The sequence below is a fragment of the Oryzias melastigma genome, linkage group LG12 (genome assembly GCF_002922805.2).
Source record: "Oryzias melastigma strain HK-1 linkage group LG12, ASM292280v2, whole genome shotgun sequence".
Taxonomy (NCBI): Eukaryota; Metazoa; Chordata; class Actinopteri; order Beloniformes; family Adrianichthyidae; genus Oryzias; species Oryzias melastigma.
The window spans coordinates 4,633,069-4,705,157 of NC_050523.1; the positions used below are offsets into that span (position 1 = coordinate 4,633,069).

The following is a 72,089-nucleotide window of genomic DNA, read 5'->3' on the forward strand; positions in this document are numbered from 1 at the left end:
TACCGGTACCTGGTACCAGTTGGCTTCCGAGCCCGGTACTGCATCTGGTACTGGTTGGGTCCGATATCGCGTCTGGTGACGGGTTAGGGTCATGGTACCTAGTTTGGGTACTGGTAGCGGACGTGTCCTGAGGATCAGTCCTCGTCTGGTACAGCATGTGTTACTGCATCAAGTAGCGTCTGGTTCTGGTTCGGGTATGGTATTGCGTCCGGTGCTGGGTTAGGGTATCGGTACCAGACGCGTCTGGAGGACCAGTTTGCGTCTGGTACCCTAATTCAGTCCCGGTACCCTAACCTGGTACCAGTTGGCTTCCGAGCCTGCCTGGTACTGCGTTTGGTACTAGTTTGAGTCCAGTATTGCGTCTGGTGCCGGGTTAGGGTCAGGGTATCAAGTTTGGGTACTGGTACCGGACGTGTCCCAAGGACCAGTCTGCATCTCGTACCACATCCGTTACCGCATTCGTTACTGTGTCCAGTAGCGTCTGGTACCGGTTCGGGTCCGGGTTAGTGTATCGGGTTTGGGTACAGGTACCAGATGTCTCCTGAGGACCAGTCCACATTTGGTACTGCATCCGTTACCGCATTCGTTACTGGGTCTGGTACCGGTTCGGGTCTGGAACTGTATCCGGTGCTAGATTTGAGTACCGGTACCAGACGTCTCCTGAGAACCAGTCCATGTTTGGAACCACATTCGTTACTGCGTCTGGTACAGGTTTGGGTCTGGTACTGTATCCGGTGCTGAGTTAGGGTACCGGATGCGTTCTGAAGACCAGTCCACATCAGGTACCAGTCCCGAGGGTTGTGGACTCTTGATTTTACAAACAACCAGCACGTCAAAAGGCGACAAGTTGGGGACATCCAAAACCTCAAAACGCAGCGTGGAGAGTCCTCAAGCAAACGCCAACATGTGACGACTTGGTGATATAAATGTGTTGTAAAAGAGGAAAGGATTTTTGTACCAAAATGTGCTCGACAGTCCTTTGTTCCTCAGACCTGGACAGTGGATGAAGCTCAGAGGAGGTGCACAGCATGTCCCCAACTAATATATGATTACAACACACATAAGCACCGAGCAAAGCAGAGAAAAACTCCTCAACATACACCGTACAAGGAAACAAGACTAAATCAATGAAGTGGAACAAATAACTTCGGTTACAATCAGTCAGCGCTCCACCTGCAGCTCGCATTTTAAGCATATGGGAAAAACTCCATTTGGATGCAAATGAAAGAGGAAAAAAACTGATTATTTCATCTTGATGTAAAAGGAGAAATCTCTGCACCAAAACAGCAAAAAAGGTTTTATTTTCATCGTTTTTGGAATGTCATGATTTACTGGTCAACACATTTTGTTCTTCTGCATTCCTTGACACCACATCCTGTTCCGGAAAAAGTTCCAGCAGCTGATTACTTGTCAAAGATGGCGAGCGCCATCCGCCCTGCCCTCCGTTTGATCGCTGTTCCTGGCTTGCTTTACATTTTCTCGTGTCAATCTCGACTCTCGACTCCTGAAGTCAGTAATTAAGGTGGATGTTTGCCCTTTGCTCGCCTGTGGCTCCTGACGTCGGGGGCCTCCGTTTCCTCTAAAGTGGGGCTCCGAGAATGTTTGGCAACACATTTCTCAAATGAGAGTGCACTTTATGCTCAACTTATAAGCTAAAAGCTGCTGTTTAGAGCGTCTCTGCAGCAACACATTTTGCATTGCGTGTTCCATCTGTTGGATTTTGTTTTCATTTCACACAGAGATGTTTAGATTCACAGAGATGCTCAAAACAGAGGCGGAAAAAATCTGCACATTTTTGTTTTTACAGAAGATGGAAACTAGTTTTGGCTTAAATTAAATTGTTGGTATGATAATGAAGATAGGAATCAGTCTGAGTTTGAAAAAAAAAACTTTATGTTTTGGACTTAGTAAAACAAAGTAAATATATATCTAAACTTAGGATAATTAGTCATGAACTGATTGTAAATAAAATTAAATAAAATGTAAAAATAGTACAAGATACTGAAGAAATACACAAATGTACAAACATAAACACAAATACACTCACTTGCCACCTCATTAGTCAGCTTTAGCTGCATGATGCTATAAAGTCATAAAGGACCAAACTCTCTGAGGATTGTCTCCAATCCTTTGTTGAATCAACGTCACCAAAGATTTCCACAGTTCTACTAAGATGTACCTAATAAAGCGTTCGATGAGTGGACATGTCTGAACAGCATTAAATGAAGTTTTCATAAGTTTGAAGATAAAAATGTCTCCTTTTGTTCTAAAAACATTAAACGAGTAATGATGTGTGATGAGTTTGACTCTAATTGATCTAATTAGGCTAATCTAGACTCATGTAGTTCATATTAAATTGGTTTCTCAACAGATTTGATTAAAATTTTTGTTTTATTTAAATTAAGAAAAAGTTTTCACTGGATAATTACTTAAATAAATAGCATTTCAGCAACCTTATGTGAGGCTGTAGTTAAAAACTCAGTTTAAATCTGTTTTTTATTGATGTTTATCGATTTTTTTATATAAATTTATTGTAACTAATTGTAACTATATTTGTTTGTTTATGTTTATATAGTTTTAGTTTGTAACTGTTTTCAAATGAAGTGTCGTTATATTCTCTAACTTCCTGGTTAAATAAAGGTTAATATATGTATGTTTTGTTAAGCACCTTCTGTTCAACAGCATGTTAATGAAAAGTCCCATATAAATAAAGTGATTGATTGACTTGTTCCGGCTCTTTCCAACAGCAAAACAAAAATGTTTATGGATCTACGAAAACATAAATAAAATTTAGGTCAAATAATATAAAAAGGCGTATTTTAAAAAATGCCATAAAGTGATTTTCTTTACTTATTTGTAACAATATTGACTATTCTTTTTAGGGTTGATAAGAAGGAATATTTAATTGGAAACATTTATTTAACTTGATAAATTATTCAGTGAAAACTTTTTCTGCACTTTTACATTGAAATCTTTATTTAAACAAAAAAAAATATTCTAACCAAATCTCCTGAGAAACCAAAACATAAACTACATGAGTCCAAATTAGTCTAATTAGATCAATTAGAGCCAAACTCATCACACATCATTACATGCTCAATGTTTCCAGAGCAAAAAGAGACATTTTGTATTTTTTAACTTATGAAAAATGTCTTGATTTAAAGTCAAAACGTCTGACCTGGTTTAATTATTGCTGTCTGTCTGCCGTCATGTTTGTGTTTGGACTGTTGTCTCCACTCTAAACAAACTCATCCCCGCTAAAGCTTTCATCCTCAGAGACTCGCAGAAGCAATGTGAGGTCCAGTCGATGCTACGGCTAAGAGCCGGGACGCTCGCCATCGATTCTCAACGGGGAAGCCGCGCTCGCTAACCTGGAACAAAGTCTTACCTGAACCATCACAGAAAAGATCAATGGAAATATGTATTGAACCAAAATATGAAGAAAGACTCGGCTCCCAATTACATCATCTGTGGTTGGTTCTTTTGTTCAAAATTAAATGGAAGAGTTTGAGGATGTATTTAAGTTAAGTTTATTTCTAATGATTAGTTTTTGATGGGTGTTATCTGCCAACATCGATTCTTGGAAATTGAAGATTTAAGACTTACAAATTGGCTATTTTTTATTAGGGAGTTACATAGAAAACAGGTTTAAAGTGTCTTTCTAAAAATATTTAAAATATCTTTAGAAATTTAATTAGTTTTGAGCAACAGAAAAACATTGCGTGAGAAAAAAAAAAATTGAGCGAAAAAAAATGAGATTCTTAATTTTTGGGCAACAACAATTTGTTGCTGCTGAAAAGCACAACTTTTATTTTTATTTCCAGGATTTTTGTTATTTTGTTATCCAGGATTTTCATATTTGTATAATTTTGACAGGATATATTTTATGGAGAGCAAAATATTTAAACTTATTTAAGCTTTAAGTTGATTTTTTCCAGCTTTGTATGTTTAAAAAGTTATGTTTTTTAACAATTGAATTTTTTAAAGTGTTCAAAAAATATTTGTCCTATTCAGAACATGACCTACTCTGTGTTTTGTATTTTGGCCCCATGTACGATTGAGTTTGACACCTCTGGTCTGTGAAAGTGTCCAAAGGTTTCCAAAAACTCCCCAAAAGTTGCTAAATTTGCTAAAAGTTGCAATGAAGGTGTAAAAAACTGTTGATTAAAGCAACACAAGTTTTTTTTTATCCAACATACAACAGGACTGATTAATGCAAACACGCTAATTCCAAGTCCTGGACGATTGATTGGTGTATGTGTTGCCATGACGAAGAGACAGTAAAAAATATAAATGAAGAAAATAAAAATGAATTTATTTAGATCCACCTTTATGTTGATTTGGTATTCAGAAGTAATCCTTCTGTTAAAAGTGACATTTACCAGTTCATTTCCATTTTTTTTTTGTTTTTCTTAAGTTGAAGCCAATGTTGGCTTCATGAAACTCTTAACCAAGTAGACGAGGCTCAAAGCTTCAAAATGAGTTCAGGTGATGAATGATAAATAAACCTTTTGTTTCACCTGCTAAACACCCAAAACCATCAAAGTCAGATTTATTATTCAATGAGTTGCAACACATTTCCTTTGGGTCTTTTATCCAACCAGTTGAATAAAGACGGAACAAATCCACCAGTTATTTATTGGTTCCAGTCATTTAACAAGAGTAGGTATGACTGATAAAGTGGCATCGAGTGAAAACTGAATCGTCTTTCCATTTTCTAAAGCTGCTTCATTCCAGTCAGGGTCACCCAGAGGCTGGATCCCATCTATCCGATGGGATAGATGGGATCCAACATATCCCATCTGCCGTCAGACATAAAGCCGGACACAATGGACGCGTCGCCAGTGCATCACAGGGCCACACAGAGTCAAACGACTGAAGTCACTCCCACTCATGATTTAGGACCATCATTCAAGCTAACGGGTTTTGGTCTGTCGGGGAGAAGTGGGTACAGGTTAGGTTTGCTTATGTGGAAAAACACACACGAACCTGTTAACAAAACCAAAATATTGAGACTTACCAACATTATTTTTAGTTATTTTTTAATCTTTACATCTGATAATGGAATGGGAAATAAACAGGATTAATTATGCGTTATTAATAGAAGATCCATCTGGTTTATTACATATTTCTTATCAATGTTTTGTGTGGAAAAAGTAAAAAAAGAAATTTGGCGTCAGAATTTTATTCCGTCCTGCAACAGTCCTGGACTGCAAGCAACAGATTATTTTAACAGTTTATTTTTGCAATTCTTCTTTCATTTCAAGCATTGGAGCTCAAATTTTGAGCCCTGTCAATCTAGCACCCGGTATCCCCCCCCTACAAAATAAAAAAAAAGAAAGAAAAATGATTAAAAAAATTTAATGGGTCCAAAATTTCTTTTTGGGCTCGATCAAAGATGAAGTAACGCTACAAAACACATTTTCGCACAGCTGGGAAAAGAAAAACTAAATCCACACTCTGCCAGGTTAAGCCTGAAACCACAACTGAAATTTCGTTGACCTTTGACCTCATTAAGAGGCCGCCATCTTGAACTTTTCACAAAAATAAAATAAACTCACCTTCGGTACTGTATTTCAGTATACTGCCACATAATGTCTTATTGTGAAGCTACTTGGAAAAAATGTTTATTTTAGAGTTTGGACGATGTTTAAATGCGTTAGCGCGGTAAGCTAGCAAAAGTGGCGTTTCCCTGTTGCATGCACATTTTTTACCAAATGCATGAATCATTGGCTTAAGATGAACGAAACAATATGACATATAATATAAATGGATGGAAATGTGGGCGTTTTTAACAAAAAATCTCTGTTGCTAAGGAAATCCAAAAATTTACTTTTGTCGATTCTTCTCAAAATGATATAGATCTGTTCATCACTCTCGGGCGATGAAAAAAATAAATGGTTGCTATGGTGATAAAGCCAATAAAAAAGCAGTTCTGACCATACTGGAGGAGAGTGAGGGGCTAGTAGCAGTTGGGGATGCAAGCCGTACCATGAATTCCATCAGTATTTTTAAATTACTAATAGGATCCAATGAGTAAAACGACTCTAAAAACTCTCTAAAGATGGCTTTCATATTAAACAACAATGTTATATTATATTTTTGTATTAAATGTCAATGTTACTGCATGAGACAGAGGTTGGGATTTGCTCAATCTAGCAAACTGCCATAATCTGCTAATCTGTAATTAGGCACAAATATGCTAACAGGTCAACTGAAACTCCTGATTATTTATTTATTATATTTGATCGACGTGTCATTTAGTGTACAAAGCTGCAGCGTTTATGGGAGTACATGAAAACACACACATGTCCTCTCCAAGCGTGAATCCTTGCCAAGAACCAGATCCAAGTTCGTCTTTTTGCTTTTAGTTCTCATCCCTACAACTTTCCCAGACGTATATACAGTAAATGGCTTTTATCGTGAGATGTGAAAAAAAATCTTTACAACCAAAACTAAGATCGTAACATCTTGCAGTAGTTCCTCCGTTTGTGGTACAGACAGTATCGGCATCTCTTGGCCTCTTTTTTAGACGCTTTGAACTCAGATAACATCACAAGCTTTGATCTTTATTCTTTATTCTTCTGCTTAAATTTGATCCCTTGGTTATTACAACCCATAAGTTGGATGTAAAATGTCGTCTCTACTTTTTAAACAGAGTATCTTTTTGGTTTTTCGGTGTAATACTTGCATAAAAAGAATGAAACAAAGGTGTAGAGCAGCTCTGTTGTTGAGCAGGCGTCTTCAACCTGAAGCTCCTTTACTCTTCCACTGTTACTCTCTGGTTGAAGAAAAATAAAATGTGGAATAATTTATTTAACTCATAATACTCCGACAATCCATCAAGCGGGGATTCTTTGTGGTTTAACACAGTCCGACTAAAACCTTTTAACAGACCTCTGAGTACTGTGTACCGCAAAGTATGTGTTTGATCCGTAAGTACAACCTGAAATAATGCAGGATATTAAGGTGGAGTGTGTATTTTGGAAAATTTTAAGGGATTTAAGTGCATCTTATGGTCTACAAAATACACAAGGGTCACTTAGCTTTGATCTAATTTGAGTTAATACGGTTTATGAATTTATGGCTGAGGTGCACCTACGAAAATAATGTGTCTATCACTTATTATTCTACCTACAACTAGATATTTGCTGCATTGAAATTATCCTATATAGTCTTATTTTGAAAGGAAGTCAAAAGTTATTTCATATTTAAAAAAGTGTATTTCTTCTTTATCTTTGTTTTTTTTTGCACAAAAACAACAGTTAATGTGTATTTATCATAATAGGCAGAGACTCAAGCATTTCCATTGACTCTGAATTTTACAGAAATTGTATTTGCAATAATAAATGTACCTAATGGTACTTTAAAAAACTTTAATTTATCAAAAAAGTTGTTTTTTTGAGGCATATCGAAATTGACATTTCTAACAAAACTCAATTGGAAACACTTTTTTCCCCCAAATTAAATGAGTCACGTGACCAACAACCAGATACCACGCTGCACAGTGGGCGCCACAAGTTGAGAGAATTGTTGGGAACAAAGCTCCTCTGTGAAATCAACAACCATCATGATTTTCCTAAATCTCTTCATTCATAGCCGCTCCCATGTAGCTCGTCATTCCACGGCCTGAACGAGACGCCGACGTCTCCTTTGATAGATGATGATGAGCGCTAGTGCCGTTGCAGAAACTTGAATGTAAATCAAATTGTAAATGACTTCTTGCAAGTTGTTTTTCTATTTATTTGAATAATTAGGATTTAATGAAAATTATGTAAGTACAAAATGTTGTTTTGTAGACATTTCTAGAATTCTGATAAAAGTTTTACGGATATTTGCTACAGAAACGCAGCTTGAGATGGTTTAGACAGGTTGAGAAGAAGAGAGATGATGCTGAGGTTGGAGATGGTAAATGGCGTACACTTTTAAGGCACTTTAGTACCTTCTTATAAGGCACAAAGCACTTTTCAGCCACAGTCCCATTGATGCGTCTACACACCGATGGCGACACCGCTAGCACCAACCTGTAACTACCAGGACCAATGTGGGCAAGGCAGGAACTGAACTTCTGATCCTGAGGTCATGAGGTCAGAGACCGCTCTACCTCTGCACCACAGCCGCCCCACACTCTTATATTTTTACATGAGAAAAACCCAATAGCATCCTTGCTAATATGCGTAAATACGGGTTTCTGAGTTCAAAACTCTCAAAATACGTGGTCAATGAACACAGAGGGAGACCAAGAGATTCATGATGTCATGGACGAAGATGATTCACTGTGGCGCCCCCTATAGGGAGCAGCCGTTAAGACAAAGGCGACATTTGCCAAAAAAATGTTATAAAAAAACAGATTAAAATTCCAGTGAAAGACAATTAACTGATTAAACAATGTTTTGCCTTAAGCTCTTCCAGAAGCAGATGTGAAGCTAAACGGGACTTTTCTGTGGGTTAAGCAAAGCAGTCTCCTCTGGATGTTATTTAGTCTGAAAAGCACATATGCAGCCGAAGAAAATTAGCATTTAAACAATTTCATTGCAGATGGATAAATAAGAAATCTTCCTGATGTGACTGTGATGTGCTGCCAGGCTGTGAGGGATATGATGAGACGGGGGGGCTGGAGTGTCAGTCAAGCTGGCACCGGATCCCCACTGAGTCCATCTGTGTGTCCTTCCTGCAGGGATCCATATTGGGCATGGCTGATAGCGGAAAGAGGACAACTACATGTGGCCAAAACATGTGGGCAATACATAAATGAGAATGCTTTGCATATGAAAGGAAAACATGAGCAAAGTCCCAGAGATCGGAGTTTAGAAGTGAATGAAATGAAGCGCAGCAGGATGAGTGGACTGGATGAGAAAACGACCACTAAAGGTCGAAGGATGTTCTCTTCTGTCTCTGGGGCACCACAACATATAACTCAAACACAATTTTTTTTTCTCTAACTGTGTTATATTTACATGTTTTTAGTATTTTGTTGGTGACAAGTCTATTAACTGGAGCATTTTTTTAGTCTCATCTCTCCACGACTTACTTTTTTTTTGTAAATCATCAAAACCTGGTAGAACTTCCAGCTTTAGTATCAGCAGAGCTTCTCAGGTAGTTTCAGAGTGATATAAAGTTTTAATAAAACACACCAAAAAAAGTAATAAAATAAACTTAGAAGGCAAAATCTGCTTTTTGTGTGCTATTTTAGCAACAACTCGAATAAACTTGTCCACTAATCTAAAACTTGTTTCAATAGTTACTATTATTTGTCCAACATTTATTAGGAAAAATATTTCTGGTTTAGGATTTAGATTTTTTTCCTTATAGAAGCTTTTTTTTAATTACCTTGAAGTGTTTAAAACGTTTTTAAAGATGTGCCTTCATTGTTATTTGTTTCCACTTTATTATTGCTAAAGTTCTGAATAAATTTACAATTTTAGATTCTTAATATACTTAAGTGAACGAGACGGTTTTGAATACAGAAGCCTGAAACGTACATATAAGTTCGTTTACATAAACTTTGAATGTCTTTAGCAAAATTTAAAGTTTGTTTTTATTTACACATTGTTACATTTCAAAGTGTATTTTTTGGTACATTTATTCCAATATGTTTCTTATTTGTAATATTAGAGAAAACATTGCGCTAGAAAAGATTCTAATGGGTTCTTTGTGCTAAAAAAGTAAGAAATTTTACTTTTTGAATATATATTTATACAAAAAATATGCAACACAGTTTGTGTTCATGTTTTATTGACAGTAAAATCCATTAAATCAATAAGTGCATCCATGAGGTTGACTGCACATCCTTATATTTTAGTACCAAACTCTAGAAAATCAATATTTTTTGAAGAAATTCAATTTTTCTTCATCAATGCAACACATTAAATCCAGAGGTGGATGCCATATTCAAGTTTCAGCAGGCTGTGTGTAACTTTAACCCTATAAATAGAGTTTTATCAGAGCTAAATAAACATTAAAGTGAACTTTTATGGAGGAGACAAACTTTTATCTCAACCTCTGTGCCACCGAGCAGAACAAGCAGGCACAGACGAAAAAGAGAAAGAATAAAGTCAGAAATCTTCTTTGAGTGCTCGGTAATAGATTAAAAGCTTGGTCTTTGGTGGTGCTCACCAGTTTTTAGAAAAACAAAAAAGTTAAAAGCACATTTTCAGGAGAATCCTGAAATACCAGCTTGCCTCTTTCTGCTCCTAAACTCTGAAGGGAAGCTGTCAGTCAGTGATTAAAGTACATTAATCCTGATTATCTTCCATATTCCTCGTCCAATTCTTTCATTTTCACGCCGCGCTTTCATGTGAAGAGCTTTTTTCCTCTAAAGAGCTGGCAAGAATGGAGGTACTTAATGTTGAGGCAAAATGTGTCTTTTGTTCGACTGGGTGGTCTTGAGTGTTGATTTAAGCTGCGCATGCAGACGGCTGGTTTGGCTTTTGGTAAATCCATCTGGACTTACCTCTTCTGCTTTCTCCCACACAGCTTCCTCGCCGTGCAACATTTACTCGCCAAAATCCGCGTTAAAGGGGTTTGTTTTTGATTTGTGCTGACCAACAGAAGCGTTGAGCGGCCCGGCCTGCTGCGGAGCACTTTGTCTTCATTTGTTCGGGCAATTAGGACATGTTTGTTTCATCTCTTTTATATTGCCACCACAGTTTAAAAAGGAGCACAAACTGTGCCCGCAAGAATTAATGGCACAAATATTCAGGCTGTATGATCAAGTGTTTTATTAGCCAAAATTAAATTAGTTATGTGTGACTTTTTTTTTTTGTTCTTTCATGCTCAGTTCACTTTTAATGAGCAGTTTTAATCCAATTTCACTTGGCGTTTCATACAGTAACCATTAAGAGCTGCTTCTCTCTATAGAGAACTCAATTTAGATGGACGTTTGTGCACAAAGTCTAATGATTGCATTTCTCTCTTGAGTTTAAGAAAGAAAAACGCTGCATGCATAGACGGTTTTATGCTATTTCTGCATAAATATTCATGTGTAAAAACATAAATGTTATATTTATAGTGTAAATGATAAATGGAAATATGGAAGCTGTATTTCTGATTAAGAATCATTCTATCCACATAGATAATATTACCATAGCAACCGTGTCCTGAACTGATGAATGTGTCACAGTTTTTGTTTGTTACTTTACTTTTTTCAACCAATATTCAGACCTGGCAACAAACTCACCACAATTATGGCATTTCTCTAAAATATTAAGATAAATGTTAAAAAAAAGTCCACCCAAAAGACTCAAAGATCCTCACATGTTCATGTTTGCAGGTCTGAAGTCTTTGACCTGAAGTCAAGTCTTTAGTTGTAACTTCAAGTCAAATTGAAAGTCATAAAACATGAAGGATAAAATAAAAATGGTCATTAATTTATCTTAAAGAACTCGTAGTGATTAGCATCTTAAGGGTGGTGCAGGTGCGTCTTGCAGTTCCCTTGAGGGAATTTCGTAAATAAATTTGCTTAATGGAAACACCAGCATTTTGAAAAAACCCTCATTGAGCAAAAAAAAAAAGGTTTTGCGCTTGGATGAGGTGGTTTTTGGGGACATTTTTCACAAAAATGCAATGGAAACACTTTTTTTAAAATTAAATGCACTTCCTAAAAAGAAGTGTCCTGAGCGCAGCACATTTGGCGCCAGGAGAGATCCAACAGCATCACAGCTCATAAGTAGCATGTCATACGAAATTGTTGGATCCACATGTCCTCCGTCAAATCAGCCTGATTAAGACGCAGACGTCTCCTTTGACCGATGAGGATGAGCGCTAGCGCCGTGACAGAAACTTGAATGGATCTTGTCGTGTTTTCAAACTGAAAAATGGTCCAGCTGTTTATTTGTTAGAATGTTTTTTTTTTGAATACCGCTGGACAGTCAATGGACTAGAAGCTACATATGCACAAGGGTACACACAAATACTCCCTTTTAGTGATTGAAATTAAATCGATACTTGTTCTCATCCATCGGTGCGTTTTTAATGGCTTATAGTGTGAGTTGGTTTAATGTTTATTTGCATATTTATGATGTTATGGAAACTTTGTCATTGCAAAATTAAGTTTTTTCTACTTTTCTAGAATTTCAATGAAGTTTTGCTCATATGTGTAATGGAAACACAGCTACTGTTGGTGTGTGGTAAAGGTATTGTAAAGTATTTGAAAGGCAAATGTAAGGTAGACGTACTTATGACGTACAAGTGATGCTGTTATACACTCTAGTCATCAGTAAAGTGCACATACGGGCTTCTAACTGACCTTACACAAATGCTCCACAAGTGCACAAGATATATCAACCAATCTTTATTTATAAAAAGTTCTTCTCATACTTTGTTCAGTTTGAAGCCCTTTACAGTAAAAACATATACTAAGAAATAAAAACCTTCCCTTTACCCTCCCCTCTGTTAACACACACATCCCATGATCCCTCACACTTAAGACACTTAAAGCTCGGCTCTACTGTGATGAAACACTATATTAGGAACCTATTCATGACCAGGATAGCAATCGGGACAGCAACAGTGCCCACTCCACAGCTGTGAGGCTGCAGTGATGGACCGCCCCAACAAGGGCGAGAACCGCGGTAACAACCACCAACCAAGCCGTGGAACAAAGGATCCCCACTGGAACAACCGTAGGATTTCTACGCAAAACTTTCATCTGATTGTCTAATTTCCTTTTTCTGACAGTCAGCGAGTACTTTATCACTCACTCTCTCATTGGACAGTGGGCTGGTTTTGGTAGAATAAAAAAAAAAAATAAATAAGGAAACTTACTTCACCCTTCATACCCTTCAAGTGCTCGCTACAACCTGTCACGCGCAGCATGCCCATAGATAAAAAAAAATGTGCATGAACATTTTCGTCTTATGGGCTAACTGTGTTGTCTACAACTCTATCAGGGGCAGTTGTGACTAAGCAGTTAAAAATATGTTAAATTTCAACCATAAGTAAGTTTACTCCAAGTGTAATTAGATTAATTTTTGTGTTTGTTTTATATTTTGATACTAATTTAGTATTTATTTGACTAGAACACATCGAGCAGCTGCCGAAGACGTAAAGTATTTGGTTCAACCAGAGAGGACGAGAGCATCAACAGGAGCAGCTGGACTTTAACAAAAAAGAAAAAAAAGCTTCAAACTTTATTTAAAACGAGGGTGAATGACAAAAGGTCAAAGGTCACATCATCAATGGAGTTACAATTGTGGACAAGGACTGGTGAGTTCTTGTTTTTTTGTCTGTAGACAAAAGGTGACATTCATCTTAACTTTATGCAGTTGCCGTAGCAACGGTTTTTACTTTCATAATATCTATTTTTTGAAAGACGTGAGACACTTTTGGGTTATAAGTTTATACATAGGGTTTTATTTTGGTAACATTTTATATGATTCATTATATTTTAACCCCACTCAAGTTTTTCTTTGAGGTTCACAGTTAATTGGATAAAAGTTTTCTTTCATTTTAAGATCTTTTTCAGATTAAGAAAAAAATATTGAAAACTGGTTAAAAAAAAAATGTAGATGAACAGCATCAACCAATGCCCCTTCACGGGGTAACTTTCATCACGCTCCGCAACAATGGAAAGAAATAATATTTACAAGAAAAGAGGAGTCAAAGGCCGTGTCAATACTGAGTAGCTCTGGTTGTCTGTTCTGTTTCTGTGCCAAACTTGACAGAAGGGTTCGATACTGGCGAGGCTTCTTTTCTCTTTATCTTTTTCCCTTTCTGTGCTTCTCTGAACTCGGGCCATGGTCCTCGTGGGCCTGGCTCTATTGTGCCGGAGGAAAATTGCCAATCCGAACTACTCTGATTGAACAGTGAAAGCAGGAGTTTTATGAAAGAGCTGATTTGCTATTCATTACCACTCTCTCACACTCTTCTATTTTCCATTGGCTTACTGTGCAACTCTCCAACTTCCTTCCTTGGTCTTTTTTTCTCAAGCTGTCTTTTTTCCATGTTCACACATTCTCCTACTGATCCCCCCCCTTAAGAGACTCCCATGGTCGGGCAAGTATATAATGCTGTTTTTGTTCTTTTTTGGGGGAGTTTTTGTGTGAAATGACTGTTTGCTATAGTGTCGATACTGCAAATAGTGTAATTACCTCCTGGCTTACTTAGGCTTCAGCCCACACCTGCTTTAATTATCAAGTGAAGGCGTGTTTGGAATATTCAGCAGCTTCCGAATGTGCGGAAAGACAACATAGGAAGCACACAAAGACGTACAGGAAGTGGACAACAAATGAAACACACACTACTGTCTTTATCTCACTTTAATTGGCAAAAACATATGAAAAACCTTGTTTTTAGACACTTAAGATATATATTGTTATCACTAATTTAATTTTTTAAATTATTATTAGTTTTTTAACTTGAAAAAATACATTTATGATATTATTTTACCAGGTTTCACGCTGTTTTAAAATATCTTTGCTCAACAACTTTTCTCAGAATTATTAAAATGAGTCAAAATCATTCTTAACAATAGAAAAAAACTTGATTCGTGAAAAAAAAAAATCTAATTTCAGTGTAATTTTTGGTTCAATTTTAATAATAATTATTTAAATCCAATAAATGTTGCAAAGTTAAATTAACATTCTTTGTCATTTTTAAAACAAAAATGTAGATTATTGTTCTAAAATGAGTCATTTCCACTTATTACAGTAGTTTTGTTTCTTGTAATCACAATAAAGTTTAATTAGGTACGTAAAATCTCAAAAAAACAAAGTATTTGCTTAGAACTTGCAAATAATAATTATAATTTGGTTTTAAACCTTCAATTTTGAGTAATTCAGTAACAGTTAACTTTTTTATTTTTGAATGCATGGATGGAACTCCTTGTTTTTAGATTTTGATATATTATTATAATATTTCTTCTTATTTAAAAACAAATACTTCATGTGACTAGTGCTTTTCCTCCTAAGATTGGTGCTTTCTCCTTTACTTTTAGGCCACCTCTCATTTCAGTGTACCATACATGGCTTGAGGTGAGATTTTCCTGTTTGTAGGTAAACTAAAATAGAAGTTTTCTTCTGGAAAAAAGGTTAAATATAAGGTCACCACAGGTTTGTGTGTTCCGCACAGTGAGCCAGTTAGACTCTAGTTCCGCCCTTACACGAGCATGAGGAGGATAAACATTGGTGAAAATCAATAAGTGGATCAACAAGACAAAGACCAAACAGTAAATCTTAGATTAGTGCAGACGTACAGCACGACAATGAAAGATTCTTTTTCTCCTTTTTCATCTTCCAAAAAAAAAAAAGTATATTTATAGCTGTGAACAATTTTGGACAGAACAGATACTGTATTTTCCATACTAAAAGGCACACTTAAAAAAAAAAAAAAAAAAGAACCTATAGTGTAGTGTATCGTGTAAATCTGTAGTGCTTTATATATGGATTAATTGTGTTTACTGATGTTAGAGTATTTTTGAAACAGATGGTGCTACGCTGAAATATTTGGTTGGGTGTTATTGTGAATAAGTCAATGTGGCAAACATTTAGTGTTTTTTTTTTATTTTTTTATTTACGAGTTACTAACAATGATTTTTTTTTATTTACGAGTTACTAACAATGATAGAAGAAGTCCCAGTAATGTGTGTTTATTGCAATCAGTCACTTTTTTTATATGTTACTAGCAACATTTTGAGTCAGAGGTATTGTGAAGATGCTAACACAGCTAACATGTAATGTGTCAAAAAAAAGCATAAAAGCATGTAATTGTCGGACTATATTTTTTTGTTTTTTTTCACATGTTAAAAACAAGATATAGTTGTAGTCACAGTAATGTTTGTTTTAGCGTTATCTGCCTTTTTTATGTTACTAACACGGTTGGGAGTTACGGATATTGAGAAGAAGCTAACGTGGCTAACATGTGATTTGTCGAACTTTTTTTTTTTTTTTACATGTTACTAGCAAGGTTGGAGTTAGCGTAGTCACAGTATTGTTTGCTTTAGCTGTTACAGTCTTACAGTGGAAGTTAGCGTAGTTACAGTAATGTTTGTTTTAGCGGTATCGGCCTTTTTTACTTGTTACTAGCAAGGTTGGGGTTAGCGTAATCACAATAACGTTCATTTTAGCTTGTTTTACTTGGTATTAACAAGTTAGCGAGTTAGCATAGTCATGGTCATGATTGTTTTGGGAGAAAGTTTAGTTGTTTTGGTGGTATTTTTTACGTGATACCACAAGGTTTTTATTAACACATTGATGAATGCTTCGTTACATTAACCCACATGGAACCCCCAGACCAGATGAAACCAGTTGGGGGGTGCTTCAAGGACCTAACCAGTACTTTTCCACTGAAAAACAAAGCTACCGCCCTACCGCTGATTTTATAAATAAAGCAATATTGAGAAATAAAGATAAATATTAGCAATAAGTAAGTAATAAAGCACTACATGAAATATTTAAACCAACATTGTTTTTACCCCAATTTCTCTACAGTATCTGTTTTCTGGGTTTTGAGATATCTGGGGATTTTAAACTCACCAAATATTCAGCTGTGACTGAGTTTGAGAGGTGACTGTGTCCCTGTTAGCTCAGAGATGGAACAGCCACCTCCCCAGGGAGTACCCTGCTTCAGTGACAGTCCAGATAGGCTCCTGCCCACGGGACACTGGGCAGAATAAAAGAAAAACAAGCTCGGGGGGTGAAATATCTAAGGTTTAGTTGTAGCGCGGTTGATACAGCTGCTTAATATTTCATTCCAAAAGTGAATGTCTTATTCCAGAATTATCTCCTTTTGCAGCACTGCTTTTTGCAGGATTGCAGGAAGCGACAGAAAGCGTGTGCCCTTCCTTCTCTGTGACTTGATTTTCAAACTAGGAGCACCGGCGTGACCTGGAAATGTCCAGATTTTGTTGTTGACTGCATGCCTGCCATGTGTGAGAGATAGTTCAGTGCTAACATGACACTCTTGTCAACAAGGGGGATGGGTGCAGCTCTGCATGAGCTGTCATTTCCCACAGTCTCCTGCTTGCTGCTTTTCCTATAGAACAGCACTTACATTTCAAAATAAAAGATTTGAAACTTTTAGTTTTCTCAGATGCTTTTGTTTTATCTCTGGTGCACAGAGATGAGGTGAGATGGCCCTGCACTTGCATGCCCTTTAAAGAGGATTGCCTCCGTGCCAGAGCAGCTTTTAACGAGGACAGGGCAAGTAATAAGGAGGACCTAATGCATTTGCATAAAAAAAAAAATACTTTGACGACCTGACCACTGTGCATGAAGCATGATCATAAAATCCAAAGCAACATGACACAAACTATCAGGGAGCAGACGCAATGAACTGCAGCCAGTCTGCCTGCAGCATTTTTAAAAAATACAGAGAATCATTCATGCATCAGATATTGAAATGACAGATATTTATCAGCAGATCCTTTCAGTTTGAAGGAGGATCTGCTCTTCTCCTCACATGTCACATTTAGATGCAGATGTTTGCAGAAAAAGACTTTGAATCAGTTCACACACATCATCATGTCAGGAGACGTTCTGAAGGCTTTTTATGGAAAATGGAATCTTCTATATATTCATGTCTTCATGCACTGTAGAGATTTATATCTTTAAGTATTTTTAATAACACGACATGACCTGATTCACAATGATTTAAATAAAGAAATACCAGGAAAAGTAATTTTAAGTTTCAGTTTTCAAGTCCCAAATCATCAGAAAAATACCATTAAACCATGTTATAAACACTACAAAACATGATTTTCATTAAAATTGTTCATTTAAGCCCCACTCCAACTATATTTTTTGTATGTTAAATTGTTCCCAGGGATCTTTAAATTCCCCAGATTTTTTTTTTGCCAAAATTAAAAAAACCTGTTTTGTTTTTTAAGACATGAGCTTATTAAAAATTCACTTTTGGGTTGTGGGCAGGACTGTTAGCCCACAACACAACCCTGTTAACTTCGCTAATTTCCCAGCATGCCTTTGTTTACATTTCCTCCCACTAGCCATACGCACCTGTTACGGTTAGCGAGCAGATAGAAACACAAGTTGTGTCCTAATTCCCCCCTAATCACTATATAGTGTGTTCACCATTTTAGTGCTGTCCGAATCTACTAATTCCACTTGAAATTTCCCAGAAGTCTTTGCAAAAATTAGCATACATCGATGGGCACTAGATTAGCGAATAAAGACCACAATGCATTGCGGTCGAACAATTTCGAACAAAAATTGTGTTTAAATGTAATATTTGAATAAACCATCAACATTTTAACCATCAAATCACTTCATGAAATCGGTGACGTCATATCTGGTGTTTAGTAAAACGAAAGAAAAGTAGTGATCATCGTGTCCAAATTACCTTTAAAATCCAGAGCACTATATAGTTAGTCAGGGGTTAGGGAGGGGGGGATTCGGACGAAGCCCCAGATTCAGGAAGGACTCACAATAAGGCCAGACATTAGATCAATAAACACAAACTCTGGAGTTTGTTAAATGTAAAAATACTAGTTTAAATCAAATAAAATGTTCATGTTGATTAAACCATTAACTCAAAATTTTAATTAGATGAAAACTAATAATTTTAAATGAAAAAAAAATACAAATACAGAACTTTTGTTTATTGATCCAATGTTTCACTTTTTCAGTGCTAGTTCCAAAACATTTAATAGAAATAGGCGTAGATAAAAACTGAACCAAAGACGCTCCGACACAGAACGAAAGAGGGGAGCTCCTTAAATAATGAGGACAAATGAGATAACCTAAAACAGCTGCAGACATCTCCAGGAGAGGTCACAGCTGAGAGACAAAACACAGACCCAAAAACATGAGGCAAACCACAACACCAAGAAGATCAGGCTAACATTAGCATAGCAAAAAACAAAAAAAAGGAAACTAAAGACGTTAATAGATCTATTTGTGGAAGATTTAGATATAAAACAAAGAAAGAAGACTTTAGCTCGCCCATCGCAGTTCCTGCGTCAAAAACCAGAGTTTTTTTTCAAACATCTGATTTTTATCTGGTCCTATTCCAACACAATTTGAATAAATAAAGACTCAAAAACTAGTTTTAATCTTAAATAATTTTGAATAGTTTGAAACAGCAAAAACTTTAATAACTTCTGGCAGACTGCTTTTAAATTGGGTTGGGAAGGTATGAAACCGTCATATTCTATTGCACTTTCCTGTACTGCACAGACTAGCAGGTTTACTACTCCCTAAAAAAGAGACATGATGGGGAAGAAATCTGGCTGTTCCGTTAGAACTCTATTGACAAACACTTCTACCGTCTCACTAAACCACAATCAGACAAGAGACTTTAGTTTCTCCTCATTGATGGTTCCTCAGATTCCCGCTGTGAGCTGTTTCTACGTCTAATCAAAATGCATGTGGCTCCGGTCCCTTCCTCCCTTTGGTTTTCTTCGGCTCCCCGGTCTGCTGTGTTGTTTGTTTGCAATCAAACTGTTTCTGAACCAGTAGGCTTCACTTGTTAGCAGAGACCCGTATTTAGAGCTTGTTTTGCCCACACTAGAGTTTAGGTGAACTTTCCCAGATGTTAGATGAAGAAGACACAGGATGATGGATGAGAACAAGTATTTTTTTTTTTATTTGATTCACTAAAAAGGAGCATTTTGTGACGTCACAGCAGTGCAGCTAGTCCATTTACAGCTTGTTCAGCGGTATTTAAAAAAAACATTCTAACAAGTGAGCAGCTGAACCTTTTTTCTCGTGTGAAAACGCGTCAAAATCAATTTATTTTGTCATGGCACAAGCGCTCATCCTCAACGGAGACTTCTCCGTCAGGCTGCCAGCTTGAAAAGTGCGGCGAAGATGAAACTTTGGTTGGTGATTTTATGGAGGAGCTGCACAGTTCTGTATGATACACAACCAATAAAGAGCAATGGGATTCCTCAGGGCGCCCGCTGTAGCGCTCAGGACCGACACTTCATATCAAGAAGCACATTTATTTAAAAATTTGTTTCCATTACAGTTTTGCAAAAAAAATTCTATTTCGATACGCCCCCCAAAAAAACACCTCTTCTAAGCACAAAAACTTTTGTGTTTTTTTTTGGAAAAATGCGAGAATTGTGGTGTTTCCATTAAGAGAATTTATTATCGAAATATACACTTTGCGAAATTTAAGTTAATGGAAACGCAGCTAATCAGAGGAGTAAACTTTTGTGTGCACCAAAAGACTTCCTGATGGTTACAAGGTTACATAATCAATTTCTTGTTCAACTAAAACGTGATACATCTTAAATTTCAGAATATAACCACATGACTTGAAGAAAAGGTCAGTTTGGAGTCCAAATTTTGATCTCTTCCCAGTTAAGTCCACTTCAGGCTTGAAAATGCGCGTTCTTGAATATGTGCGATTAGGGTTTCTGCATACTTTTAAGTCTATTTCGGGCTGTACGTACAAAACGTGGGACCATTGAAATGGTTAGAACAGTTAAAACAGTTGAACTGAGAACCGCCCCCTCCAGGTAGAGTCTGCTCCGCCCCCAGGCTAACACAAACACTTTCTCCACAAAGCTAACAGCTCGAGTTGTTCTTTATTTTCTAGTACTATCTTTTTGTTTCCATTTTTTGTGAATGACGTGCTTAAAAAACCCCTCAGAGATCCAGTCATTTTACTTCCAGGTATGAAAAAGAGTACGCAAAAATAACTCATATTTCGTGAATACTTTGTTTTTTACTGTCCACAGGTAATATATGACCATATATATGGATATATTTTACTCTGAAAATCATGGTATGGCCCACTTTCCTGAACGTGCATCACATACCTGGTGATTACGTGGCATCAAACCAAATCAGAAATAAACATGACGGTCAAACTGGACAGAAAAAAGTTTCCGTTTATCCTCAGTGAATCCCCTCAGCACATTTTCTTCACCTTGGAAAGTAGCTCTGCCTTAAACGGACGTTTAAAACGAGGTTAAACACTCTCCCGGGGCTCTGCTAAGTTCCTATCAAAACGTTTCATTTAAAATTCATAAAAGAGCTATAAATTAACCTGTTTGCAGCTGTTGCAAGGCTTTCCCGCCTCTTCTTCCAAAAACACCAACTTGCCAAAGGAGCGCGTCCATGGAGGATCCACCGGGGAGAGAATAAACGCGCCGGCCCCCCCCAGGAGAAAATGAGAAAATGCATTAAAAGCTGCATCTTCACTGATTTCAAGAGAGAAACTGGCCGCAGTATTTCAATTTGACACCCAACAGGGAAGTAGTAAGTAACCTCTGCTGCCAGGTTTAATGCTGGCTGTATACCTGTCTTCCAGTGTTTGTTTTTTTTATTTATTCCCCCCCTTGTGCACGTAAGTGCTGCCGAAGATAAATTCTGACTGATGGATCGACTTTCATCTTGCCACCTTAGGTTTGTCACTCCTCTTTGGGGAAAGCCCAGGAGCTCAAGGTCCCTTTGAGCGGCGCCCAGAGCGGCGAGCGCTCCTGTTCAAAGAGCTCACGAGAGGCTACAACTGCACGGACAGATGCAGAGTCAGAGTCGAGATAAATGCAGGGCCATTTCCTCCCCTTTCAAATGAAGGGTTTGCCATGGTTTCTCAGTGGGAGGGAAATGGGCATTTATGTTGCTGTGATGAAACTTGGCTTCAGAAACACTTGCAATCATGATACGAGAGCGCAGTTCGGTCTATTTCTGTCTTTGAGGTCACTTTAAACATCTTTGTCAAGAATTTTCTCTGTTCTTGTGAAACGTGGTTCGACCTTCGAAGGAAATAACTACAAATATTTAGTGTGAGAAAGCATCATTTTACATTTGAAGCTTTCACGTTCGTGTCTAATAACAGAAAATAAAGATTATACTTGCACATTTTTTAATTACATTTTTTTAATTAGTTAAAGTTTCCTTGCTGGAGCTTATGAATTATTAAAGAATTATTAATAAAACTGTTCTAACTTAATTACTAGAGACGTTCATTTAATTAATCTGAGTCCGATATTATCTTGGGTTTGAGGTCAAAGGTTAGACTGGTTGTGGTTAAAAATAACTGCATCAGGAGGAGAGTTTCAACTAAATATCCATTTCGTCCTGGATTTTAGAAATCAAAACAACTTAAAATATGGTTTTAAATTACAAACTTCAACAGTAAAGAGTCAGAATTTAACAAAAACGTAAAGAGGGATGCAATAAAATCAAATATAACAGCAAAAAATGATAAAAAAATATATTAAGACGGAACATAAAGACAAGTCAGTAACAGTATTAATACTAAAATACTGTTTTTTCTAAAAGTAGCTCATGCTTAGCAGCCTCTGTGGGAGTGGATTAGCCCATATCATCATTACTCCACCACTGTGCTCAACCCTTAGTGGTCTTTGAACCTCCTGTGAATTTGATAATCATTTCTATAATGACAGAAATAACACCGACTTACAGGTTTCAAAAAGTTTTTTAGTTTTTCAGATGTTTGGTCAAAAAATAAAAGTTATGTTGCATAATTGTGACACTCCTTTGAATAAATTCTTGAAACATAATAGATTAGTGGAGGTAAAGATGTTTTTTAAAAACATTTCTTGCATTGTTTTGACTTTTTTCTCACTTTGTTTTTGCACTTATACATTTTTATTTTCTCTCTACAGGTTTGCTATAAAACATTAAAAAAAGTTTGTTTTGATTTTTTGTGATATTTACTGTAAAAAATGTACATCAGAATTAAGTTTTTTGAACAATTTCAGGCTCATTAAAAACAGGATTTTACGGTTTGTTAGAAAAACAGTATTAAAGATAAATAAATATAACAAAATTTAAAGTAGTAAAACTAGGCTCCAAAAGACCTGACATTTCTAAAAGTTAACAGTTCAGAGCATTCATGAAAGTTTTTGTCTGTAAGGTCCAAAAAATACAGATTCTACTCCACATGTGTTGAGGTTCTGGGATTATGGAGGCTGGCGGATTTGTTCTAATGATCTATGAGTTTCTTTAAGAAACACACAGTATTCAACATCACAAGGCGTGCCATCATCCTCTCCATCTTCTCACTCATAGTGCAGAAAGATATAAAAAAACAAATAAAATAAATAAGAGTAAAACAGTCAGAAAACAAAACACAGAGCAAAGAAAATGTAATGATTTGCTTTGTTTTTGCTAAAAAAGTACACATTTTATTTTTATTTCCAGGCTTTGTTTGTTTTTTTGGCAGTGTGTTGATATAGGATAATTTTAACAGGATATATTTTATGAAGATCAAAATCTTTTGGGATTTTCTAGGTGTCATTTTTCATCTAAAATGACATAAAATTAAAGAAATTTGAATGTTTAGTTTATTTCTAACTTGTAAAATTTTGACAATATATATATATTTTCAAAAATATTCAAATTTATTTTAGTTGATTTATTCTGGAATAATATTTGACTGTTTTTTATTCATTTTTCGTTTTTTAAAGTTTTAAAAAATACGTTTTAGAGTGTTCAACATGTTCATCCTGCAACCTTAGGTTTTATCATTTTTTTCATTTTGGATTTTTTCCCCCTGTGCAATTGAATTTAACAATCCTGGTCTACATCAATGAATCTGTTTTGTTTAAATGTAGCTTATAGCCCTAATCACTAGAAAGTCATGATTTTGCTTGTCTAAGAAGGATTTACTGTATAAGCAAGGTCAATAGTTTTATTGAAATGTTTGTTTTCTGGCATTTTTTAACATTTCTTCAACTTCCTTCCTACCTGCAATGCAAATGTGTCCTCTGTAGAGGACTTTTCTAGGCCAGAATATCTCCCAACCGTTGCATACTACTGAATGAAGTCCTTTTGGTATCTACAGAGGACATTTGGGGCTGTGAAGTTGTGGGGAAATGTAGTTTTTGGTGGATTTAAAAACTGGCAGTCAGGAGGAAATGTTGAAAAAGTTCTGCTTGTTTAAAATATTATTGATTGAACCCTTAAAAGCCCTTTTGGCACTTTGCATTTTCTATTTTTTTTTAAAACCGTTTCTGTCTTTAATCTAGTTTTATAATTCATGTCTTCATCTTTATAAATACATTTGACCTTTTTTATCCCCACATCTGTAACAATTACTATTCTTTGTGAGTAAAAGTAGGATTCAGCTTTTTGCCTTCAAATGCCGTTTATCATCAACTCCAAAGGGGCAACAAGCTGGGTCAAGATAATGCTAAGTGAATGTCACAGCTGAGAGAGTATGATGAGCGGAGGTGAGCAGGTTTTCTGTGTTCCCCGTCTATTTTGTCTGCCTCCATCGCCTCACGGCTGCGAGAGCTGATCACCGGCGGTTCACGGCTCGTGTCACGTACATCACATCCCATCCCAGGTATGCAAAAAGCAGCTCTCCGCTCCACTAAACACGCACCTTTTGTCTGCTTTTTGACGGAGGTCTCTTTGAGTTGCAGAGCAGATGAGGTTGGCCGACACAGTAACAGCATATTGAGTTCAGTCAGTTTTGAAATTTCAACTGGCTGGCCTCATGTATCATGTCACTACACCAATGTAACCGTTGACAACAGGCCATGAGTCTGTCAGAGAAATGATTTAAGAGGTATCTCTTCATATGGACGGCAGTGAAGCATACACCTGATAGTTACAGGAATGCTTTTCTCCTGGAGGAGGACGACAACACACATTTATAACACAATATATAGAAAAATGTAAGAAAATATGATCATTTTTACTTTGTTTAAGGTCTAAAACCTGTAGACTACAACTTCCTGATCGAAGCTCAAGTTAAAACAAAAGTAATCAATTCTAACCTCTGGAACAGCCTAATAGTGTGTCAGTTTTTAAAAAAAAATGGTGATCTGGACTCATTTATGTCAAAGATGCAATCTAAGAGGCTTTATTAAGTCTGAATTAAACCAGTAGAGGATCCTCAGGAAGTGGTTTTATGTCACATAGTAAAGCCTTTCCAGACAAACTCTGATCCTCTTCTGATCTTTTGTAAAAAATATTTCCAGTGGTCTTTTATTTATGATTTTAGCATTTTAAACCAAAATCTAAAGTCCTGTGTCGTTTTCTAGGACATAGTTTCTGCAGACTACAGTTCATCAGAATCTCATCTCTGAGTTGATGCTGGGAAACATTCTCCTGCTAGCTTACAGACCCCCAACGGAACGTTACCGCCGATTGAAGCACCAAATTTAATGCTACTAGCTTTTTCAAAGTGTATTTTTTTCCCTACTCCTCTGATTGACAACCAAAACTGTATTTTAAGTTTGATTTTCTGTAAATATGGCCTCAACCATAAGAACAAATGCACAAAAAACATCTAAAAACAAAATTTTCATTGGAGTGGCTCCATAAACATCTGAAGTGGCTAATGAGGCTGTTGAAGGTGACGACTGTATCCTCTCATGCTAGCAGAAAGACAAAGGACTTTATAACTACCCTAAACATGGCTTTCACTGAACCTTTCAGATCTACGTGAACCAAAACCACTCAGATCTTTCCTCTGAGGAGCCGATAAAATCCAGTTCTCACACTAGTTTCCTTCTGGATTTAGAACACCTCTTCAATACAAGACGAAATGACTTTAAATTAAAAAAAACAACATGTTTTTAAAGAAAAATATTTGTGCAACTGAACCACCAGAGTCTTCACAGATTAACTGTCAAACTTATTTATCATTTTTGGAATACGGTATTGTATTCCACATATACAGCAAAGAAAATGACTGTTGTGCTGAAAATAACGGCTTAGTTAGCTTAAGCCTTTAATATCTGAGATGCAACACCGTATACTAAACACGCACTCACTTGTAGCTCTATGTCATTGTAACTCAACTCAACACACTAATCTGTGAGAACACACACAATAATGTAAAATGTTGCACTTATTTCAATACGGTACTTGTCAATGCATAACATAAAAAAAATGCAAGAAAGTAATTTGTTATAGTTTATCACTAGTTTTGATGTTTACTATTCTTTTGTACATTATAAAAGTATTTATGATTTGAAAAAAGATTATTTGTTAAAACATGTTCAAGTTGTATAGAAAATGACCGTGACTGGAAATAAACGTGATGAAAGGTCGATGCTTTAAAGAGAGACGTGATCATAAAAAGGTTCAAAGATCAGAAGAGTCTTTTGTTAAAATAAGATGTTATAAAGCCTGACATGAGAAGACACTGTCAGTTATTATCATTGTTTTTACAAGAGGATAATCATCACCTTAAGCTTTATAAAAAAAGTAAATAACTGTTTTGCTCCAAATACATTGTTTAAATTATCCTTACAGAGAAATGTTTGGTTAGTAGAAATCTAATTTGGCTGGAAGACTTTCAATATTAATATATAAATATATATATCAAATTAAAATATATTTTACACATATCTTATTAGTAAAGTGTAGTGCTGCAACAAACAATTATTTTATTAATCACTTATTATTTATTCGATTAGTTGACTCATCGGGTCATGGGCAAACTGGATGTAAAGCACACATCCAAACCATCATTAGCTTTAAACTAACTAAAATATATATATATATAGCATTACCTGTGATACTGCTAGTGTGAACGGTGTAAGCTGAATTTGGCCGCTGAAGATGCTAGTTAAAATACCTGAAGATGCTAAAATTGATCGCTGAAATCACTGACGCTAGTAGAGAGCTAAAATCAGCTAGCCTACAGAATTGAAAAAAAGCCTAAGTTAGCCCAAAAAAGGCTAGCATGTAGCTGAAATATTAGCTAAACTCCAAATTAGCCAAAAAAAAAAAAAAATGAAAAAGTCCTAAATTAGCCAATAGCTGAACTATTAGCTAAACTCCAAATTAGCAAAAAAAAAAAGAAAAAGTGCTAAATTAGCCAATAGCTGAAATATTAACTAAACTCAAAATTAGCCTAAACAAACTGAAAAAAATGCTTAATTTATCCAAAAAGGCTGAAATATCAGCTAATCTCCAAATTAGCCTAAAAACAGAAAAAAATCCTAAATTAGCCAAAATAGCTAGCATGTAGCCTAACAAACTTTAATAAATGCTAAAATAGTCCAAAAAGCTTGCATAATGCTATTATAACTTTCAATTTGACTACACTCTGAACCCATATAATATAAAGTAACAACTAATCAACTAATAAATTAGTTGTCGACTATTTTAATAGTCGATTGGCCGACTAGTCGTGGCAGCCTTGGTAAACTGTGTTAAAGAATGCAACATTTCTACATAGCTGTTTGTAGACGGCTTCTTTAGTCAGCCTCAAGTCTGTAAAATAAGAACAATAAATCCAAAATCTGCTGTTTTGTCGCCTCTTTGTCATAAATCCAAATCCTCCCTCAGCTCTAAAACACTGGCGGTTGGTCATGTATTAATCCCGGTATGTAAAGGAAGAGCATTTTTCATTGTTGTTCTCCGGCCTTTGGCGAGCACAGGGACCCTGACCCCATCACTGCTGTGTTTGGGGTTGCAATTGCCAAGATATTAATCCTGCGTGTATGGAAAACAGAATCGGTGGCTCCGTTTGATTTGTGGTTGGGAGAAATGGAAAAGGCGCTGCACCCACCCGGAGAGAAGGAAGGAGACTCGGCAGCAGTGCTCGTGGGACTGTTTGAGAGGATTATCCTGAGCAAAAACTACATTATTGTACCCAAGATAATGCATTTTTGTTCCACTTGCTTCCTTTTTTTTGGATTGTTTTTCATTATACAATCATTCAGTGTTTATGTGCGAGGTAATTTATGTGCTTGGGGATTATAGCAGTAGATGCAATACACCATCCTTAGTTTAATAAGAAACACAAAGAGGTAAAGTGTAAACATAGGATGGGTTTTTATATTTTTCTTCTTTTTTTGCCATCACAGTAATGAGATGAGGAAAACAAAAGCAATTCAAGGCCAAAAAGACTTAAAACAAGGTAATAATAACTGGAACGGTTAACCGAAACTTCATATAATGTTTTAGATGCATAGCTACTTGTCATAAGGTTTTGATTGGTTTTATAGTCACTAATAATCTTCAAAGGATCTATTTAGTCAGTTTCAAGGATTTTTGCTTTTGACTTTAAGTTTGGAAACAAAGCCTTTGATCTGAATCCTTAAAAACTCTTTTGTGTTTTGCTACGATGAACTTTTTAATCTCCAATAGTACTTAAACCACGGCTAAGTCTTGAAATTACTTTTTTTCCTCCATAAAAGCAGATTGTTTTAGTTCTTTTTGTATTAGGAAACTTTGTTGTACTTGTGCAAGTTCAATTGTCTTGACCCAATGTGCTCTTTTTCCAAGTATAAAATGAAAATACTGTGTTAAAAAGTTTTTAACTTATAAAGACGTATCTAAGGTTTTTCTGTTGCAATAAAGCTGTGTTACTGATGAACCTGTTCATCGTTTTTAAAAGAGTGAAGCCTCAAAGCTTTGAACGCTAAACAAATTAACCTAAAGACCCACTTCGATCATCTTTTGATCCAATTTCAAAGTGTTCTTTTAATTATGATTATGCATTTTTAGTGATGTTTTCTAGGACATAGTTTCTGCAGAGCGACGGGAGTTGTGCCTAGGATCAATAGTGTGGAGTTGAAGCTGACATTTTGAGATGGCCTCTGCCATAAATCACGGACCGGGACGGGATAAAATTCTTATGAGGGTGGAAACAGACCAATAAGAACATTGACAAAAAATGTGAAGGTTAAGCAATTTTTGTAGTTTTCAGATAATATGTTCACAATGCAACTCAATTGAGATAATAACTACATTACCCAGAAGTCCTCAGTGTTCCTTTCCCCACTGAAAACCCACAGCGAGTCCAATGACAGAAAAAATTAGAACATTTTTCAGAATGTTTTGATCTATACTAGGGGTATTGGCAAGAGACTGGCGGTACGATATATATCACAATACACATCTCATGATACAATACTTATCGCCATATATCCCAGGAGTGCACCAGAATAATTTTTCACTTTTTTTTTAAATAGTATGACTTAGAAAAAGAAAAAAAAAACTTGACCTAAATATTATTCACCTTTCATGTTAATAAAATAATCCCAATGGTAAGCACTGCAACGACATTAGCTCATAAATAATTAAATATTGTCAAAATTTCAAATGGATACAAGTATCGCTAAATGAAATATCGCAATGTATCGGGAAATCGATTTTTCCCTACACCCGTAGTATATATACTATATTACTAAAAGCATTGCCTCACCGGCCTTGACTCACATATGAACTGAAGTGTCCCATTCCTAACCCAAAGAGTTCAACATGATGTGGCTCCACCTTTTGCAGCCATTACAGCTTCAGCTCCTCTGGGACGGCTGTCCACAAAGTTGAGGAGTGTGTTTCTAGGAGTTTTGGACCATTCTTCCAAAAGCGCATTGGTCAGGTCACACAATCATGGCCAGGTCTAGAGGCTTCAGATCTTTCCTTTAACACATTTACACTAAACCTTTGTTAAAGTCTATGACTGTGTTTTTGAAAATTGTACTTTTCTATATCAAGTTTTTCTTCTCTTTCTGTGGGGTTTGCCTTTCTGTGTCACTGGATCATTCAACTTCCAATCAATCCAATTTTATTTGTCCAAGAGCAGCTGTTGTGTGTGTTGATGTTTATAGAAACAACAAAATATACCACAAAAATCCACAAAAACAGAATCTGATGCTGTTTATTTACCAAATAATCAATCAGTTTTATAGAAACCCTGGAGACTGGAGGATCTTGTTTACTCACTCCTGATATTTACTCACATATGATCATTTCTATGTTTTAATATAGTAACTTATGACACTTTAAGCTTTGCAGACAACATGTTTCCCCAAATCCAAACTCAAAGCATCGTCTTGGAGTGATGCCACATCCAAAACAAATCCATTCTGTCCTAATTCACTCCCTTTAGCATCTGTGTTGCCATAGTAACCGCTAGATTAATATTCACTCCACAAACCCAAAATATCTGATTGTTTGAGTACGGTAATGATCTTTCAGAAGGTGGTAGCTTGAGCATTTTTTAAGGTGTAAGGAAGGCTGAATGAAGTCTAATGATTGAATTTCCCCAAGACCTTTAGTTTGTCAAGCATGACTTGCTGCCCTTTCCATTTTTGGGTTAAATGCACCCAATTCAACCCACATAATAGTTTCAGGAATGGCTGAAAACAACAGCTACCAAAAAACTAAACAAAATAAGCTTCTTTTTGTTTGGAGTGATTCAGCATCTGGCAGCATTCGCGCTCTTGTGATTGCAGAAGAAAAGCTCAGAGATCAACCTGATATTAGACCAGATCCCTGGTAAAAAACAAGGAGGTGGGGGGCAAATTATGATGCCTGAAAGGGCCTCGCGCTCCCATTCCCCTATCATACGCACCACAGATCCATTGAATTAAAATTCAATAAGATCTAGGCTGTTTCCCAAACTGTTTTGCACCAATGAGCTGTGATATCAGCCCTATTCTCCAATCAAGTTTGGGTGCCAGGCTTTGCCTGCCCCTTGAACCAATCAAAACATCAGAAAATTAATTGGTTTAATTCCATTGTGACACACTTGTAATTGATTTCGTTTTCTTAAATATTTCCCCAAACATATAAATTGATTTTTTTTTTCTTTTGAGCATTTCTGTGGATTACCAATGAAGCATTTAGCCCCGATTTTATTAAAAAGTAAAAAGAGCATCACTTGTCCTGAAGCCATTCGATTTTTTAAGAGCTTTGCATTGTGGTCCTTTTCTTGGTCTAAAGCCCATACTTGCATATTTTAAATGGGATGCGGTGAATGACTTTGTTCCCGGCTCTCATTATGCTGGCAGCAGAGATATGCTCTCTTTGTCCCATGAAAACTATTAGATTAATTAATGGGCGAACATATTTCCCTCTCCTCCTTCATCCCTGCAATCAGCTTTGGAGGTCCATTCTCTGCTCGGCGAACTGATTCATTCTCTCCACCACGACAAGCCCTTTACTCCTTTTTTACAAAATAAGACCTGCAGCTAATTCCGATTGTCCTGACAGATTTGCACGTCTCCAATAGCCTGCAGCTCATTGAGCTGCCAGCGGAGGAGAGGAGACAAAAACGAAAAGCTCGTCTTTGCCTTTGGAACATTTCAAATAAAGGAGGTCTTACTTGTCATCTTTTTTTCCTTCTAAAGGTGAACAGTTAAAGTCTCACAACGATCATCTTTTGAGCTGTTTTCAAAGTGTTCCCGTCGTCTTTTAATCATGATTATAAAGTTTTTATGCAAAATAAAATAAAAAAACTGTCGTATTCTGCAAACTATTTCATACTTGCAAAGGTTTAAAAGCTTGTTTTTAGACATTCTACCAGTTTTTAAGTTTGTCATATTTGCTCTACATCTTTCCAAGCTTTTCTTGTAATCAGGGCAGTCAATTTGTCCTTTTAAGAGCTAGGATCAAGACGAAAAAAAAGGAAATTATCATTAAAAAGAGTAAAAATCTCTGCTCCATGCTCTTGACAACAACTTGATTTAAGACTCAAAAAGCTCAAGTTGCATTTGGTTCAATCTTGAGGATATTATTTTGGCATTCATTGTCATCATTTTGGAAACAAAAATTTAGATTTATGTTCTAAGAATAAGTGGTAGTTTCAGATTTTATAAGAATTTATTAAGATTGGCCAACTTGTACTAAGATTTTACTCTCGTTTTAGTCACATTTTGCTCTAAAATGAGTCATTTCCACTAATTAGATGCAGAAAAACTTACAAAATATTAACTATTTGAGTAGAAACGGCTAAAAAATACTTATTTTTGGAATGCATTGAATTCAGTTTTAAGTGATTCCATCACACAGTTGGCTTTTTTGTTTATTTTGTTCTAGTTTCAAGATTTTGATATCTTATTACAACACTTCCTGTTAAGTAAATCTTACTTCCTACAAGGACAGATAATTTGACTACTTTTTACTCAATATCTTTGTAAGATAAATGTTTTATTTTTTTTATTTTTAGGCTACCTCTTTTTACAGTGTATTTTCTGCAGAGCAACAGAAACTCATCAGAAATTCGCCTCTGAGTTGTGGGCGGGACCATTGGCGTGGAGCAACCCCACCCACATTTCCAAACATCTACTATGTTTACACGCTCTCCTGCTAGTTTACAGCCCCTCACAATCCCAATTTAATAATATGGATATACCACCATGCGGTGACCTAAATCCAAGCTTTTCCCGTAATTCGGCAGTGTAGTATTGGAGCTAGTGCTGCAACAAACGATTATTGTAATAGTCGACCAATCACTGATTATTTTTTCAGATTAGTCGACTAATCGGGTCGTGCACAAACTGGATGTAAAGCACACATCTTAACCATCATTAGCTTTAAACTAACTAAAAACTAGATATATAGAATTACCTGTGATAATGCTAGTGTGAATTCTGTAAGCTGAATTTGGCAGCTGAAGATACTAGTGCTGATAGCTAAAAACACTGAAATTGATAGCTAAAATCGCTGAAGCTGATAGCTAGCTAAAATATTAGTTAAATGCCAAATTAGACAAAACAGCTAGCATGACGCTGAAATATTAGCTAAACTCCAAAATAGCCTAAAAAGTGAAAAAATCTAAATTAGCCAAAACATCTAGCATAAAGCTGAAATATTAACTAGTTCAGGTCTGAACTGTTTAATTGGTGAATTTAACAATAGTAAGTAAGTAAGTAAAGTAAGTAAATTTTATTTATAGAGCACCTTTCACAGATAAAATTACAAAGTGTTTAACAGAGTAAAACAATGACAAAAAATAAAAACAGATTCAAACAGTAAATAAAACGGTACAGCACAATTAACTAAAAGCTCTTTTAAAAAGCAAAGTCTTTAGCTGTTTCTTAAAAGCATCAACATTATCAGTCAGGCGGAGTGACAAGGGCAGGGCGTTCCACAGTCTTGGGGCTACTTCTCAGAGTCTAGCGGCTAGCAACATATGGTACAATTAGCTGGGAAATATAATCAGGGGCCTGTCCATTAAGAGCTCTAAAAATCAAAATTAAAATTTTAAAATCAATTCTAAAACTAATGGGAACAATAGAAATGTTAGAAAATACCGGATCAAACCGGACTGTGCCGTACCGAACTGGTCAGTGGAAATGAGGCTTATGGTATAAATGCCAGCTCAGACAAGGAAAAAAAAGATAGATCTATGTGTCTGTAAGTGGGTGCATCAGGATGGAGCCGATTTACAACAATTTGAAGAAAGAAATACACAAAATGCAGTTTTAGGCTTAATTTTCTCCACCCTTGTGTCCTCTTATGGGGACCAGATGACCCCACCCTTATATTGACGTGTGATCCCTCCCATGACGATCAGCGAAGATAAAAAATATATGAAAAAAAAAAAGTTCAGTGCGCTGTCTTGAGGAGTTCAACAGACCCCACTTTTAATATAAACATGTCTAGGGCAGCACAGGAGTTAATATATGTTCTCTGTCATGAGAAAAATGCCATAAGAACATGTTAAAAACACCAAAAACAGCATTTTCATTGGAGCGAGTCTTTAGTGGAATATACAGCTGACGGTGCATCAACTCCTGCTTGGTGAAAAACTGGAGTGTTTACTGGTTCGGCGGCCCATTTACAAGAGTGAATATGTACATTCCAGGGAAGTGAAGGGTTGATGGCTTTGCAACAGGGGGCATCTGATAAACGGCGGCATGCAGACAGAGGGCTGATCAAGGCCACCTCCATCACTCAACCAGATCATCTCAGTCGCATGACAAAACAAAAGGAAAAAAAATATAGTTTGTATCCAGCTTCAATAGCCTCTCTCACATCTTCATCTTCTCCTTTCACTGAGAAGCTATTCAAATTTTCTGAATGTAGGCATCCTCTAATTTCTGCATTCCCCGGCATTATTGCACACTATTACAACTTGATCAAATTTTCCTCCATAATATATTCCCAGGCATTAAATCCATCAAAGGTGATTCAGTGATTCTATCTGCAGGGCTGCTGGAGACACGTGTGCGACTGTGTGGAGCTTATCAGAGCTGTTTTGTGCTTTGGACACTTAAATTGCGCCACAGAGACTTGGGTGTCAAAGAGGGTGAGACAGTGATTTAGGTAGACGCATTTGGAAAAGCAGAAAACATGAGGGGGTCAAGAATGGCTCCCTAGGGCAATTTATAGGCATCTGTTGTGGTTGGGAAATGAGAAAAGAGAAGTAAATTGCTAGCTGATGGGCCCGAGGACAAGAGAGAGCCTCACATTGTGTTCATAGCCAGAATAAAGAACATAACCCAAAGTCTGCGCCTATAGTCAGGCGAACGGAGAATGACATGCCAAGTAAATTGAGATGGATAGAACAAAGTCTGGATGGTTGACCGGGGCAGCTGAATGTCCGCTCTCTGATAACGAGCATGCTGGTGGCTTTGATATTCATAATATGATTCCAGGGACTCAGATGGGATCTGTGATGTATCACGGAGCTGAGATGGGAAGCTGCTATGACACTGGAATTTAGTCAAGTGCAATAGATAAAAATGAACCTTATTTTTAGACAGCAGAGTAAGTGTTAGGTTGCACTCTACCCTACTTTTGTTTCTGTTCTTTTAGCTTAGCACTGTTTGTATTCAGTTAGGGTGTATTTTACTGTATTGGTCGAGTTTTCTGTAGCTATATTTGTTTGTATCTGTTTTACCTTTAAACTGTTGCAAATGTGCTATAAAAACAAGTTTGACCTTCACTAGCAGGGAGAACTTTAACTGGGTTTCTGAGCTGATTTATCACTTTAAGGGTGTATTTAGACTAGATACATTTGGTTTGCGTAACCCTTGTGCTACCCTAGGTATGTTGACGTTGGGACAAGACAGTGCACTTAACCTTTTTTCTTTTTTAATGATTTTTGATTTTCACTCGTGTCCATGGCAGACATGAAATCCTGTCCACCTTCATCCACATTTGTCATGAGATAAACAACACATCTATGTAAGGCTAGGGTCATCTGGACCCCATATGATAGCACAAGGGTAATAGGGTGTATTCAGACTACATACATTGAATTAACTTAAAGTGAACCAGAGTTCCTTTTGCCGATAATCAGGAAAAAGATTTTCGTCTGAACAAACTCTGGGACACTCTTGGACCCATCTTTCAAGGTGGTCTCGGTTAGTTTCCAATCGGACAAAGCTCTGGTTCGTTCCGAGATTCCTCCGTCTGAATAGGCTCCATGCTCGCAGTGGAACAAAACGGCAACAGTAGCCATACATTAGCGGACAACTCATTGAAATGTGGTCGGATGGATGCAGGCTCATTACAACAACTTAACGTGAAACACAATGCTTCTCACACTGTTTTCCTGACAACCTATAGGTCATAGTCACTTATCAGTGAACCTTCTTTGCCTTTGTGTCCTCTTGTCCACCCAACAAAAGTAGCAAATAAAAGGTATTGTACCTGACGTTGATACAGGCGCTCAAAACGGATCAGCGAAATATAAAATTTGAATATCTGAACTATCCCTTCAAGCGCAGAACTTCCATAATTTCCGCCTCTCACCACTTTGCCTCACCCTCGTAATTCCTGGCCAATGACTGAAGAGATCTTAAGTCACATGGTTTTGTTTGCAGCCTTTAGGTCAATACAGAAATCACCGGTAATTGCCAGCCTGAATGCAGAGTTCAGGACTCGATCCGGACCAAATTAAGCAGACTTGGTTCAGACCAGCTGACTTTTAAAGTCTTAAACATTTGTAGACACTGTTGCTCTTGATTTGAAGCAATATAAAAATGGAAAAACACCTAACTTTAAACTATTGCAGTTAGCTTTATAAGTACTTAAAAGTCTGCAACAGTTGAGCAGTAATATACTCAACAGCTACTGACCAATGAATAACCTGCTATGCATCAATGGAATTCCTTCACTACTCACTACTTATTGACTAATCGTCATTTTGTTGGAGTGTTTGAATCTACAATTCCAGAATCCAGAGTCCTGGAAATTTCACAGTTGGGCTCAAAACAATTTGTGTGCATTTGAACAATTTGTCATTTGAAAAACATTTTTATTTTTTTTAAATAAATCATCCAAGTTTTCACCATTACAACACAGTGGATTCATAAAAAGTCTTTGTAAAGTGTTCACATTTATTAAGTTTTTACTTTGACAAATTGACTTTTTTTTCTGGAAATGGATAAAGATCGATCTTTAGCTTTATGGATCTTTTTTTTCACATGACTCAAATCGATTAAACAATTTTTAAACCCAGCCTTAATAAAAAACCTTAGAATTTGACTGAACATCTTGATTTAAGTCTGTTCTTGCTAATCTCCAACAGATCAAATTTCCAACCATTTAAAAGCTAAATGAACTTCAGGTTGAAAAGTTATATTAAAAAGTCACAATGTAATTTGTAATGGTGACACTTATGGTTTTGAGGAGGAAACTGATCAAATTTGGTGACTCTGAAGAGAAGTTGAAGTGCATTCAATTATGACAGAAGCTGATAACCTCTAAACTGGTAAACTTTTTTTTTTTCTTTTATTCTACCTTAAATTGTGCCAGAAATATTTTTGCAAGTGTCACATTCTGGCATATTTGATGCAAAATAAAGTTTGACATGACTTTCAGTTGCTCATTAATCATACATGCATGTAAAAGAAAACAGACTTCCTGAATTAGACTGTCGTGTAACATAATCATTAGAACCTGCACAGCGGGGAGTGCTAGTGCATTCTGGGGGCTATGTTTATAGCATATAATGAGGCAGAGATAAGGAAAAAAATGGAACATCGCTGGCAAAAAAGTGAGCTTGAAAAGGAAAAAAAAAAAGGAAAAGTGAGAAAAAGAGCTTCTCCAAAGGCCTCTTCTGGCAGAGTTTTTCATGTAATCTGAGCAACCATGGGGGCAAAGGGAAACTTTGATCAGAATTATGTCTTAAGTCCGTTTGGAGCTCAGAGTCTTTTGTGCGAGTGTGTTTGTGTGTGTTGTTCTGTAAAGTAACGTGGAGGACATAAGCAGGTCACACAGACACATGCTTCATTCCACTTGCGGCAGACCCAAAGGATTAATTTAACGAGCTGTCTGAGGCTTGTCCTATGCGGCCCTCGTTAAGACCATCATGCAGAATCTCTTTTTGACTGCTGCTTGCCGTGACTAATTGACTTATTTTGCAGGGCTAAGCAGAACTGAAAGCTCTCATATTTCATATTTATCTTTTTTCGGGGCAACGTCTGGAAACTTCAGCAAGAGCACGACATTGTCTTTTTTTTTCCTTCTAACACCGGTCAAGCAAAACACTGAAAGTCTAAACCATATGCCATGAGTTTTATTTTTTTAATTCATTTGTCAGAAATGTCTTCATTTACTGTATTTTCTGCACTACATAAAAGGGTGTACCATCAATGAATGGTGTATTTTTATATATATTGGTGCACTGAGGGAGAAAAAAAGTCAGATAATAGAGTGATACAGCAAAATTAAACGTTACTGTAACTCCTAATCTTGTTAGTAACACGTAAAAAAAACATATACTGTTCCACACAGTGGTTACACATTAGGTGTTAGCTGCATTAGCACATTCGGATACTGCTAAAGCAAATTTGACTTTGGCCGCGCTAACTCCTACCATGCTAGTAGTTCAACACAGTTAGATATGTGCCACAAAGAATACCCATATTGGGAATAGCGGTAACATCTAACCTGGTTAGTATCATGTAAAAAACATGCTAATAACTAGGGGTGTGTTTTGGCAAGAGTCTGGTGATACAATACATATCACGATACATGTCTCACGGTACGATGTGTACCATAATATAGCTCAAGACTTTACCAGAAAAATGTTTAACTTTTCAGTACCCATCTCAAGAATAAATTAAGTAGTGTATGTCTCATAACAACAAAAACCGCGAGGTTGACTGAACATTTCACACACGATGGTTCTCGTGTTGAACTGCTCCAAGAGTGTGCTGTGCTGCCAACTAGTGGTTGGGAGTTTAGGTGGAAAACTGAAGTAAAATGCTATAGGACACTCATAATTAACTAATCAAATATCATCTTGTCAGCATTCTATATCAATACAAGTGTCGTCGAACAAAATATTGTGATACATTGCCAAATCGATTTTTTTCCTGCACTCTTACTAATAACACTAAAACAAACAATACTGAGATTACTCTAACTCCCAATCTTGTTTTAAACAAGTGAAAAAAAAACAGTTTATACAGCTACACATTAGAAGTGTTTGCCTCACAATACCTGAAATATTCAACCAAGTTTGCAATACTAAAAAAACAGACGAATGCTTCTATATCAAAATGTTACTGTGACTATGCTAACTCCCAACCATGTCAGACACAAGTAAAAAACAGAATAATAACACTAAAACCAACAATACTCTCAACGCTAACTCCCAGTCTTGTTAATAAAACACGCGAAAAAAAAAAAAAAAGCTACATAGTACAAAACTGCTAAACTTTAGTTCCGTTAGAAGCGTTAGCCCAGTAGCATATTTACAATACAGGTTACCCAACTTTGCTAAAGACTGATACTGCTAAAATAAACATTATTGTGACTACACCAACTCCCAAACTTATAAGTATCATGCAAAAAATGGAAACAAATTAGCTTCTTTAGAAACGTTAGATGTGTTAAAGTATCGTGTTGAAGCGTTAGCCATCTTTAACTGCTAAACGTATCTGCAACACACACATAAAAAAAGCTAGAGTCCAACACAGCCACACGTTACCTGTGTAAGGTGTGTGTTGACCCGTTAGCCATGTTAGCGGACTGACAACACCTGTAACTCCCAATCTTGTTAGTAACACGTAAAAAGAACAACAGTCCGACCCAGCTACATGCTAGCCATGTTAGCGTATTCACAACACGTTACTCTCAATCTTGCTTGCAACACAGTCTGATCGCATCATGCTAGCCGCATTAGCGTCTGGACAATAACACCTAACCAAACATTGTGACAGACCACCATGTACCTCTCAAAATCAGCTTAGCATTAGCGAGTACAACCAGAATTGAACCATGATAAGGCGGATCTTAAGGCGTAGTGTTACTTTTTGAAAGAAATAAAATATGATTCAAAAATCTTTGACCACAAAAGAACATGCATATCTTTACATTTGGCACGATTCAGGATCCTCCTGCTTATAGCCGGTCTCAGCGGGGAATAGAATGCACCTCTTTCATCCTCTTGTATTTTATCAAGATAAAACCGGTTTAAAACGAGCTGCTTCCAGCCCAGGAACAGTAATGACTGCATCCATCAGGCTTTACCGTGGATTGGACTAATACCCAGACAAATTGACTTGTTTGTTTTCCTACTGTCAACTCTCCGCAAATATCAGCCTCATTCTTTCCTCATAACTTCCCGGCAGGCTGCATACGTTCATGCAGGAAGTGTTGAGACATGCAGAGCTCCCTCAGGGCATACAGTCAGGCTTATCTTATCGACTTAAGCGCACTTTCAATTTTATGCTTTTTTTTTTATTGGAGAAGGCTGAAATCAAGAGAGGAGCAAGTGTTGCACTTTCACATCTAACTTTATTAGGATGTGAAACTTCAGCAACTCATCTTTATTAGCAGGTTAAAAAGGAGTCGGTGCCGCCACCCCGCATTAGGCAGGCTGAACTCACACATCACCTCTAATGCCGCATCTTCTCCACCCTCCTGCACGTGCAGAAGCAAGCGCACCGCCTGCAGCCGCTCCGCAGGTCCGATGAGCCAATATGTTAGAGTTAGCTGGTGGTGTGCGCCGAGAATGGATCTGAGACTCCGTTTTATTAGATCAGTATTGTGTCTGAGGACGTAAAAATCTGACAAGTAAATGGAAAAACATGGATCACTTCTGGAGAGATCAATAATAAAGACAAGGATGTAGCTGCCAGTTACATGTGCACGCGGTGAAGCTTTGCGTCTCGTCCCTCCAGGCAGATTATTACCACTCTTTGGCTTATTGCTTTAATAGAGCCATCATGCAAAATGCTTCACGAGACTCACTTTCTGCAGAAACATATTGCTTTACTCCAGCTCTCACACAGAACACGCGGCCTTCCCTTCTGTTTCAGCCCTTCGTTCCAGTTAGAGTGATGGATTTGATTTGACTGGATTGACAGTGTGACTGAAAGCAAGCTGTACTGTTCTCCCTATAGAGCCGGCAGATGCGTTCCGTATGCAAGGCAATCAAGTAAAACAGTGAGTGGAGAGCAGGAGCACTATCTGCACACCCACTCACACACCAAACTGGCCTGGAGAAAAACAGAGGAGGAGGAGGATGAAGAAGGAGAAGAAGTGTGGGACGGAAAGGTGATTATGGAGTCTGGGTTGAAGTATGAAGGTTTAAGAAGAGAGAAGCAGTAAATAAGCTGAGGAGAAGCAGATGAAACAAGACTGTTAAATAATAGATACTGAAGGGGAGAAAAAAAATCAGGTAGAGGAATCATGGTTTAGGATGGAAAAACAGTGAGGTTACAAAAGACTTTAGTGTCCATTGAAGATATCTATCCCTCATGGCCATTTAAGCAATGCTGATGATGTCAAATTTATACAAATATATAAGAAGAAAAAGTCTATTTCTCTGCCTACAGTGGAGCTTCAGCCCAAATGGTCCTGAGATAATGAGAAATTATTACTAACACTAGTTTCCAACATATCTATGGTTCTCCTCCGAGAGGAACAAACAACCATGTGTCATTGAGGCACTTCCCCATAGGTGGAGGAAATGTTTTGCTTTGTTCCAGCTCCACTTGTCTCAGTCAGGGTTTGCAAAAAGCAAAACAAAACTCTACAGCAGTCACAGTGTTGTTGTTTGGTGGAAGCCTCTTGCAGCTTTTCAGCTTTTTTCTTCATCTTTCCCTGCAGGAACGAGCCTGAGACCACTGAAGCCACCACAAACTATCCAGTCAAATATCAGCGGGACTTTCATCTCGATACTTCAAACTTGTTTGAGTCTATTGGAGAAACATGAATGAAGTTTGAGGCTTTTATTCTGAAGGGCTTGTGTAATCTGGAACAACATATCAGTAGTTATTTATGTTTGTTTTCAACTCAAGCACATATTCAAATACAAGAAAATATTCAAAAAAATAAATATTTGACTTGCTTACAATGAATATATATCAATATTTTTTCCCCATTTTAAACAGATTTTGAACAGATTTTGTTTTAGATTTGACTTGTCTTGATTTTGTTTTAATGCATTTATTTAAAACTAGTGATATAAAAATATGTGCTTTTAAACTTAATGCTAATAAAAAAAATACCAGAAAAAAATACAATACATTATTTGAAATAATTTGTATTCAGTTACTTGATTAATCAATATTGAATTTTTAAATACACACACATTTGATACAGATTAATCTATTGGTTAAATCTAATTTTATTTCAAATAAATGTTTATTTTCTTAATTAAATTGTATAAAGTTGAGAAAAGTTGGACCGCTTACAGTGTAAAGACTGACGAATGGTTAAACAAGCCCGATGGATCCTATCAGAGCCTTTACTGAAATAATCCTGTAGATTGGATTTTATTGATCAACTTTAACACCTTTAGTTTTTACAAAAACTATAAGTCAGTTACTAAAATTGCAAGAATTGTGCACAGTTTTTTTTTTATAGTTCAATAATAATTTAAGTGGAAATACTCACTAGAATTTATTGGACAGTAACGTACCACTCTTTATCATACCGGACCGTTCAGTGGAAACGAGGGTTAAGGGTCACTGAATTGGTCTATGCCAAAGTTCAAGCCTTTCCTTCTACCCGAAGTGGACTATCCAAAGAAACCGACCCTGGTCTGATCCCAAAAGCTCAGTGTGAAATACTAAAAACTTGAAGAATTTTTTTTTCCAACACTTTTTTTATAAACAGAAGTCAAGGAGTAATCCCTAAATCAATGTCAGTTATTGCTATTTATTAACTGAATGATAAAGATCTGATACTACAATCAATTGCACACAAAAACCCAGTTGGCTTCATTCCCACTTCGAGCCTCATACAGGCAGAAAAGAAAAGTCATAAAGTGGAGTCGTGACCCAACTGGAAATACGTTTTAGGGTTAAATCTTAATCTTCCTCAAGAAATGTTGCCTTTGATCTATGTTTTAATCAGTTCAAGGCAAGATGCGTAGCCGTCTTGTCACTGGAGCTGTATCAAAATATGATTAATAAAAGTCACCCCAAAGCATAGAAATGTAGAATATTCAGAACGCTTTTTAATATGAATTGAAATACAGAAGCAGTTCATATCAGCTCTTTAAAAAATAAATCAATTACCAATGTGAACAGGCGCCACATCTAACACTTAGAAAGAGGGTTTCTCACCAGAACATCAATAAAAAGAAGAAATCATGCTTGTATATCTACATTTGTGTTGACTCAGCAAGATTAAATAAAAAGAGCTATAAATAAATCTATGAAAGCTGTGCATAGGGCTTGGGAGCATTCCTGCTTTATATCCCAGCATATTTGGAGCTGTGGCTTTGTGCCGAAAGTTTTGTGCATTTCTATAAATGAATCCAAAACACAAGAAGTAAATAAAATTCAAAAGTATGAAGAAAGTTAGGCTATAAAAAAAGAAGAAAGCTCATACTTTTACAGCTTTTATGAATGTTCAGACAAAAATTCTGTCCTTTTTTCTTTTTGACCTGCAAAGATGGTGTTTTTTTTCTGTCATGTTTTGATTCCATGAACAGATTCTTGGAGTTGTCAAGCTTTGCAATAACAAGAACAGTACATCAGCTTAGCATTGCATATGATTATTGATTCGGAGGCTCTGGACCGTTGGTGCATTTGTGTGCATCAGATTTGGGTCCATTTTTCCTCTTAGTTTATGTATGCACAAAAATAGGCTATTAAAATTAAATATGCCTCTTTCCATTTCCCATACTGAAGGGTTAACACTTCTATTGTTATACATTCTGTATTAGACGTGGTCAAATGTTCTCAGCGGCATCATATTGTTATAACAAACCCTTATACATTTTATTGCTACCTGAAGACTACAGCCAAGTACTCTGCATCCAAGTGTACTCCGATATAAGCTTCCTCTGTATATATTGCCTTTCATAGTGAATTCATAATCTATGGGTCAACCTCCATTAAATTCCACCTTTGTGCCATCTGTGGTGCTATGTGAGAATTCACCGCTAGACTCCACTGCAGTTGATTTTGCTGCATGATTTGACTAAATTTTAGAAGCCATTGGACAGCTCAGTTGGTTAAATGCAGGACTGGCACATGAGACACCAGGGTTCAGTTGCTAGGTTGTGTGATAAAGCTTCATCCAGTGTGGGTCCCAAGACAATAGTCTGTCAGGAGTCAGAGCTCCGTCTCCCTCTCTGGTCAGGAGCCATCTCCAGAGAGCTGAACACACTACATATCATCTCCCAGGTACCCCAGTGCACACTCCCCAGATGCCACTCCTCTGACTCTCATTGTCAACCACCAAACACTGCACAGAGCCTCAATCAGTGCGAAGTATTGTTTGTGCCACCCTGCCTGAATTACCGAGCATTCATTCTGCACCTGATCTCCCTGCTTTATCTCCGATTGCCTGCCTGGACCCTGACTACTCTCTTCTTGGATGCTCCCATACTCGTTATTGAGCTCTGCCTGTATAACCCTGATTTAGCTTTGTGGACGTTTAGCTGTGCTTAGTTCCTGTCTGAACTAATAAACCTGCTGCACGTGAACCCTGTGACCTTACTTAACCATGTAACCACAAGGGGGCTAAAGTGTCGGTCTCCCTGCACCGGTCCATATCACAGTGAAATACAAGGTTGTGTTAGAAAGGCATTCATTCATTCATCTTCTTAGGGTCACAGGGGTGTCGGAGCCTAATTCAGCTACTAATGGGCGAAGGCAAGGTATACTCTGAACTGGTCGCCAGTCTCAATCACACACCCATACACACTCACACCTAGGAAGAATTTGGAGTCACCAAATAACCTATCAAGCATGTTTTTGGACAGTGGGAGGAAGCTAGAGTCCCTACAGAAAACCCACAAAAGCACAGGGAGAACATGCAAACTCCACAGGGAAAGGTCCCCAGTTGGTGATTCTGTTTAAAGTCCCCCAGTCGGGACTTAAACCGGGCCTTTTTGCTGTGAGGGAAGAGTGCTAAACACTGCACCACCGAGCTGCTCTAGAAAGGCATCTGGCACTAAAATCTTCTCCAAACCACCTTTCCAAATCAGTTTAGGGTGATTTGCTCTGGTGACCTCTAACAGGATATCCTGAGAGGTAAACAACAATAATTAGCCAAATGTTACCAAATTACCACACTATACTGAAGCCCTTAAAGACTTGGAAGTCCAAAGACCTAAATAATTCTAGAAGATTGTGAATGGTTGCTGTTGTGTGGCCTCTGATAGATTGGAGACCCATCCATGGTGTATCCCGTCTTCACCCAGCACTGGCTGGGATAGGCTCCAGCAACCCGTTACAGCTGAAGCTGATTTAAAAGATGGACAGATCTAGAAAACCAAAGCATAAAACACAACATAGCAAAATATCAACACAAGAAGACGACTACAGTACAACATATAAACGTAGCTAAGTTTTTCTGATGGCCGAACAAACACCTCGTAAATTCTGATTTTTGAAGTGAGCCAGCTGTTGAGTTTGTTGTCCTTTTAAGACCACATGAGACTAGTCGGCAAATGATGGATGTGTGGTGGTGACAACTGTGTGTCCACGGGGTCGACACTGAACCGCAGCAGGAGGGGCGGAGTTACAAAGAGGAACATTGAGGAACAACGGGATAGACCAACAGCAGACAAGATGAGAAAAAAGGACTTGAGCAAGCGATGACACGGAGACAAAGCTCTGAACCCAAAAGTAAAGTGTCAGAAGAAAGCTGAGTCACACTGGGTTTCACTAATGACAGACATCTAAATGCTATTTTTTGTTTTAACTTTTCATTTGGTTAAAAATATTTGTGTTTCATTTACGTCATTAGAGTTTTATTTGAAATCAGGAAACATTTAGAGAGTTGTGTACCCTTAGACAGACAGTGGTGCCTAAATTATTTTCACCCCCTCTGGGAAATTTTGACTTCAATTTATTTTTATTCAATCAGAAAGTTTCCTCTTGATTGAAAATGATACAGGAACCTCCCAGAAGGTAAAAAGACAATTTTAAAGATGAATTATTAAAAAAAAAAAAAAAAAAAAAAAGATTTCAATTTGAACAAAATGTGAAATTTTTACTTCATTGTCATTTATATTGACATTAATTAACTCCTCCTACTCTTTTTTAAGCACTTAATCAAATTCCATTTCATATTTATTGGATTCCGTGCATCATGAACTTTTTGCATATTACACATACGTCTATTTATAATCAAGAGTAATTATATTTAGTGTAATTTGGATGTGGATATAAATGCATAGAAGATATATTTTCTGTGTTTTACTTTGTTTTTCACTCGATGTTTTATTCTGAGTTTTACTGTGAAGCACTTTGTGATTTTTATCTTAAGAGGTGCTATATAAATAAAGATTATTATTATATGTTTGTATGTATATGTATTTATGTACATCGGTATGTGTGTTTGATTCATTTTTCATTTTTTATCTTTATTTAACTTGTATCATTTTGTAACTTTTGTCATTTTTTCATTTTAATTTTCATCTATGCATAAATATGTATTTTTTTGTTTAAATGTATGCTTTTGTATCAATCGCTTAAAATAAACCAATTCCATTTTTGAGCAGCACTGCCAGTATATATAAGCATATATACGACATTTCTAATATATTTTTAACTAATAACTTTTGTAGATTTTCATTTTAGGCAATTTTTGAATATTTACACATGAAAAAACTGCATAATATTTGCTATGCCGGCAGCTAAGCTAGCTGAGCGACAAAGCCAGCATCTCAGAACCACTTGCTGAGTGGTGATGCGAGCAGTGATGCTAGTAGCTTAGCACTGCTAGCTGAGCGGCGATGCTAGCGGCTGAGCACCGCTAGCTTCAGAGAGAAATTGGATGTTTGTGTTAGTAGAGGGCGGTCCTTGGAGTGCAGACTCTTCCTGAAAGGGGCTGTTCTTACTTTGTGACATCAGCTTGTGAGAACCTGCTCAAATTTGTGGTTTGGAGGGTGCTGATCGGAGCGGTGCAGGTTTTGAAGGAATACTTAGAAATGCGTGAATGGATTGAAATACCACTTTGGGGACTAAAAAATAAATATAAAATAAAAAAAAAATCAAAAAGTTGATTTTGCATGGTATAGGCCCAGAAAAATTATTTTACCAACACATTTTTTTAGCCAAGTAGTTTAAAAAAATCTAATGTCCATCACAATAAGAGCTGAAGTTTTCTCTTTCTGTACAAATACACTCATAAATATTTGTTATTCTGCCGTCTTTTTCTTATTATAATCTCTCTTCATCTTAACCAATCAAGAGGGACCTCAGTGCGTTGTAATCTCTGAGCTTTCTGAAGGCCTCTATGCAAGTTCATCCCTTTTCTAAAGTTCTCTCCGGCTTCACAATGCATCCAAACTACAACAAAGCCATAACCCAGCAAGTGTTCCCTGTGCACTTCACTGCGTATTGATTCTATGCGTGTCCATGGAGAGAAGAAGGTCAGTGTGTGAGGAAAAAACGTGTGGAAAATGTTGTACTGCAGCAGATCTCACCGTTTTCTATAGGAAATAATAACACCTTGCAAGGTTGCCAAATATTTTGGTGGCTGCTAGAGCGGTTCTGCCCGGCCAAGTGTGATGAACAAAGCCTGGAGTGAGTCTGCCCTTAATGCCCGACAGAGGCGGGTGTTCTACATGCTCAGATATTCATGCCTCTGGTTAGCCAAAGGGCCAACAGAGTTCTTGTTGATTTTACCGCTTGATATGTTTGAAACAGCCTCATTAATGGGAATGTCAGTTGTGATTCCAGTTTTATTAGGTACAAAACACTGAGGTCACTGTCACGACGGGCATCCCATGATCTTCCATCAGGCCCCTGTACTCCATCATTCGCAGAGCATCCTTTAGATCCCTCACTGGTTCTGCTGTTAGGCTCTTCATCTCGTCTCCTGCCCCATCTGTTTGGGAGCGACTCTGTCACTTTAACCTCTCTTCATCTCCCCTCCAGCCCTCCTTTTCACTCCTCTTTTGCCATCCTTAAGCTGTGGCTGGTAAAGCTTGGGAGTGTAATGCTCATCTCCCCTTGGACTAAAACAGATGCTGCCGTTGCTCCAGGAGGGGAGGCTCATTTAGGCACTTCACACATGAGGAAACAGTGGTCCTGTCCTATTTGTGTGTGCATATGCCTTTGTCTGCGAACATATGATAGATGAGCTGAGTAGACAGCTGAAGAAGGGGGAACATTAGTGCAGACAGCTTTAATGCAGGTGGTATTTCCATGCTGCTCGCGAAGAGGAAACATGTCAGTTTAAACACTTGCTGCACAAAAGAGAAATGTATTAACTAGAAAGGCTCAAGCTAAAAAAGAGACTAGCATTTTCCAGTAAAGGATTGCACTCGCCTGCCGTTGACAGTGAGCCTGACAGTTCATTAATCCAACCAAATCCCTCCAAACTTACTCAAGTGTGGATTCTATTTTCAAATTTCCTATTAGTTCCTCTTTATGGATTAAGCGCTGCAGTTCACGAGTGAGTGCCCAACCCCAGCCCCGGCCCAGCACATATAATTGGCTTGTAATGGATTTGGGGTCGTCTTTGCATCACCGATACGGATAGATTCCAGGCAAAAACGTCTGCTTCCCAGCCCCACCTCACACACCAGGCCTCTGGTTTTGTCTAATTCCCGTCTGCGGTGCACATTGTCATTTCTATTTCCGCGTGTGGCTGCAGCATCCTTCGCTGGAGGACTGTGGCAGGGGAACGTGACGCGGCTCCAGATGAAACATGTCAGGTGTCATGCAGCCTTAGGGCCCCTGTCACCATCAAGACACCCAATTCATACTCTGGAACCACCCCCACCTTCCCCAACCTCCTAAATTTTTGTTACCCAGAAGCCTTCTAGCTTTCCTTTTTAGTGCCTGCTCCTCATTTATTACTAATTTGACTTGCTCCAGTGGTGAGACACAAATCTGTGTGTGACAAACTCATTCTTCTTACAACGTCAGACACGAGACGACTGGAAGATAGTCCACAGATTCAGAGCTCATCCTGACTGTTTGGGTTTTATAGTCATGTTTGTTTCATTTTGTCATATTTTACTATCATCCAGTTACAAATAAATAAATACATAAATACATTTTTAGCAGGATCTTTATTTTCTTAAATATTTCTTTTTTTTTATCAGATCACAATAAAATGATGGTCGATGCTGATGAAGAAGACACATTTTTAGCCAATCCCAGATCGGAAACTAAGCATTTCGTTATTTTAGCATTTAAATAAAACCAACTTCACATGATATTCTTGTGAAAAGAAGAAAACACGAGAATCATTGATCCGTTTTCTTTAGGACAAAACTCTTGAGTTAGTATGAAGTCGCTCTATGCTCTTTGTTCAGACTATCCCCGTGTTCAGTACAACGGTTTTTAAAACTCCAAAACATTTGACATTGTTGCTTATTTTTTTAAACTAGAGCCGGTAATATATGTTTATATACAAGAAAAATACCCAAAAGGAATACTGAATCTGATACAATTTTAAAAATAAGCTGTTATGACTAATAAGTACAAAATCCCCCTGGAACAAAGTTTTTTTTTTTTTTTTTTTTTTTTTTTTTGTCAAATCCAACATTAGGTCAGGAAAATTGAGAGCAAAAACAGAAGCATCAGGCTCAAAGTAAAGCAGTCTGACTGGATATGCTTCAGCCAGTGGTTTTTACCATTGACTGTATAAGAGAGGACTGGACACAGCCAGTGTGACATCACTCATATAACGCCTTACTTCTGGTTCCAACGAAACGAAGTCATTCATTTTTCCTGTTTACGGACGTCGCCATGTTGGAACCAGACAACATCAGTAAGAGGATTGGTCCAAGTCGGTCTGAGTCAATGTTTCTATGGCAACCACTCTTGCTAATCAGGAGTGAGCTTGTTTAAAGCGGACTTTGGAGGATCTGTGAATAAAACGTTTTGAATGTTTGAAGTGGAGACCAGCGGGCACCACATGCTTTCATTAACATCTGATTGGTTGGATTTTTAACTTGCGATAAAGAAGAAAATATAATGAAAATAAATTGGATTAGCAAGAACATACAAATATTCCAAAACTCTTTAGAAAAGTCTTTGGAATTTCCTTCCAGTGTCGCAGGATCTTTTCTTGTTATGATTCATTTTGACCCGAGTCTCCCTTAAAAAAGAGGTTTAATCTCAATGAGATTTCCTGGTTAAATAAACATAAAAAACTTTACTTTTAGCAGTGTTAAGTTTTAATCTCTCACTGTTTGGGTTTTATTTTATGCTTTTTTGTGCTTTATAAATATAAATAGTATACTGATTTACTCAAAAGCAAATCATTTCTGTGGCAATGATTTTAGAAAACAAACCAAGCTGAACAAATAATTATGAAAGAATTGAATACATTTAGACATATTTATACTTAATTATCATAATAGGACAGACTAAGCCACAGAGTGGAGGCTTTTGGCCAAATATCACATTGGTAATGAACTTTCTGAACGTTTCAAGTTGTTTGGAGGCAAAAAAAAAATGATGTTTGCAATATCTCAGAAGCAGATCAAGCAGTAAGAAGCTCTCAGTAGCAATGCCACTGTCAAGACAAATTTACAGTTGGAATGTCCCAAAAAGAGCACATTTTTCTTTTCTGTTTAGTTTGACAAATACATTGTTAATTATGATTTTACTGCAGCCTTTAAAGCAATATATCCCAATAATGACTTGTATGGAAGTTGGAGCAACAGAATGTAAAATAAATGTAGATTCCAGTCCATGAATTATTACTTCCAATAAATGTAGCAGATGTAGAAACCAACGATTAGATGCACATATTTAAACATCGTGGAAACCCCGACTGTCACTCTAAATGTACCTAATTAAAAGATGATCTAAGCAAGCTACACCCAGGAGAGGTCCAACACTCTCCCACACGCAGATCCTCGTGCACAAGCCTGGACAACTTCATCAGTCAATCTAACAGGCTTGTTTTTGGACTGTGGGGGAACGTTGGAGAAAACCCATGCCGACACCAGACAAGAAAAAAGAGCCAGAGATGAAGATTTTACACTTAATTATGCTAGTTGGGAATAGAGTGGTGTAGAACACTCACATCAAAAAAAGATGTATGGAAATAACTGGTTTTATTTGGAAATTCCAGAGATTTTGTGGTTCAGAATGTTCATTAGGGCTTCAGAATACCTGAACTTTTTTTTTTTTTAAGCTCAAGGACAACGCTAAATAAGTCTTCCCCATTTAATAAAAGGAATAAACTTTCAAAAGAAGTATCACTTTTTAAGAAAAATCCTAAACTCATGAAACAAATCCTCTTTACCTGCCAAGTCTATGAGATTTCATTTTAAAGGTGAGATCAAAGGCTAGTTTTTTTTCTCAGATTATGTACATCAGGAGGGAGAAGTTCTAAGCTTTTAGAGCAAAAAATCCTGCTTCTGATGCAGATAAACCTGCACGGTTGATCAGCTGGATCGGGTGTGCGGAGTCTGTTTAAAGTTGAAAAGGAAGCATCACTGATTTACGCAAAAACATGATTTTTAACAATGAAAATGTATTTTTAACAGCTCTTTTTTTGTATTTTATGGCAAGAATTCTCATTCAAATGTTGATAAATAAGCTTTAAAGCAAAATATAGCAATGAATTTCCAAGAAAACATCCTCTACTGAACATGTTTATGTTGAGAAAACCTTGAAACTTTGGTTTTGAGTCGAAACACTTTAGCATATGAAACTACTGTATTACTTTATTATCACCTATTCATCAAATGAATCAATAATAAAGAAATTAGAGATTTTCAAATATAATTTTAGTTTAGCCTCAATTACCAAAAGGGTTTTTTACAAATATACTCCTGACTACAAGAGGAAAATAAGTTAACCCTGTCTGTTTTTATTTAAATCCACTAAAAAGTACAATTACCAGAGTCCCACCCCTTAACATTTGGTGTCACCGAAGAGCCCAAAATGTCCCCCGGAAAAACCAAAAGGAGTTCATTTAGTCGAATTTAGTGGTTGAGAGTTATTCTGATTAAGAAATTTACTTAGAGGACATATTAGTGTTGCTGGAGGATATGTATGATGGATTATTAAGGCCACCATGAAAATAAATAAATAAATAAATAAATTTATGAGGATGAATTCATAAAAATTTAAGAAAAAGTCCAAATTTTAAAAAAGTTGTAAAAATATGAGACAAAAATCTTTTTTTTTTCTTTTTCTGGGAAGTTGTAAATTTATAAGAAAAAAAAGTAAATACAACAGAAATCAAGTCGTAAGAAAATAGTTGCAATTTTACAAGAATTAAGACATAAGACTATAAGGAAAAAATATAATTTTATGAGAATAATGTCATGAAATTGTGAGAAAAAGGTAAAAAACTAGATTTTTATGATAAAAAATACAAATGGCTGGATTGGTGGATTTAGTCAGCACTTACTGTGTTTGGATTCTTACACAACAAGCTATAATTTTGAAAAAGCATAACTTTTTCCCTCGTTCAAATTATGACTTTTTCTTATAAATTAACTTTTCCTAAAATTGTAGCTTTTTTTCAAAGCCTTATAACTTTTTTCATAAAATTATGACATTTTCTCATAAATATACAACTTGCAAAATTACACCTTTTTATATACTTAAGACTTTTTTTTAAATTAAGACTTTTTTCATAATTTTACAACCCTATTCTCATAAATTATACAACTTTTTCTAGCAGTATGAAGCCAAATGACACAATTGTTTTGTAATATTGAGCTATATAAATAAAACTGTACTGTAATTTTACATCTTTTGTGGTTTTATGGTAGCCTTAATGCTCAATTATAATCCTTCTCCGTCATCGATATGCAGCTCATGTGTCCAGAAATTCCCATTTTTGTAATGTTTGTCCAACACCAGAGAGTTTCAGATTTCATTGGTTTGCTCAGCTTTTGGACATGACATGAGATTTTTCTCAAGTTATCCACTGGCTACAACTGTAACTCTTTATTTCTGAGTGGTAAAACAGCTTAAAAATGCTGGTTTAAACTATTGGTGCACCTCTTTTTTCTTTTTCTTTTCAATAATTCAAAAGTCAAATTAGATTTTCTGTGGGTTAATTCTAAGTAACATTTTCACGAATCCCTTTTATTAGCTTGAAGTGGTTTCTGAGGCCATTGTTGGTTTTTCTTCCATTAGCAGAGTTCATGTTGCTTTCCCTAAAGCCCTTCAGCAGCTTAATACATTTGGTACACAAACGTGGTTTGATTGATTTCTCTTCCAGGGCGTTTGTCGGTTTCCTCCTGCTACAGGTAGTCTGTCTTGAAGCTTTGACGATTCCCCCGGTCGGCTTCCTCCTTTTACAGCCTTTCTATTTCATTGTGCAGGCTGCAAACTCAACACACGACTGATGGGGAACAACTATTATGGTTTGCTGTAGTCTGTGTTGAAGGAGTTTTATAATCCCCTCCATTGTTTCGACTGACAGCTCTGTTGTGGAGACCGTGTCTCCTGTCAATCAACCAGGTACACTTCTTTAATGCTGGAACTCTCTTTTAACATCAGACTGATTTGCATATTTTCACGCGTACAGGCAGTTTTTTTTTTTTTTTGTCTTCTTCTTTACTACAAAAGGATTTTAACTTTTTCCCCTCTGCCTTGTTTAAATATAATATTAACATTATCATCTGAGAAAATGAATATAAATCAGCAACAAACAGCTGATTCTGCATTTTTTAAAGAGCCACTCCAATGAAAATGGTGTTTTTAACATGTAGTTCTAGCAATTTTCTGATAAAGAAGATTCCCTATTATTTCTTGAATCCTATTGCTATGAATCAGAAAATGACCTTGAATAATATCATATTTGTGATGTAGAAAATACGCTGGGTGGCCCTGCGCCATTACATTCTTAGTTTTTCTCGTTTGAGCTGGCATCTGGAACAAAACTGCACAGCAGGATGTGAGGGGCTATAAGCTAGCAGGTGAGAATGTGAACAGAGAGCTCTCAGCAATGGGGGGAAAGGAATGGGGACGGTACTGCCCTGTGGCAACTAGTACTGGGTGATACATATCATGTGGGCGATAGAAAGGCGTCTATCGTGCTATTTCTCCTCTATTGTTTTTATTTGTTCATTTTTTATTGCTGAACTTTTGTGCAAAAATGTGTTTTCCTACATAGAAACTTAAAACTGTTGTGCACCTTAAAAAATGTTTCTCATTTGTAACTACTGTTTCATGTTACTTGAAAAAATAGTCAAATTTTGTTTCAGAGAATAACAGAAAATATACTTTATTGTGGTATATTGTGATTATAGGGCCGCCACGATTAGTCGACTAATCAACTATTAAAATAGTCGACGACTAGTTTAATAGTTGATTAGTCGTTACCTTGTATTATAGAGTGTAGTGAAGTTAAAATTTATGATGGCATTCTGTTAGCTTTTTGGACTAATTTTGGCATTTATTGTGGTTGTTACAAAGGCTCAGCCCACTGTGATGATGTCACTGAATGCGACAGCGCATTTTCTTCTTCGGTGGTTTGTGTCCGTTCATGCTGTGAGTTTCGGTTTGCCACGTGCCGGAGTCAGCAGAGAAATCCTGTCCAGTTTTCGATTCTGTTCACCCCAGTTGCTGTATTTGGAGTATTTAAGTTATTGACCAAAAACTGTGTTTTGCAATACTATTCAGCACTGGAATAAATTAAGAACACCTGCCAACTGGAGCCTCATCTCTTCTTACCTTCCTGTGCTCTGACCGGCACACCATCTTGATTACTGTTAAACCCAAACCCGAATCAGTGATACAGTCCACCATTTACTCCACAACAGTGGTTTTTCAGGCTATCTAGGAGCATTGTTAATATTTCAGCAACATGCTAGCTGTTTTGGCTAATTTAGGCTTTTTTATAGATTTTTAGGCTGTTTTTGATGTTAACAAATATTTCAGCTACATACAAGCTTTTTTGGCAAATTTAGGCTGTTTTTGAGGTTAGCTTATATTTTAGCTAAATTCTCTCCGTTTTGGCTAATTTAGACTTTTTTAGGCTAATTTGGCATGTAACTAATATTTTGGCTGGCTATAAGCTTCAGTGTTTTCAGCTATTAGCTTAGGAATTATTAGCTATCAACTTCAGCGTTTTTAGCTATCAATTTCAGCATTTTTAGTTATCAATGTCAGTATTTTTATTTATCAATTTCAGCATTTTTAGCTATCAATTTCAGCATTTTTAGTTATCAATTTCAGCGTTTTTAGCTATCAACTTCAGCGTTTTTAGCTATCAACTTCAGCGTTTTAGCTATTAATTTCAGCGTCATTAGCTATTAATTTCAGTGTTTTTAGCTATCAATTTCATTCAGCTTACAACATTACAATAGCAATATTGCAGGTAATGCTATATATCTAGTTTTTAGTTAGTTTAAAGCTAATGATGGTTAAGATTTTTGCTTTACATCCACCCTGTGCATGACCAGATTAGTCGACTAATCGGAAAAAATAATCGGTGATTTGTCGACTATTAGAATAATCATTTGTGGCAGTTCTATTGTGATATAAAACAATCTATATCATGATGTACAATTTTTTCCATGTCGCCCAGCACTAGTGCCAAAAATCACAAAGAGAGAAAAAGATTTGCAAGAGTAAAGTGTTGAGAAAAAGCCATCAAAGACGGTTTAAAATAACAAAAAAAAAAACATTTTTTTCTTTTTTCTCCAGGCAGGTCTGAGAGAGAAAGAACAATTTTGTGTTCTTGTGAGTCTGAGCAGACCTTTAGACACTGGTATTTTTGTGTATCTGTGGGGAAACGGGACATTTTAGATTGTGTTTTTCAAGTAAAGCCTTTTGTTATTTCAGCCCAAACTGCTTCTGCTTTTATTGCAACAGCAAATCTAAATGCTTCAACAAAAACTCAGGGTGAAAAAGTGAAGTGACTGCAGACCTGTCGCCGAGTGAAAACATGTAGTACTGCTGTTGGATAAATGAAGAAAAAAATCCTTGAAATGTTTGAATATAAACCATCTCTTAAACTTAAAAATGTTCCATTTAAAAAGAGCATTAAAGATCAATAGCTTGATCTTCTACAAAGTGTTTTTTTTTTAATTACAACTTTGATGATTTTTGCCAAAATTATAAAAAAATCTATGTTTTCTAGTATATTCTTCCCCTCCCCCTATGGCTTTTCCCTAACCCGTCTTTTGTAGGGGCGTTTGGAGGGTAGAGGGCTGCGGGGGAGGGCTCTGCTTCCCTCCCCCGCGGATATTCCGCCTCGTGCTGTACCGCGGAGGAGAAGCACTTTTCTTCACGTGATTTAAAAAAAATTCTTGATTAATATATGACTAATAAAGTTTCCAAAAAGTAACTGAATTAAAACAGTAGTCCTCTCTGCAGCCCAAAGTTTATTGACTGGAACAGATTTTATGGTGAACAAGGACACACCACAACTCACTCCACATCACACTTTCAATTTAATTAGAAGAGAAATTCAAGCTAACATGGCTGGAGCCTGCAATCTCACAGTCTGATGGTCCCTCACCAATTATCACATCATAATGTGCTGGTCAACTGCAGATGTTGTATGCGGTCCTTTAGGATTATCTGCCAAAGTGGGTCTACATCTTTTCTGCTCAGTGAGCGCCCGTGCACACGCTGGAGCCGATCTTTTACACTTCATATCAATGTGAAACGCATGCAAGCGGCAGAAAACCAGTTATGATCTTCTCCTGTACCCGAGGTGATTAGCTCACAAATGGACGGCTCTAAAAATGTGAGTTCACACCTGCCAGTTAAATAAGTCACACGTGTCAACTTCTAAGTGACTGTCCGCACCGTTTCCTCTCTCTTGTAATAAAACATCTCATTAAGTGGAGTCAGAGTTATCAGTCCTGTCTTTTTTAACGTGTCATCTGTGTTTTAGTTACTTTAAGTAAATTAATAATTTTATGAAGCAAATAGGATTTGATTTTTCTACAGATAACCCAAAGGACCAAAATAGAAATGGCTGTGTTTTTTTATTTTTTTGCACCCTCATGATAAAATATTGAGAATTATATATATATACATATATATATATATATATGTATATATATTCATGTGCACATAATTAGTCAAATAAAAAGATGAATAAAAGAGAAGCAACATCTTTGCGAAAACAAATGTGTTAAAATAATATGTATAAAGAACCACTTTGAACCACTTTCTTGGAGTAAAAAGTGAAACTAAAAGACCAACCAAATCCAAGTGACTGTTTAATTTCTTACTAATCTAAGTTTTAAACCAATGATGTAGAACCAACCATTTCTTCCACTGTTTTTCTGATTTTCGGTGTTGCTTTGCTTCCATATGAATTGTTGGAACATATTCATACCTGCAAACTGAATAGACTATTTTGACTCCATATTCCCCTTATATTGCTCTTCCTCATCTGCCTATTTGCTATTTTACACAAAAATATTCTACCTCCTGATGTGTCTTTATCTTCTTAAAGCCGTTTTGGCTTCTTATAAAACATCCAATATGTTGTGTCAGAGCAGAATAGTGCAATGACAAGAAGAACGACAGTAATATAAAGCATTCTACCATTTGGCATGAATCCCACTTTAATCATCTTTTAATCTATTTTCAAAGCATTCCCAGATGTCTTTTAAGTATGAGGATGATACTTTTAGCCTGAATCAAAACATTTGTTTTCCAGGACATAGTTTCTGCAGAGCGGAAGGAGTTTGTTAGAACTTCACCTCTGAGATGTGGGCAGAATCGTTGGAATGGAATAAGCCTGCTTCCATTTCCCATCATCCATCTGTTCACATGCTCTCCCACTAGCTTACAGCCCCTCACATCCCCAACCTAACCTCACCAGTGCGGCCGATACGATACATGTCCCAATATGTTTTAATACACTATGTGACAATATTTCACTGTATCAATATTTTCTTACACTCCTACTATAGTTTTTAACCAGATTCCAACTCGGACGAGGAAAACGAAGACGTCCATGGATCTAATCGTCTACAAGTGGACGCCAATTTTAGCTTAAAACTTTTTTGTAGCAGCATTTTTTCACTTGCTCCTGATTCCCAACGACTTGAATAAAGAAATACTCAGAAATGCTATTCTAAGTTAAATTTTCTTTATGCATGTCTATCATCAGAAAAAAAGAGCATGTTAAAAACATAATTTTCATTGTATTGGTTCTTTAAAAATTAAAAACATAAGAAAAAAAAATCCTTGATCTTTAGAATGTGTGATAAATCCATGATCAACTTTGCAGTGCTGTGGTTTGAGGATTAAAGTTTTACCTCAAAGTCAATATTCAGAATCATTACAGTAAGAAAACATAAAAAAAAAGGTCTGTTTTGGGTCCAGCTGAACACACAACTGAGAATTAGTAATTTTTAAAAGTTCACCTAAAACAGTTTTTTGTAATAAAAAGAAGAGTTATAGATCATAATATTTTTGTCCAAAAGTGCCCTAGATTGGCTCTGACCGCAGCCTCAATGCATCTCTTCTGTATTTAGATCATCCTAACAGAAGAACCAGGTCTGAACAAGGACGAGGTCTGATTGAAGTCATATTAATGTCCAGTATTAGCTTTCCCTCTTTAAAAATCTAGGATTAAACTTCATCTATTTGTGATTAAGCAGGATTTCACATGCTTAAAAAATCCAAATAAGATGTATTTTACTATCTTTATTTAAAAGAATGTGCAATATTTTTCTCTAATTCAGAGAAAAACCAGAAGGTTTTTGATTAAAAATACTTTGAATTTTGATTTTACCTTCTTTCACTAACAAGGTTTATTTTCTCCAAGTGTTTAAATGTGTCAGTGTGAGTTCCACATGTACTTTATGCAGTGTCTTTAATATGGAAATGGATGATTGGTCTTTGAATGGTATGCACTCCACTCTAAAGACATGCGAGGGACAAAGTAAACACCCTTGTGAGATGCACACCCACGATCAGGATCTATGCAAATTAGGGCATGTCTAACAAAACACAGATAAGCCTGCTGTAACCTTCAAAGTCATGGAAGTCAATAGAAAAGCTGTTAACCATCCCGAAATAAACTCAATGCAGGATATTTAGAAGGGAAAAAAAGGAGAGGAGTTTTTCTAAAAACCAGCAGAACGCCAAAGGGAAGTAACAGAGCTCCTATTCATTTCCTGTCTCTGTTATGTAAAATATCTGCGGGCTAAAATGGTCGAATTACCTGTGTGAGCATGCACGACGTCCGATATCACCGTGTCGTTGACGTCAAAAACCAATTCTGAAAAACAACCTTGTTATCTGTGTTCACCGTCCTGTACATTATTCATCTCATTCTGCTGGAACATTCACCTTGTCCATGAATAATTTGTTTAGCATTAGACTTTTTATTTATTTTATTTATTTAGAAGACGACATGTCATTCTGAGGCTATGTTTACAAAAAAGTATATTATCAAATTCCAGCAGAAAACTGCTTTGCTGACATTTTGAATGTAAATTTTAATAACTAAAGTTTGGATTTTGTTCAGTTTAAGTCACAACTTATGGAAACTTTTTACATTAGCAAAAAAATGTTGGTTTTGAGATGTAAATCTGAAAAATGAATAAATTCTAAAATAAGGGAGTAACATTTATCATTCAAATTGTGACTAATCTGAAATACATTTATTTGAATCTAGTTTACTTATAAAATGTCAACCTTTCTACAGTGCTGAAAGCAAAAAACAACGTACCAAATAAATGTATTATAATTACTATATACTCCCATCTAATTCAAAATTGGTCAATACATAAGAGCAAGTTGAAAAATGTACATTTGTCAGTATGTTTGATAAAATACATCCAGATCCATGACTACACTTGTTCAGAAAAGCTGCTCCTATCTGCAATCCTCACATCAAGTCTCAAGTGCTAGTCCTCAAGTTCAAGTCAAGTTCTACCAATTAATCTTTCAAGTCCTTTAAAGTTCTTTCAACACAATAGTGATATTTTATACACAGACCATAAGTGTGTTAATAAACTATTTATCAAAAGGTTGCTAGCATCCTGAATATTTCCCTTGAGCTCACGCCTCCTCAATTAATGCATTCCACCACTTACTGTTGTTGACGTCCTAATCAAGTCACAAGTCACTGATGTTGATGTTCGACTCAAGTCACGACTTACTGTTGTTGATGCCCCAGTTAAGTCACAAGCAACTTATGTTGATGTTCAACTCAGGTCACGAGTTACTGATGTTGATGTCCCAGTTAAGTCACGAGTTACTGATGTTGATGTTCGACACAAGTCCCAAGTTACTCTTGTTGATGTCCTTCTTAAGTCACAAGCAACCTATGTTGATGTTCGACTCAGGTCACAAGTTACTGATGTTGATGTCCCAGTTAAGTCACGAGTTACTGATGTTGATGTTGGACTCAAGTCATGAGTTACCTATGTTGAAGTCCGAGTCAAGTCATGAGTTTCTGATGTTGAAGTCCGAGTCAAGTCACAAGTTATTGACGTTGATGTTCGACTCAAGTCATGAGTTGCTTATGTTGAAGTCCGAGTCATGTCACGAGTTACTGATGTCGACATTCGAGTAAAGTCACAAGTTAATGACATCGATGTTCGACTCAAGTCACAGGTTACTGATGTTGATTTCCAAGTAAATTCACAAGATACTGATGCTGATGCCCGAGTCAAGTCACAAGTTAGTGATGTTGATGTTCGACTCAAGTCACGAGTTACTGTTGTTAATGTCCCAGTTAAGTCACAAGCTACATATGTTGAAGGCCAAGTCAAGTCACAAGTTACTGATGTTGAAGTACGAGTCAAGTCACAAGTTATTGACGTTGATGTTCAACTCAAGTCACGAGTTACTGATGTCGAAATTCGAGTAAAGTCACGAGTTAATGACATTGATGTTTGCCTCAAGTCACCAGTTACTGATGTTGATGTCCGACTCAAGTCACAAGTCTAAGTCTAAACTTGTCGAGTCTGACTGACAAACGTGGACAAAAGTGTTGGTACCCCTCAGTTAAAGAAGGACAGACCCACAATTCTCACTGAAATCACTCAGAACTTACAAAAGTAACAATATTTTTTTTTTGAAAATTAAACAATCAAAATCAGCCATCATTTTTGAATTGTTGATTGGCATAATTATTTAAAAAAACAAACTAATGAAACAGGCCTGGACAAAAATGATGGTACCTCAATGAAAGATTGAAAACTATTTGACCAGAGTGACATGATTAACTCAGGTGTGTCCTTTAATTGACATCACAGGTGTTTTATTTATTGTTACTTTTGTAAGTTTTGAGTGATTTCAGTGAGAATTGTGGGTTTGTCCTTCTTTAACTGAGGGGTACCAACACTTTTGTCCACGTCTGTAAGTCTGAGTCATGTGACTCGAGTCCACACCTCTGCTCTTCAGACTCCTCATAACAAGAATTGATTTAATCGTTTTACTTGATTTCATCTGTTTAAAAGCTGATTTCAGCACAAGCTTGACTGACATCCTCAGTTTGTCAGATTTAATTTTTTTCTCACCAGATCTCTGCACACTGATGCAGTTGCCATATTTGCAAGTACAACCAGCAACTAATTTAACTAATAATGTATGATTTTCTTAATCACTTCTGCAGCTTTTATAGACAAAATAAAAATAGAGCCTGGATAGACTAGGAGATGTTGTTTTGCCCACGAGAAACCCTTCAACAAAAAAGCAAATACAGCTATATCTGGATATTTCATGTCACTGCCGGATGCAACTAGTATTTTATTATCACTGCTGAAAAACAGGTGTGTTATTGTTCAGCTGTCATTCTTCCCACATGATGAAGTCGAACACTGTTTCACTGTGTTTTGTGTTTTTTTTTTAGGGGTTCATCAAATTCCTCATCTCTGCATTGGGCACAGAGTTGAGTCTGTGTAAAAAAAAAACAAAAAAAAAAACAGATGAGCCGATGACATTTGTAATTCTGTCACAATACCAAGGATGGGCGGGAGAAAAATTTGCAACAACCGGTACGCTGTTTTTCTGCGGTTTTAATATTTAATAAATGAACAACAAGCCCAGATGACAAATTGGCTTCCAGCTCCTGGCGACTGATAACGACAGAATCAGGTCTGGTCATTTTAATGACGCGGTGAATGTCTTTGCCCAGAGACAATGAGGCCCAAACAGCCACCGCTCAAGGTCACCGTGTGGCTGCTAACAGGTGCTCCAAAGCGCTTTACTGCTTCAGTAATAACTACCTAAAATGTGCAAATGGGTAATTGATCAATAGTTTGCTAATTAGGATGCAGAGGGGCTTTGTGGAGTCATTTTTCAGAGTGAAAAGTTACCAATGGGGGATATTTATGAACAAAAAATTGTATTTTGCTGAGAATGCAGGGTAGTGGTTTTTGGATTTAGTATGCAAGAACAAAATAAGTTCAGTCTAGAGGCATAAACATACATTTTTAAAAAAGGTAAGGCAAAAATAATAAAGTACTTTTTGGAATATAAGACATTCTAGATTTGAAGCAGCAAAAAAATACACAATAAAGAAAAAAAATTGTATATAAATTGCAGTTTTGGGAGAAATGTATTTAACAAAATAGGGGAACAAAAATTGAAATTTCATCTAAAGAGTTAATAATACTAGACTTAATATATGAACGCTTCACTATTGTAACATGTTGAAGCTCATTTAGCTTCATGAAACAAATAATTTAATCAACTATTAAGATAACCACAGTATAAGGAACATGCTAACAAGTCAACTCCTTTAAAAAAAAAAATCACGTCAAATCACTAAATTACTTGAATTCTTTCTCCTCTGTGTCACTTTGGAAAAATTCCACCAAATCCGGCGTAAAACCAAACAGCGCTTCTTGTTCTGTGTTGATGTCACTAGTAAATACTGATACAAACCCATACAGTGCCCTCTAGTGGTTGTTGCTATTTATTCCAAAAAAAAAAGATCATACAAGTTGCACCGCCAGCCAAAAAGGAAAAACATGAAATTCGTAGGAGAGATGAAAACACTAACACATTAAACTTCAGTTGCAGAGTTGTTTTACTCCTCAAAAGTATGAAGTCAATTTAGGATTAGCTTAAAATTTATGAAAAAAACCAGACTTGAACTTTGAAAAATTGATTTTGTAAATTTACTGTTTTGTATTTTCCCTTTTTTATTTCCTCTTCTTCTTAGAAGTATAATAATTTACAGTTGTTTTTTTCTTTCCAGAGTTTATCTAATTTTGTAATGGAGGTGAAGCTTTAAAAACCCATTGGCTACCAGGACATGATTGACATCAGGTCATAGAGGTTACAGTGATACAATCTCTGTTCCAGGACAGAGTCCGTTATTGGATTTCGCCTGTGTCATCCCTCCTCTGATTTACCAAACTTTGGGAAAACCTCATCACTACTGTAGACCACATCAGAGGAGGGAAAGAAACAGAAATACAGAAAAAGCTGCTTTTCCCCTTGGTAACGGTAGTTTTTAAAGTTTTTGCGCTTGGAGGAGGTGGTTTTTGAGGCTTTTCAGAATTTATATTTTTTGGAAACTGCAGTGGAAACACTTTTTTAAAAAGAATGAGTCATGTGACCAACAACTGAATACTATGCCACAAGACTACAGCATCACATGCCTCATCAAAAGTTAAACGCGTCACCAACTCAACTCTCAACTCAGCCACCATTTCCCCAAATCACTTTATCTGCTCTTAAGGAGTTTGCCGCTCCACGGCCTGAATAAGACGCCGACATCTCCTTTGATAGATGAGCGCTAGTGCTGTGTCAGAAATTTGATTGTATCTGCTGTAAATCAAAGTATTGTTCACATTCTTGAAGGACTTATTGCATCAGTTGGTTTGTGTTTATTTGCATAATTAGGATTTAATGGAAACAGTGTACCGCAATAGCAATGTTTTCTTCAATTTCTAGAATTTTCGACAAAGTTTTGAACATATGTGTCATGGAAACACAACTACTATTAGCTTTATTTTAGTTTTTTCACAATTTTTAGTACCTCTTTAAATATTTTTCCAAATTTGGGTCTTATAAAGATGCATCTTTATGTAGAATTAAAAAAAATTAATACATTAGGAGAAGTTATTTAAGTATTAGAAATACTTCAGGAAATTTCTCTTAGCAAAGGTCACCTCCTTTGGAAACATTTAACACCCTCAAACTAAATTTATCCTAATTGGGCGCACTAACTCCAGTACAACATGGAGAGTTTCATGGAGTTTTGGTGCTGCAGGTATTTTAGGACTCATTTGAGTTCAAGATTCCAGGTAGGTTTCCTTCCGTCACTCATTGCCTTGTTGCACTTGAAACACATTTGGATACTGGCCTCCCCCGTCTATCACGCCGGCTTCCCTCTGATTGCGGCGTCCTCCACGCAGCGGCTGACAGCCACGTCAGGCACAAAATGTAAGACACGCTCCTTCAAGTCCTCACTAAGGCCAGAAAAGTGGATCATATCACTCAAGTTCTGACATCTTTACACCATTTCCTGTCCATCAAAGAGCGGCTTTAAAAGACAGCAGCTGCTATATAAAGTTTGAGAGGAAAATTCCTTTTCAAATCATTTGTATCGCTCCTAAATAAAAATGTAATGTTTTTCTTACTTTTCTGAATTTGTGAGTAGATACTTCTGCTGATAAACATGTTAATAAGAAGCTCTGTATTTACAACTGTACAAAGAGCCTAATGAAGCACTCTGGTTTTCCCAGCGAATCATCGTCAATATTCTCTGTAATTAGCTCATTACTGTTAATACAGGTCCTTTTAATGCTTTGTTTGGTTGGAAATATTATTTACATATAAAATTGTATTTTTATGTTCATGTCAATTTGCAAAAAATAATAAATCATCTGATTTGTCAATTAATTGTAGAGTTATTTTAATATTGGCATAAACATTCTCTAAAACATTTTACCCAACAATATTTAAAAGAAATAAATCAATTTTTGTTTAAAGATGGTTTAGTTTTGATGAAATGGAAATGCTTCATGGTTCATATTTACGTGCATCTGGCTCCTTTTTCCTTTTTCATATCAACCAATCAGAGAGTCGGAACAGATTTTTCTTCACTGCATGACAATACACTGATAATGGATTTCCTGGAAACACGCTGAGCTTTTCCACTTAGCTGCAATTATACCATAAATATGGCAATTATCAACACGGTCCCCTAAAGTCGGATTTAGATCTTTTTCTTCATCTGCATTGTATTTCAGAAAAAAATAATAAAAAATCCGTAGCAGGATAGAGAAAAAAGGCTCGGAAAAATTATCCTGCTGTTTCCTTTGCAGATTTTACCTCTGCTGAACAAAATACATTGAAAATGGTAGAATTGTGTGGTATAAATGCAAAAAAACATGAATATTAAATAAATTTTGGGGCAAAAAAAACCCAAACAAACAGAACACATGTATTGTTAAAAAAAACCTTCAATGCCGTCCTCAGAACCAGTTTTACTTGGTGTTTGTACATTTGATTTTAGACATCACCAGTTTCAAACACACCAAATATCCAATTATTATCTCATTTCTTAAAAAACTTACAGGATTTTTTTAACTATAAGACAAACTTAAAAGCCTTACTTTTACTTTTAAGAAAATAAAGTGCCCCTTTTTTATGGATTAATTCTGCTTGTGTTTACTGATGTCAAAGCAGTTTTGAGAGATACACGGCTGGGAAGTCATCAGGTCTTGAAACTTGAAAACAAGTTTGACTGTTTTCGTGAATACGCTAACGCAGCTAGCATGTAGCGTTGCCGGGATATTTTTCTAAAGTTTTGCAAAAAAGGCTGGGAGTTAGAGATATTGGGAATATTCTAACATAGCTAACATTTAGCAACTTAAAAAAAACAAGTCTGAATGACTGACTGACGGACATATTTCTGACTCCTGTCTTGCTTTATTGCTCCATATCGTTTGGTGTGCTTTATGTATGACAAAAGTTTCAAAATAGACCGTTCATTGCGCCTTATAATCCCCTGCATCCTTTGTGTGGAAAACACAATTTACATTCAAACTCCTGCCAAGAAAACAAATTTGAAGCCAATTTCAAGCCAAAAGGTAATCAAACAAATAAATCCCCTCTTCCCCGTATACTTTCTTCTGCCCAACCCTAATAAACAGGAAGTGAAGGCCTTGGACGAACTGAGAAACATTGTAAACCTTTTGTCTTTCATTGACTTTTTAACTCACATGAAACAGTCCAACTGAAATTATATTTCTATCTATTATAAAAACGTTCCTAGTGATCTTTTAATTCTGATTATGCCAAAATCAAAAAGCCTGCGTCTTGTTTAAAAATATTTTCCATAGAGTAGCAGGAGCTCAATGGAAACTTGACTCTCAGTTGTGGCTGTTGTAGCAAAAGTTTGTTTTCACTCGTTCACAGACCTTCACAACCCCAAGCTAACATTAGCAAAAAACAACTCTGTGAGCGATATCGGAGCTATCCAGCCGAACAGTTTAAAGCCATATGGCAGACGAGGAAAATAAAGACGTTAATGGATCTATTTGTTTGACGTGGATGGAGCGAAGAAGGAAGACTTTGGCCCACTTGTGGCAGTTGCTGCATCACAAATGTGAACTTTTTCAAACTGCAGGCTTTCATCTTCTCCTGGTCCATCACAATTTGAACAAAGAAATACTCAGAAATGCAGTTATAATCATAAATCACGTCTCCATCATGACAAAAATGCAACAAGAACATTTTAAAAACCCCAAAGACATGACTTTTATTGGAGTGGGTCTTTTACTGTGAGACTAACATCAACAAGAAGGGAAAACTACTTTGTCACACCTCCAGACATCTGACTTGTGCGAGAATTTCAAACAGGCATAAATTAACAGAAAGGCTTTCACAATCAAACTATTCTGAACTGTTTTCTTTACTAAAGACACACAGAAGCAGAGTTTTATTTCCAGTGAAAGCCTCCGTCGTTTAGGCCAAATCAAGAAGCACTTGTCAGAATTGGTTGAAGGCTGACTTAAGTCAAGCTTTCGCTTTTTGAACGTGTTCAAGCAACAGTGATTTCCCTTCCAGCACCTGTAAGCGCGTCCCTGAAGTGCAGCACTGACAATAAACACAGCACTCCCAAATTCTAAACGCAGCAAAGCACCGAGCCCTGCACTCCCTCCTCCTTAGACTCCAACCTCACAAGGGTTGCCAGGCTACAGATATGAAAGCCTTGGATGTCTGTATTTATGGAATGTCGGCAGGAATCTGATGCTTTAATTAAGGCAATTTTGACTCAAAGCTTTTGTAGCAGCTTGTTCGTTTCCAAGGTAATGCCGGCACTGCCTGTAATTGCTGTGATAACTGGTCCTTTATGCGACAACCCAGGGAGTGTCAAAAAGCCTTAAAAACTGCTTCAGCTGCTTTGAGCAAAACAAAAAAAAAATCTATGCTGGCCCTAAAGTGTAGGAGAAATCACTGGCTGCAGCAAAAAAGCAAATTCCCTTGATGTCTTGTGATATATTGAAGATGTTTTTTGATTTAATACGAATCCTATAAGCTGTATGAGATGCCATCTCTGATATTTTTGCTTAGGTTTTCACGGATGGGTTCAGGGGTTACAGTCGCAGCTACACTATGGCTGAGTTAGCCGCATCAACATCACCCAAAAGACTTTTTCTGCAGTCCTGGAGTCCAATAACCAGATTGTTTTAGCTATTCGTTTTCTTACTGCACATCACACAATCTCACCAAACTTTGCATGCACCAAATCAAATGTTTAACATCCCAAAAGAGGACATCACAGCAAAATCAAAACCTCTTCTAAAGTTTAACATATTTTTGTCAGGGATATCCAAAGAAAGTTTTTTTAATTATTATGGGACGGCAACAGGACCTATGGCTTGGCGGCCATTTTGTGGCGAAGTGTGAAATTTGTATTTTTACATTTTCAACAATATGGAAAAAGACAACTTTGGTTTCTAAAATTTAGCACATATGTTGACAGATAAAGGTGATAGTCATAAATACAACTGCCTCAGCGCAATCGGGAGGCGTAGGCAGAATCTTCAAGAAGTCATTCCTCCCAATCTTTTTTAAATCGTTGCCGTGGTCATGAACGTAGACGGCGTCAGTCAGGCGGCCAGTGGAACTTGATATGGACAACCATCGTTCGGAGGTCTTCACACACGTCTAGTCAGAGCTGCTGCCACCAACCAGTGGCCACCCAATTTCATATTGGCATCATCCCTACGTGTCACTGGACTGCCAATACACTGAAATATGCGCGGGGCGCCGACTGACTAAAGTCAACTTTTAGAAAAAACTTTTGTCTTAAAAACTCCATGCTGGTAAAACCCACCAGCCAAAGTTGCTGAAAAACTTGGACCCATCCAACAAGGCCAAGTGGGTCCCATTCAGTTATAAAGTGAGCCCCAATCAGGTTTGTGCGCCGTTTCCGCGGTGGCCCCACCTGTGTTTGCCTATAATGTCTTAATTGGGCACTCAGTGGGATGGCTCGCTACGCTAGCTACTCACCCGGTGGACAGTGTTGTGAGCTCTACTGCCCAGGGTCCGGTAGAACTAGTAGGGTCCCTGCCAGTCCCGGGGCAGCGGAGCCAATTTGGACAAACTCAAGTGGGGTGACTTGGAAACTGTGGACAAACCCAATTGGGACCCACATGGGCTGGTTAGGTCGCCACATGGTGGCATTTTCAGATATGTGACTGTAGCCTAATTTTACAACCAAACTTTTGTTGTGGTTTGATTCTTGACTTTGATTCTTGACTTCAAGAAGAGACTGCCATGTTGATCTTTCCAAAAAAACATAACCTTTAAGCCCACCTTCAATCTTAAACTACTCCTAGTGGTATCACCCCATAACTCCTTGATTATCATTGGGAAGCTACGGGGCAAAAAAAAAGTGGCTTTTCCCTGTTACTAGCATGTTTTTCACCAGAATATTGTGAACATTTAATACATGAATCCCTGGCTCAAGCTAAACCCAAAAATAAAATAAATAAATATAAAACGACAAGAACATATTAAGAATTTGACTGTAGTTAGCAAAAAAAAAACAACCTTTTGTTGCCAAGGAAATCAAAAAATTTACTATTGTTGATTTTTCTAAAACTTGTATAGACTTGTTCGTCACTCTCAGATGATCAAAAAATAAAATGGTTGCTATGGAGATAACACCAACAGAAAAGCCGCCATTTTGAAAAAAACGTTTCATGAATCTGGCGGAATCAGAGGAGAGTGACAGGCTCAGCCACCCAGAACACATACACCACCGCTCCCTGCTTGAATTCTTCTTACATTTTCCTTCAAGCTTGAACCTTCTGAAGTCCACCTCCATGTTTTCCCCTCTTGTAAAGCCCCTCCTTTGCTCATTACCGTCATCTTTGTCCATTCGTACTTTTATCACTTTTTCCTCCTTGTCGCCGCTGAAGAGGAGCGCGCTCTTAAATGAGTAAACGACTGGAACTCCGCTCCTCAGTGCAGGTTTCTGCGGCGGTTATTACCATATGATTATTAGTGATGGACAATTGGCCTCAAAGTTGTTTCATTATGAAAGAGCTCGCTGGGATCTCATTAGCGCTCTCAGTCTAAAGGCTGCTGCTCAACCTCGCTCTGCTCCAGGGAATTACATTTCGATCACCAAGTCTGGAGTTAACAAGGCAACATTAAAGGAATGCGAAGGTGCAACTGCCAAAAAGAGACAAATTAGTAACCTCCATGAGTGTCAGAGGTGCTCTTTTCATATAAATAAATGATAAGAGCCGTGCAGGATCTGAGGGCTCTTACATTATGGTACAGTACGGCCTGGTTTACCTGAAAAAGCCTTGTTTGGCGCGCGGTGGAAACCCCTGACGCTGTAGGCTCTTTTGTTTTTCTTTTACCTGACAGGGGCATCCATCAAAAAATGTAATTTCATTTCTTTTCAGCTGTTGATAAAGTTGCTGACTAGTGCCCGTCCTCCCCATAGGATCAATAGCTGTTTATACAAATAATGTAAGGAGAGCGCAACCCACCGGTGGCGTAGCTGGAGGTGACTCCCTCTCCAAGGGCAGCTGCCGTGGTGGCGCACCCATGTTGTGGACACACTTAAATGAGCCACACAAACCTTGATGAATTACAAAGTGGGTGCATGTGTCGACAGCAGAGGTCATTACATATACAGTGACTCAATGAGTGAACACAGTAATTGCTCTCACTTAAACTCTGCAGAATTACAGGGCTTTTTAAGTTGCAACTAAAACAATTTATTAAGCTTTCGCGCAAAGCTCCACCCAGCATGCCAGAGAAAATTAGAAATCACTCAAATACGAATTGACCTTTAGTTACTTTAAAAAAAAATACACCCTGTTCTCTGTATGTCATAAATGTCAGAGCCGTGTCGCTGATGGAGGGTAATTACTTTTGGCATCTCAACTATTCCAGCTTCCACACCTCGCTTCCATTCATTTCAAACACCAGAGACAAAGCGCTAAACACTTTCTCTACAGCCTAATCCAGTACCTGAAAAACACTTTGAAATCTTTTGTTTGAATGCCACCTTAATCCTGGCTCTCTGAAAAGCAAAATTACCAAAGATATTGTATGTTCTCTTCTTCAAATCTGTTTGAAGAGACAGACAGAACATGAAAGGAAAACTGTTTTCAACGCCAGCGAGGAACATTAAAGACAGATAGAGAAGAGAAGCAGCAGCTCCCACAATGGAGAGGTGGAGAAAAGAGTGACGGGAAGGGGGGGAAAAAGAGTCTTCAAGGAGAGAGTGGAGAGAAAACTAAAATTGCTTTGTTTCCCAGCAACTAAACTTGGCTTTTGCGACATTATCAAAGCGGAATAGCTGAAAGTGTGAGGTGTGGAGGTAACACACCTGAGAGGGCTTCACAGGTACAGCTGAATGAGTAAAGTTTTGCGCAAAAGTGTAATGGAAACGCAGCTACAGATTTATCATGTGGTTGTGATCATTTCCTTCTGCTTTAGTTTAGCGTTCAAGCCTGAATGAAATTCTCATGACAGAAAAATTCTCCTGTAGGTACATTTGTTGTCCATTAAGACCAGATTGTTTTTAATAATTCTTCTTTCTTTCTGTGTGCTTAAAAAAAATGTGCCCCCGTCACATACTCCAAAAGTCGCCAAAATTTAGTGAATGACCCTCCCCCAAAACTGATGACATCACAGCAGAAGACACTAAAAACATGAACGAAGCCAAAATCTCTCATGGGGCTCAAAAAACAGTGAAAATCTACTAATTAAATTAAGAAAACATGTCAGTGATATTCAAAAGAAGTTTTAAAATTATTATGGGATGGCCACATCTACAGCCATTTTGTCACAAAGTATGAAATTTGGCGATTTTTCAATTTTTGGACAAGATACTCTGTTAAGTGAATACACAAGTGAAACATTAAAATACTTAACATAAGCTCTGTACTTTGTTACATTAAAAAAAACAGTTTTCATCAATTTCAATTTTTGAGTGTATATAAAACCGCAAAAGGTATGAGAAACAGCTACAAGAACGTGCTAAAACACAAAAAATACTATTTTCAAGGGTTTTTTAGTCGATCACAACCAAAGTTTTTTTAGGACCTTTGGCTTAGGATGCCATCTTGAATTAAAATAAAATGAAAAAAATAAATTAAATGTAGGAATTTAGGGATTTAATTTATTAAATTCCCCCTAGTGATTTCGATTTTTTGTCTCCTGACTCCTCGAGCATCACTGGGAAGCTACTTTGGGGAAAAAAATTGGTTTAGACGTTGTAGATTTTGAACGACCATAGCATGGCGAGCTGAACAGTGGAGTTTCCTTGTTGGTGGATCATTTTTCAACAAAATATTGGGAAAATATAGTATATGAATCCCTGCCACAAGCTTAGCGAAACTATGACATATGATGTGAACGTATTAGTAATGTGAGCGTGGTTAATAAAAGCTTCAATTGCCTAGGAAAACATAAAATTTTTATTATTTGAAAAACTACACGGGTAAACCTCTGACAACCAAAAATTAAAATGGTTGCAATGGAGATGAAATCAATAAAAAAGATGCAATTTTTTTTTATTTTATTTTTTTTGTAACGTGCAGCATAGAATGAGTCAGGGGGATGTAGCAGCCACTCAGCCAGTGAGGGCGCTTCAAAAATGGATGTAGTGAGGGCTGGTAGCACCTGAGGGCCAAATACTTTAGCTTGTGGCTTTAATTACATTTTTTTTTTAATTGATAGAAGAAATACGGAATGTTTAATTGGCAACAAGAATTGTGCTATTTTTTAGCTCTGTTTGCTAGTAAGCAATGTCAAAAATATGTTGTTTTTCTTCCTTAAAAGATGTACCAACTGGAATTTCTTCAACATATAAATAGTGCAGATGTTGCTGTACACATGATGCTTTCACTTGACAGGAAAATTGCATTTCTGATTGCCTGGTCCGCTGGCCAGTGGTCACTCCAGTCAAGATGAAAATCGGTAAATTGCGGTTGCCAGCTGAGCAGTCTTTGAATGTGTAGATGATGTTTTTTTTTTTTGCTGCTAAAATATGAACCAACGTGAAATAAAAATCTTCATGGGATCTCGGGGCAAATACTGCTTTAAAACCATTTGCTGCAAAAGCAGATTATATGCAAAGTTTATACGTTTGTATTTGTTAACCCTTTAACACCGGAGACGTCGCCAGTGACGTTTAAACACAAAATCTTTAACATACTGTAACTTTTATACACAGTCAACGTAATTCCTGTAGATTCTCAAGGAGAAATTTGGATTGTGTTTACAATTTTAAAAAATTACAGTAAATCAAAGTACGTAAACACTGGAGCTCCAGTGTTAAGGACTTCAATACATAAGCTAATACGCAGCTAAGCTATTATAATAAACACTTCAGGAGTTTTGTTTATCGTCACTCTTAATCTGATCAAAAAATAATAAAGACTAGAACATTCGCATTACCTGCGATAAAGCTAGTGTGAAGGCTTTTTGGTGAGTGTGGTCGCTGAAGATGCCGAAGCTGTTTGCTAAAGAAGAAAGTTTTCTTTAAAAAAATGTGAAGACTTCCTAAATATAAGCTTAACTCCAAATTATTCAAAAAAAACTTCAATAGATGCCACCTTATCCAAAAAAAGCTAACACGTTGCTAAAATATTAGATTAACTCAAAATTAGCTCAACGAAGCATAGTAGATGTCAAATTAGCTAAAAGAGCTAACATTGCTAAAATACTAGTTTAACTCAGAATTAACCCAAAAAACCCCCAGTAGATGCCACCTTAGCCAAAA

At 36.9% G+C, this 72,089-nt stretch overlaps 1 long non-coding RNA gene across 2 annotated transcripts; it reads left to right on the forward strand.

Annotated features, from left to right (window-relative positions):
• Positions 1-11,840: 11,840 nt before the first annotated feature.
• LOC112163490 lies at positions 11,841-40,897 on the forward strand. 2 transcript variants are annotated; one of them, XR_002922287.2, is made up of 4 exons: positions 11,841-12,938; positions 13,020-13,206; positions 39,938-40,091; positions 40,647-40,897. It is a non-coding gene; the product is annotated as an uncharacterized LOC112163490 (long non-coding RNA). The 2 variants fall into 2 exon arrangements; XR_004948827.1 differs by having other exon boundaries at positions 11,842-13,206.
• Positions 40,898-72,089: the final 31,192 nt, after the last annotated feature.